We start from the raw sequence: 72,089 nt of genomic DNA, 5'->3' as shown, positions 1-72,089 counted from the left end.
ACATAAACTTGTATGGGTAATTCGGGAGTACTTACTTGAGCTCGACTGATCGCATGCACCACACCCATTTCTCGTTTTCAAAACTCTTTTCTTTTTAAGTCTCTTACTCAAAATTCTTTTGAAAATATTTTTCTTTCGAAAATCTTTTTACTATATCCTTAGTTTGAGTTCAGTCACACCCGTAAGTGTGCCCGAATCCCTCAAACCAAGGCTCTGATACCAACTTGAAACGACCCAAAATACGACCCAAAATTTTTCGTTTAAATAATACTAAGGTTATCAACGATTTATAATATATCATGAAATCGTACATCATATATCTCAAAAGTTATAATAGATGTGTCATGACAAAAGAACTGTATCTACATAACATAGTATCTGAAATAAACTCGCAGGATAAAAGCTGAAACTGTGGTGTGTCCAATGCCATCATCCCGAGCCCTTCCCTTTGCTTGCGGAAGTACCTGAAACCAAAACTGAACTGTAAGCGCAAAGCTTAGTGAGCTCCCCAGACTACCACATACCATACAATCGTATAAACACATATTGGGCCTTGCCCACTGCATCGGACCGAAGTTCGGAAACTGCATCGGACCAAAGTCCGGAACTAACCAGGGCCTTGCCCTCTGCATCGGACCGAAGTCCAGAAACTGCATCGGACCGAAGTCCGGAATTGACTGGGACCTTGTCCCCTGCATCGGACCGAAGTCTGGAACTAACTGCATAGGATTGAAATCCGGAACTGACTGGGACCTTGTCCCCTGTATCGGACCGAAGTCCGGAAACTGACTGAGCATAACATATCATGGCATAAAAATATCAACTAGCATAAACACATAACACAAAGACATGCTTGAATCACAAAGACATCAAGCACACTGAACTTCTGCATCGGACCGAAGTCCGGAACTGACTGCTAACTAGACGGGCCGGCATTGTGGCCGTAAACGCGTTCCTACTAGAAGGAAAACTCACCTTGAAAGCTGGCTGGTTAAACTCTACTCGGGAACTGTCTGCTGCTGCTCCGGTCTCTCCCGACTACAATTCCCATAAACACACTCAATCAACTACTGATAACTATACTAAGGGTAAAATGACTATTTTACCCCTGGACAAAGTCAACCTCCTGGCCAAAGTCAACGTACAGTTGACCCAACTCGTCGAGTTGGGCCGCCAACTCGTCGAGTCCCTACTCTTATTTCTCATTCCTATCCGCTACTACTCGTCGAGTTTAGCATAGACTCGACGAGTTCCTCCTTGATACAAATAAACAGTCTATCTTCATTTGACTCGCCAAGTTGTATGAACAACTCGTGGAGTTCTCCTTCATCATAAGAGCATTCTAGTATGAACAACTCGTCTGACTCGCTGAGTAGTATGAACAACTCGTCGAGCCTGTTCTTGAGGCAAGAAGATTGCCCTGGACTCGCCGAGTCAGGGCATTGACTCGCCGAGTCCCTCCATCGTTGAGTCTGACCTCCAACTCACTGAGTCCACCTCTAACTCACTGGATCCACTCGGCATAACTCAAAAGGGGAAAAGTTGGGGACTCGCGACTCGACTCGCCGAGTCTGAAGAAAAACTCGCCGAGTCACTCGCATGAAAACACTAGACAGTCGATTCTGATCAATTCCATTGCATTCAACTTATAGATCTGGGTTCCTAAGGCTTGTTTCACACGTAAAGTTTCCAACTTTACATGTGTTTATGCATCAAAGAAGGTTTAAAGGCTCTAGAGGGACCAAAAGTGTAGATCTAGGGCTTTTATACAAGAATGGTCCCATAAAGGCACCAGATCTGAAATTCTAGAGCTCAGACATGGGTAGATCTGATGGCTATTCATCACCACATGCTCTCTATACTACTACCAAGCCAAAAATGGCAAAAACAAGCCAAATAAGAGATCTAAATGAAGAAAGGCAAAGGTTTGAGCTTGATACCTCAAAGAAGACTGTAATACAACAAGGAAATCGGATCTACATTCCCCCCCCCCCTTGATTCCTCCTCTTCTCTTCTCTTCTTTTAGTTTTAAATGCACCAACAACTTGCACAACATGAGAAATCACACCAAAAATGACAAGGAACGGATAGGGTTTTAGTATGGAACTCTCTGTGGGTTAGGGAGGCTGATTAGTGCACAAAAAGTTGTTTAAGTAGGGCACGGACCCTTAGATTTAGGGTTTCATCCAGACTGGCGGACTCGCCGAGTCCAAGAATATGGACTCGCCGAGTAGCCGATTCCAAACACGTGCTTATCACGTCTCTACTCGACGAGTCGGGCTACTAACTCGTCGAGTTCCTCTTGAAAACTTGAAAAAAATAGATATTTAAATACATACCAGAATTGAGGCGTTACAACAGAATTTTATTAAAAAACTAGCAAGAAGCTAGAAAAGGAAATTACAATAAATTACAAGCAATGACAAGATCATGAAGCCATGAAGTCCAAGAGATATTAGCTTTGCTACACCTATTCGTGACAAAAAAAAAAATTTACCACATCATCAAAAAATGACCGATTTCCTTGGCAACACCGTTCTAAAGATAATGGAATTACGGAAATTCCAAATACACCAAAAAGTAGTTATGATCATTGCATAAAAAGCTTTCCGTTGACCACTTCTCCAAGGGAATGAGTTTGACCAAAACAAGATCGAATCTATGAAAAGATGATGAGGAAGCTGAACACTCCATCAAATGGCAACCCTAGTCCAAAGATCAATTAATTCACTACATCCTAGAAACGGATGATCGATGGACAGTTGGACTCAACTGTAATGGAACAAATTGGACACAAGATCGAATCCAACAAAATACCCTTATGAGAGATTTTCTCGAGTAGGCAGCCCATTAAATCTTAATCTCCAAATGAAAATATTCAACTTAATTGGAACCCAATTATTCCAATAAGTAACGCCACCACCTGTAGGCCACGTACCATTGTCAATAAAAGACCTAACTGAAGCAATCGTAAAGTGGTCAGCCGAGTCCAAGAGCCATCTCAACCGGTCAAGACTGGAATAAAGTTGTAACCCATGCATCATAGTAAAAAAAAAAAAACATTAAATTTAGCCTGCTTAATACCACCTCGAGTCAATCTCCTAAGAGATGAAGTATCCCAGCCCATCACCACCCTATCACAAACTGATGCAAATTTATGAGAATCTAAAGCAAAGATCCTATGAAAAGGGTGGATGTTTTTTTTGACATGGGTGTTGAATTTAAAATGAGTGTTTTGTTGAATGGGCATCGAATATTTTTGTTTTAAAAGTGATCTTTTAATATGAGAAACTATTGGATTGGATTTTGTAATTGTAATGAAAATCCTCATGCAGTTTCGCATTTTACTTTCTTATATTTGAAGTTCTTTTTTCTTTTCCTATATGATTTATATTAGAAAATATAGCATGGTGCAAATGTACAACATTTTGAAGGGACTCAATTATCATTTTCCAATAATGATAAAAATCTAAGGCGCACTATCAGATATCAGATGTGTCTAGCATGTAACTAAAATGTCATTGCCACTATTACTATTTAAACAAATGCAAAATTTTGTATATGCACTTATCAAACGGAATAATATCATATTTATCTTGGTTTAACATCTAAATATCACAATTTTCTTTTTTAATGTTATAAAATATTATATTTATCCAAATCTATTTTTTTAATGATTTTTAATAATTTATAATCTTGGTTATAAGTTTACGGATATTATGGTCTACGGACAATTACCATAGCAAAAGTGACTTTTGACTAAGTAGAAAAAGATTCCACCTTGTAAGATAACATCAAAGAATAAGACAATTTTTCTTTGTTCCTTAACTTTTCTCAAAATTATCGTATGCTTCCGCAAATCATCATAATATGTAATTTTGTCTTTTTCAAAATTATTAAAGAAGTGCACATTGACTAGTATATGAGTACTTATATATAATCACAAATTTGTTGAGTTACGTGTTGTTTGTTTTTTTGAGGCAAAATATATGCAGTCTGCGGACCACATCTGTAGACCTCTGCAACAGAAGAGGTGGACCAAACGTCTGCAGTCTGAAAAAAGAAAACTGTTTGTTTTTTTAATATCTGCAAACTACTAAAATAAACTAAAATCTAAATAAACTGATTTTTTTAAACTACAAAGTGATTTTTAATATATTTATGACTTTGTTATAAATAATTAACAAATCTAAATCAACTTTTATTTATTATTATATAAAAAGTGAAAATAAAAATAGTACAAATTAACGTATGAAAAAAACCAACAATTTTGGTCGCAAAGTTATGTCTAAACATTGTAACTAGGAATCAAAGAATTTGATATATAAATGAATGGAAATATACTTCAATTTTTTCAATTAAATCAATTAAAAACTTGTCATAAATATTTTTTCTAATAAAATTGACGATGCTTTATTAAATAATGTTTTATAAAATTTGGAACAAAAAAATATAAGAATATATTATTTTACTTTTTATATATTTATATAAATAACTTTAACGACCATTATTGTAATAAACTTTTATTTATAAATTTGTCAAAAATATAATGTTTGTGTCGTCAAACTTTTTTTTTGAAATATTATAACTTTTTTTTCAAATTGTTTATCACTAATAAAGTTGCAATAAATATAAATTCAAAAAAACTAAAAAAAATAAAGTATATGTGTTTTTTTATGCTAGAAGATGTCTGAAGGTGTTAGAAGACTCTGATCCACATCTGCGCCAAGAAGAGGGGGCACATACATTTTTAGGTCTACAATCTTCAAAAAAACAAACAATCTACAAAGGTTAATGTCTGCGCATGGTCTACGCCGCATAGACAGAAGATCTGCGGACGAAAAACAAATACCACCTTAATCACTAAATATCCAAACGACCAAATGCAGTGTCATATTAGAAAATAGTTAATGTTTCAAGATTTATTATAAAATATATTTTTTAAACATCAAGAAACTCTTATCAAAGAAAAAAAATTAGATAGGAGCTAGATTACATGTTAAACATGTAAAACCGATCATGCTCGTTACATCAATTAGATCGGTTTAAAATTGCACCTCTACATCACGATTCTTAATCCAGAGAAAGGTAGAAAACCGTACATTGCTTGCTAACTCTTGACTGTTCCTTACATTGCTATCAGTGGCTGAACAAGAATCAAACTTAACCGGGGTCTAATTATACTTAGAAAGGGAACATCGACAGTGTCAATCAACGGTGGTCGTGCGGTAACCCATGTTTTTGCTTCTTAAACGTCTAGTTTAAACAAAGAAAGAATGAGAGAACGAAGACTTAAGGATACAAGGAGAAAAAGAAAGAGCAAAAGGAAGATTTTGAATGTTTCAAATCTTGATTAGTGGGTGCCAAGACTAGAGGGACTATCTAATTAAAAAAAAATGAATATATATATATATATATATATATATATATATATATATATATATATATATATATATATATATATATATATATATATATATATATATATATATATATATATATATATATATATAGGTTTAGGTTCTATGGAAAACAAAAAATCAAAAAATGCATAAAAAAATACTTAGAGATCACACCACTTTTTTTTTAAATTTTTTTACGAAAAATTCACAGGTTCTTAAATAAATTTGCTGATTTTTTATTGAAAAAAAAATATTATTTTTTTTTTTTAAAAAAGGTTGATTTTTTATTTTTATTTTCAACGAATTTATTAAAAAAACCTACGATTTTTTATAAAAAAAATTAAAAAAAAAGTTTTGTAATATCTAAGTATTTTTATGCATTTTTAGGGTTTTTTTGTTTTCCAAAAAACCCTTTATATATATATATATATATATATATATATATATATATATATATATATATATATATATATATATATATATATATATATATATATATATATATATATGGGAACGTTTAATCGAGAACATTTTCTTATCGCGAGAACATTTGAAAATAAATTTGAAAAACACAATTTTTTTAATTAAAATTATAAAATAATATTCGTATAAATCAAAAAAGTAATTACAAACAATTAAAAAACTCACTAACTAACATCACTCACCACCCAACAAACACCACCCACCACCACCATGCGCCACAACCACCCATCACTAACCACCACCACCAACTACCACCCACCACCCAACACCACCACCACCACCAACCACCACCCGCCACCACCATCACCACCCAACCACCACAACCTGCCACCATCACACACCTATACCACCCATCACCACCGCCCGCCACCACCACCAACAACCACTACCTACCACCCATCACCACCACCGACCACCCACCACCACCACACGTTACCACCACCCATCACTAACTACCACCACCAACCACCACTCACCACCCATCACTACCCACTCACCACAACCACCACCACTAACCACCTCTGCCACCACCATCACCACCAAACCACCACCACCCGCCACCCGCCGCCACCACCCACCTCCACCACCCATCACCACCGCCCGCCACCACCAATAACAACCACTACCTACCACCCATCACTACCACCCGCCACTATCACCAGTCGCCACCACCCACCACCACCCATCACTACCCACCACCCACCACCTACAACCACCACCCGCCACCACCACCCATCACTACCCACCACCCACCACCCATCACTACCCACCATCCACCACCACCTGCCACCATCACCCATCACTACCCACCACCCGCCACCACCATCATCACCAACCACCACCCACCTCCCATCACTATCCACCACCACCACCACCAACCACAACCCGCCACCACCATCACCACCCAACCATTACCACCTGCCACCACCACCCACCTCCACCACTCATCACCACCGCATGCCACCACCACCCACAACCACTACCTACCACCAATACCCACCACCGCCACCCATCACTAACCACCACCACCCACCACTGATTACCACCACCACCACCACCCACCACCATCACCACTCAACCACCACCACCCATCATTACCCCACCACCTATCACCACTCACCACTACCCGCCACCCCCACCATAACCACCACCACCACCAACCACCACCCGCCACCACCACCCATCACTACCCACCACCACCACCACCAACCACCACCCACCGCCCATCACTATCCACCACCCACTTCCACCCACCACCACTACCCATCACCCAGCCACCACAACCACCACAACCACCACCACCCCCACCGACAAAGATTTGTTATTGTGTTTTTGATTCGTTAGGTTTTCTCTTGTATATAATCATATATGATTATATGTATCGAGTCACATTTGATTATATGTATCAAATCATATATGATTTATATGTTATTAAATGTAACGCCTATGTTTCTGGGCTTGTCATTAATGTTGATATAATAGTCTAGGTTAACCTTTGTAACCCGTTTTGAAATAATAGAAGTGTATTATTTGAGTATTATGTGTTTTGTGCTTAATTGCTTAATTATGTGATTTGATTAATTAAGAATAAAAATAAGCGTCAAAATTTAAATGTAAAATAAACTCGATATCTTTACATAAAGTTGTAATGGCCGAAACGAGGTTTCCAAATATATATAGAACGCCCAAATCTGACTTCGTATGAGGAAGTTATGATTTTCTGAAGTTTCGACTTAGCGGTATGCAGCCCGAATACTTGATTTGAGATCGAGCGGTTTTTAGCCGAAACAATCTAAACGAGAATCGAAGATCTCGTTAGTGGTAGCGAAGCGAAAAAAAGTTAGGCGAGAACGGACGCCAGATGAAGAAGTTATGAATTTATAACGGAGTTTTCCTGTCCCGGCCTACTAAAAATAAATAATCAAAATAAAATCAAAATTTGTCGACGGAGTCTAAATGAAAGTCGTAGAGCGTAGTCTCACCTACGCGTGGATATAAAGAATGTCGAAAACGGAGTTCATATGAAGAAGATATGAATTTTCGAAGTTTATTAAATAATTAAAATTAAAATTTAATTATTAAATTCCGATATTATCCGAAGGAAGGGGGGGAGTCATCGATCCGATCCGAACTACGCCCACGTAGTTGAGTACACCCAGCGTACCCCGATGCATGCACTGCCTCGGACTCGAGTGCTCCGATGACACATGCAGTGACGATCCGAGGAGTACGCCCCGCGTAAGGGCATTACGCCCAGCGTACGTGCGAGGCTCAGCCTCTATAAATGGCTTGCGAGGCAGCCGAGAGTTTTGCTCTTTTTCTCTTCTCTCTCTCTCTCTCGTATTGCATCGTTTTGCGTGCCATTTATACCCCGAAGCCCCGGTAATATTCCCGAGCCCCGAAGCAAGTTTCGAAGCCCCGAAGATCCCGAGAAGTGCGATTCTCGAGCCGAAGCTCTGCCCGCAAGGAGCCCGGTTTTTGTGAAGATCTTCCAGATCTAGCGAAGAATACTACTTCTAAAAGTCGTAGTGCTGTCCGATCATCTTCTGATCAAGTGAGTGTATAGTTACTTTCTTCTAACGCATAATTATGAAGTATTCTATACGAAATACGTGTTATGTGTATAATTTTGTTGTTATGTGTGTGAATGTATATTCACTCTCTTCTATCTCATAGATCTGATTTATTTTATATGAAATACGTGTTATGTGGGTGTGCCTCATCTGTTATGTGGAATATGTATTGAATGAGAATGTTATACATGTTTTAAATTATGTATAAAGATATATATTTTTATCTACTAATATGTTGGGTAGAACATGGGTAGATAGTTGATGTGTGATAAACAGATGAGAGGCCTCGATGTTGTTGTTGTTGATCTAGTTATTCAGCGGAGTATGGATAACGACCACAGACTCTTTCTAGACAGTCTTGTGGAACGCTAGCAGGTTCATAACCTGTAGGTGTTGTGAACGATGTGTTCACCGGTGTACTCTATCCCCCTCATGGTTGCCTTTAGGATATCTATTGTTGAGGAAACCCCTTAGCAGTAATGTCTGTCTCGATGAAAATCCTAGATTAGGTCCCTTGAGATAGATGTTGTTTTAGGGACGTAAAGTGAGGATAACATGAATGGGTAATCGGGTTATTGTTGGTTGGTGAAATTAAATATAATTTATTTATTGTTGGTTGGAAACCCTATATGCTCACCAGGCTCCTAAGCCTGACCCACTCAGTTTTATTTGTATTACAGGAAGTGGCGCAAGGGCATAAGATGGATGAATCATCGAGTTGTTTTGTTTACAAGTCTGTATATGTATATATTTGTTGAATGACTTGTAATGTTATCGTTTATGCTTTATGGTCTGTATTGGAACATGACATCCCGAGTTTTGATTATATAATGAAAATGCATCTCTTGATGAAATGCTTTGATAAATATTTTTTTATCATATTTTGTTTTGGGAACAAATTTCACAACTCTTTTAAATCAAAAGGATTTACTCTAAAATTATTTTAAAAAGCATAAATGAAACCGGTCTTTTCTGGCCGAGATTTTGTGGATGTCACATTAAATACATATAATTACGTGTGATTAAATACACGTGAAAAACTAGTGAATCGAGAATGCAAAAATGAATATTGTCCACGTAAATCATATGTGATTAGATACATATAACTACATGTGATTATATGTATTCAATAAAATATTATTTACGTGGGCCGTATTTATTTTCGTGTTTTTGATTTAATAATTGCCATCGTGTATTAAATCACATGTGATTATATGTATTTAATCACATATGATTTATATGGACAATATTTTTTTTTCACATCTTGATTTAATAGTTGTTCTTGTGTATTTAATCACATGTGATTATATATATATATATTTAATCACATATGATTCGTATGGAAAATATTTATTCTTTTGCCGATTGAATAGTTGTTCTAATATATTTAATCACATGTGATTATATGTGTTTAATCAAATATGATTTATGTGGACAATATTCATTATTTCTTTCTCAATTCAATAGTTGTACCCATGTACTTAATCACATGTGATTATATGTATCAAATCGCATATGATTTAAATTGATAATATTCATGAGTCAATATTTTTTCTTATGTATTTAATCATATGTGATTGTATGTATTAATCACATATGATTAATGTAAAAAAGAAAAATTATTTAATCAAAAACGCGAAAATGAATCTTGTGTACAAAAATCATATGTGACTAAATGTATAAGAACAACTATTGAGCAAGAATGTGAAAATGAATATTGTTCATATAAATCATATCTAATTAGATACATATAATCTCATGTAATTAAGCACACAAGAACAACAACGGAATCGAGAACACGAAAATAAATATTTTCCACATAAATTCTATGTGATTAGATACATATAATCACAATTGATTATATGCATTTAATCACATATGATATATGTGTTGGAATAGTGGCTAAGGCTGCAACTATATTAGGCAAGTATTTGACCCGGTTGTGCATGGTCCTTTTGGGTTGCCTTCACCATAGCAACTTGATAGGATGATTTATTAAGAGAGAGTAAATATTATTAGTATATTATGAGAATAATATAAAGAATAATAATATTGTTATTTGATTAATATAAGTCATAGAATTAATTGGAATTAATTTGGTGACTTAAAGAGATTAATTAAATAAGAGGGTATAAACTGTCAATTGTTTGATAGTTAAACTTTAGACTGTAAATCCATATAGATATGGATTGGGAGGATTCTAGAAGCTAAAGGATAGCTCAAATTGTCCAAGAGTTATCTAAGGAATGGATTTGGATAGCCTTAAGAGAAGATTATCCAATTAGGGTTTAGGTTGTAACCCTTAAGGAGTCTACAAGTATAAATAGACCCTATGGCTAAGGGAAATCGGCACTTCATCTAAAGCATAGAAACCCTGGCCGATTTCCTCCCCTCTCCTCTCTCCCAAATCATCCTCCTTGCTATTTGGTGTTTGTAAGCCATTAGAGGAGTGACAATTGTGACTCTAGAAGCTCCAAGACAGCAAGATCAACAAGGAATTCAAAGGTATGATTCTAGATCTGTTTTATCATTGTTCTTATTCCTAAATAGTCATTAGAAATCTTCGATTCAAAGCATGTTTAATTAGAAAGCCTAGATCCAAGTATTAGGGTTTTGCATGCGCACATAGGAAAGTTCTTATGGCAAAAACCCATCAATATTGGGACAATATTTATCTTTGTGTTCTCGATTCAATAATTTTTTTGTGTATATAATCATATGTGATTATATGTATCTAATCACATATGATTTATATAGACATCATTATTTTTTGTACGTATAAATCATATGTGATTAGATACATATAATCACATATGATTATATGTATTTAATCACATATGATTACAGTGCGAAAACAACAATTATTGAATCGAGAATATGACAATGAATCTCATCCACATAAATCATATATGATTGGATACATATAATTACAGTTTTCGACTGAATAATTGCTTTTGTGTGATTAATCACATGTGATTATATGTATATAATCATATATGATTTGAGGTGGACAAGATGCATTTTTTTTCCTTCTCGATTCGATAGTTGTGCTCATGTACTTAATCACATATGAATATACCTATAGACACATTTGATAAAATACATGAGAACAACTACTGAATCGACCAAGCAAAAATGAATTATGTCTACATAAATGATATGTGATTATATGTATTTAATCATATATGATTAGATTCATATAATCACAAAGCAAAAATGAATTACCTCCACCACCCACCACCTGTCACTATCACCATCACTTGCAACCACCCACCCACTTACCACCACCCATCACCACACGCCACCACCACCAATCACCACCACCCCGCCTCTACCACGCGCCAACACCACCCCCACCCCCACCTACAAAGATTTGTTATTGTGTTTTTGATTCATTAGGTTTTCTCTTGTATATAATCACATGTGATTATATGTATCAAGTTACATGTGATTGTATATATCAAATCATATATGATTTATATGTTATTAAATACATATAATTGATGGGTTTTAGACATAAGAACATCCTATGTGCTCATACAAACCCTAATGCTTGGATCTAGGTTTCTCTATTGTACATGAAATTCATCCAAGACTATAAACCCTAGATCTAGCATATGGTAATCAATATAACATATAAATTAGGGTTTAGATCATACCTTGATTGTTATGTAGCAATAACAATCTCAAATCCTCCTTGTATTGACTTTAGAAAGCTTAGAGTCACAAATGTCACTCCTCTAATGGTTCACAAACACCAAGAGCAAGAGGATGAAGAAGAGAAGAAAAGGAGGCTGCCCAAAACGTGTGGAAACCCTAGACAACAAGTTCACCACGTTTTTGGGGCATAAGGGTTCTTTAAATAGTGAGGTTATTAGGGTTATCTAACAAGGAAACCCTAATTTGGATGCTTAAGCCCTAAGCAACCCATGGGATCCTTCCTTAAAGGCCTTGGACAATTTCCAATGGGTTTCCCCATAGAATTCGTCCACTCCTTTAATATGGAGTCCATTAGCTCAATATTCAACTATCATACAATTGACAGTTTTAGTCCTTTAAGTTTAATTAATCTCTTTTAGTCACAAACTTAATTCTTATTAATTCTTGACTAATATTAATTAAACAATATGATTTCTCCTTTAATATATTATTCTCATAATATATTAATAAATCATATTTAATCCTTTCACTCCATAATTCATCTTATCAAGTTGCTTTAGTGAAGGCAACCCAAAAGGACCATGCACCATTGGGTCAAGTACATACCAAAATAGTTATGGACTTAGACACTAATCCAACAATAATCACATGTGATTAAATACACATTAAAAACTAGTGAATTGAGAATGCAAAAATGATTATTTTCCACGTAAAACATATGTGATTAGATACATATAACTACATGTGATTATATGTATTTAATAAAATATTATTTACATGGGCTGTATTTATTTTCATGTTTTCGATTTAATAATTGGCATCGTGTATTAAATCACATGTGATTATATGTATTTAATCACATATGATTTACATGGACAATATTTTTTTTCACGTGTTGATTCAATAGCTGTTCTTGTGTATTTAATCATATGTGATTATATATATTTAATCACATATGATTCGTATGGAAAATATTTATTCTTCCTTCGATTCAATAATTATTCTAATATATTTAATCACATGTTATTATATGTATTTAATCACATATGATTATATGTATTTAATCACATATGATTTATGTGGACAAGATTTATGTGATTATATGTACCCACCACCATTACCAACACACAACACTACTACCAACCACCACCCATCAATACCACCACCATCCATCACCACCACCTACCTCCACCACCCATTACCACTGCTCGTCACCACGACCACCACCTATCACACACAAAAACCACCACCACCACCACTCGCCATCACAACCCACCACCATCACCTATCACCACCACCCATTAGCTATAGCCACTAACATTGTATGTGGTTGAATACATATAATGGCATAAATCATGTGTGATTATATGTACTTTTTTATATGTGATTATATACATATAATCACATGTGATTATATATATCTAATCATATATGATTATACATATCTAATCACATATAATTTAATTGCATGTGATTATATGTATTCAATCATATGTGATTTATTTGGAAAATATTTGTTTTTAACGAATCTTGTTTATATAAATCATATGTGATTAAATATATATAATCACATGTGATTATATGTATAATCACATCTGATTATATCTATTTAATCACATATGATTTATGTGGATAATATTTATTACTCATTTTCGATTCAATAGTTGGTCTCATGTATCTAATCATATGTGATTATATGTATTTAATCTCATATCATTTGTATGGAAAATATTTTTTTCCGTATTCTTGATTCAATAATTGTTCCCGTGTATATAATCATATGCGATTATATATGTATGTAATCACATGTAATCTATAGACAAAAATTGTTTATGATTAAATACATTCACATATGAATAAATACAAGAGAAAATCATTGAATCAAAAAAGCAAAAATGATTATTGTCCAAATAAATCATATGTGATTACATACATATAATTACATATGATTACATGTATTTAATCACATATGATTAAATTTGACAAAGAACAATTATTGAATCGAGAACGTGACAATGAATCTTCTCCACAAAAATCGTATGTGATTGGATACATATAATCACATGTGATTATATGTACAATCACATGTGATTATATGTATTTAATCACATGTGATTATATGTGATTAAATACATGTAATCTAATCACTTGTGATTAAATAATGAGAACAACTATTGAATCGAGAAAGCAAAAATGAACAATATCCTCATAAACCATACGTGATTAGATAGATATAATCACATGTGATTAAATGTATTTAATCACATATGATTTATATATACAATATTCACATATGGTTAACGTTGTAAAAGAACAACTATTGAATCAAGAATACAAAAATAAGTCGTGTCTACATAAATCATACGTGATTAGATATATATAATCACATGTGTATTTAGTCACATGTGATTATATGTATTTAATCACTTGTGATTTATGTGGAAAACATTTATTACTCTTTTTCCATTTAATAGTTAGTCTCGTGTATTTAATCACATGTGATTATATCTATTTAATCACATATGATTTATATGGACAATATTCATTTCCACGTTTTCGACTCAATATTTAGTCTCATGTATTTAATCACATGTGATTATATGTATTTAACATATATGATTTACATAGAAAAAAATATATTTTCACGTTCTTGATTCAATAATTGTTCTCATGTATATAATCATGTATGATTAAATTTATCTAATCACATAGGATTTATATGGACAAAATTCACTTTCAAGTTTTAGATTTAATTATTTTTTCACGTATTTAATCACATGTGATTAGATGTATTTAATCGCATATGATTAATTTGGATAATTATTTGTTTTTGTGTTCTTAGTTTAATATTTGTTATTATGTATATAATCACATGTGATTGTATGTATCTAATCACATATGATTTATATAGACAATATTCATTTTTTTCCAAATAAAATCATATGTGATTAGAATCATATAATCACATCTGATTAAATGTATTTAATCATGTATGATTAAAGTGAAAAAAACAATTATTGAATCGAGAACGCGAAAATGAATCTTAGCCACATAAATCATTTGTCATTAGTGATGGGTTTTGGACATAAGAACTTTACCTATGTGCACATACAACCCTATAGCTTGGATCTAGGTTTCACTAATTGAACATGCAACATATCCAAGACTTTCATGGCTAGATCTAATGTAAACAATCAATTAAATCATATGAAAATAGATCTAGAATGATACCTTGAGTTACTTGCTTGAAAACCTTCTTCTTCTTAGAGCTTAGAGTCACAAATGCCACTCCTCTAATGGCTTACAAACACCAACTAGCAAGAAGATGATTTGAGAGAGATGAGGAAGAGGGAAATCGGCTATAGGGTTTCTCCAAACACAAGGGTGGTCGATTTTCTCAACCCTATGGGTCTATTTATATTGTGAGCTCCTAGGGTTTCACCCTTAAACCCTAATTGGATAACTTAGCCTCAAAGCAATCCAAATCCCTTCCTAGATAAGGCCTTGGACGATTTCTAGGTGATCCATATCCCTAAAATCGTCCAACCCTATATCCATAAGGATTATCAGCTCAAAATACAACTTTTATACATTTGACAGTTTATACCCCTTTATTCAATTAATCTCTTTAAGTCATCAAATTAATTCCTTATTAATTTATGACTTATATTAATCAAATAATATAATTATTCTTTTAATATATTATTCTTATAATATATTAATAATAATATCTCTTCTCTCTAAATCACCCTGTCAAGTTGCTATGGTGAAGGCAACCCAAAAGGACCATGCATAACCGGGTCAACTACTTACCAAATATAGTTACAGCCTTAGACACTAATCCAACAGTCTCCCACTTGGATAAGTCTAGTAACTATAAACGTAAACACAATCCGATTAGTAATCATAGCTCTCAAAGACGTTGTCAACTCTGATCTTATCAGTAACCTGTCCTTTAGATAAGGAATCGTACAGCCCTCTGTTTTAATATCGTGCAGACGATTTCACGAGACATTGTCATAGTCATTGTCCAGCAACTATTTTCTCGATCTCAGATTTATTTGACATAGAACTTAATTGAACACATCAATTTAGTCCTGACCGGGCCCGGCACATAAGTCAAATCAAATCATCGAGCGGTCGTGATATCGCTTTTACCCTCTTAGAATAAAAGTAACAGATAAACTTCGACTTATATGCATTTACTTATCGACTAACCAACTATACACAACAATGCGTTTTATGACATTAATTTACTGATGCGGTTTCGCATTATCAATGTACAACCAATTAGTAAATAATAAACCATATATCTAGGTTTTAAGACCATATGATATTATCGTCTTGCGATCACTCCAAAGTGATTCCAGCAAGCACGGGTTTATTCCAATGCTCAAAACTTGTTCATAAGCACTCATGAACGTTGCAGCATCCCTTTGCTATGTCTAATACCATTTAGACAATCTACACACCAATTCATGACAATTTTCATTCATACCTACTTCCAACATATGAACGATTGTGGACTGTTTGAATAATTCAATTATTCTTAATAAACTTAATTATTCTGGAAGTCAAAACATGCAAAGTGAAACAATAGCTAAACAATCAACATAAGACAGTAACAATACTTATAAATAACACTCCTTTATTTAATCATCAAATGCCAATTACATTTATCTATTACACGTTTCTAATACTATCTAATCTAAACTAATATCATCCTTCAGCCCAATACTCCTAGCATGCTGCAAGTGCTTAACCCTGCTCAGTCCCTTCGTAAGCGGATCTGCTGGGTTATCTTCTGATGATATCCTCTTAACCACGAGGTGTCCTTCTTCTACTCGATGTCTAATAAAGTGATATTTTCTGTCGATATGCCGAGATCTACCATGATCCCTCGGTTCCTTGGTCAAGGAAACCGCTCCTTCATTATCACAAAAAATTTCCATGGGCTCCTTTATAGTAGGCACAACTCTAAGGTCGCCAATGAAGTTCTTCAACCATATCGCCTCCTTTGACGCTTCGCTCGCTGCAATGTACTCTGATTCGCACGTTAAATCGGCTACAGTTTCCTGTTTGGAACTTTTCCACGTTACTGCTCCTCCATTAAGGGTAAAGTCCCATCCCGACTACGAACGGTAGTTGTCCCTGTCGGTCTGGAAACTGGCGTCACTATACCCTCGCACCTTCAAGTCATCACTCCCTTCGAGGACTAGAAACCATTCCTTGGTCCTCCAAAGGTACTTAAGGATGTTCTTGACCACAATCCAATGCACTCTACCAGGATTCCCTTGATATCTACTGACCATGCTCAAAGCGAAGGCCACATCAGGTCGAGTACAAGTCATAGCATACATGATCGAGCCAACTGTGGAAACGTAAGGTACTCGGCTCATCTCAACTATCTCGGCTTCGGTACTCGGACTTTGAGTCTTACTCAACTTGGTATTACTCTGTATCGGTAGTTCTCCCTTCTTCGAGTTTTCCATACTAAAATGTTTTAGTACCTTATCTAAGTAAGTATTCTGACTAAGTCCTATTAGTCTCTTACTTCTTTCTCTCACTATCCTTATTCCTAAATATAGGGAGCCTTTCCGAGGTCCTTCATAGCGAAACACTTCCCGAGCCAGGACATGACCTCCTACAGAGTCGGGATGTCGTTACCTATGAGTAGTATGTCATCGACATACAAAACAAGAAAGCTAACTACGCTCCCACTGGCTTTGACATATACACATGATTCATCTTCGCTTCGTACAAATCCAAACTCTTTGACTTTCTCATCAAAGCAAAGATTCCATCTGCGAGATGCTTGCTTAAGTCCATAAATGGACTTCTCAAGCTTGCACACTCTATTTGGATGCTTCGGATCGACAAAACCCTCTGGCTGAGCCATGTAAACATCCTCAGCCAACTTCCCATTAAGGAAAGCGGTCTTGACATCCATTTTCCATATCTCATAATCATAAAATGTGGCAATAGCTAGCATCACTCTAATAGACTTTATCTTCGCAAATGGTGAGAAGGTCTCATCATAGTCAACTCCGGGAGTTTGAGTAAATCCCTCCGCAACCAATCGCACCTTGTATGTGTGCACATTCCCATCCATGTCGGTCTTCTTCTTGAAGATCCATTTGCACCCAATCGTCTTACGTCCGGGCACATTGTCAACCAAATTCCAAACTTGGTTGTCATACATGGACTGAATCTCGCTGTCCATTGCCTCTTTCCATTTTGCAGACTCCAGGCCTGTCATGGCTTCCTTATAGCAATTAGGTTCATCTAGATTTATTAGTGTACTATCACTAATATACATGTCCCCTTCGGTAGTAATATGAAAACTATATAACTGGGGTTGAACTCTAACTCTTGCGGAACGTCTAAGAGGTAATGACTCGTCAATTGGTTCAACCGGAGTTTCCTCCTTGGGTTGAGCGCCAGCGGTAGAGGTTCCTTCATCGCTCGACTCTTGAATCTCTTCAAGATTGATTTGCCTCCCACTGTCTCCTTGGTTTATGAGTTCTCGCTCTCGGAAAACCCCTCTCCTCGCAACGAAGACCACATTGTCACTCGGTCTATAGAAGAGATATCCAAAGGATTTTTGCGGGTAGCCGATGAAAATACATCGCTCACTATGAGGTTCAAGCTTGTCATGAGTTTCTCGTCTTACCAAAACTTCACAACCCCAAACCTTGATATGTGCCAACGAGGGAGCTTTCCCTGTCCACATCTCGTGAGGTGTTTTGGCAACCATCTTTGTAGGGACTCGGTTAAGGATATGGACGGCAGTCTCTAAGGCATACCCCCAAAATGAGATAGGTAGTGAAGCACGACTCATCATAGAACGAACCATGTCCAACAAGGTTCGATTGTGCCTTTCTGCCACACCATTTAACTGCGGTGTCCTAGGTGGCGTCAATTGTGAAACTATTCCACATTCCTTGAGATAGTCGTGGAATTCAAGACTTAGGTACTCTCCTCCTCGATCGAATCGAAGCATCTTGATTTTCCTGCCCAATTGATTCTCCACTTCACTCTTGAACTCCTTGAACTTTTCAAATGTTTCAGACTCGTGCTTGATTAAGTAAATATACCCATATTTACTATAATCATCGGTGAAAGTCACGTAGAAGCGGTTTCCATCTTTTTTGGTGGATCTAAAGGGTCCACATACATCGGTATGTATGAGATCCAATAAACCCTCACCCCTCTCACAAGTGCCAGTGAAGGGTGACTTGGTCATCTTTCCAAGTAAACAAGATTCGCACGTGTCATCTTCCCTAAGGTCGAATGGATCCAACACTCCATCCTTTTGGAGTTGGGCTATGCACTTCTTGTTGACATGTCCAAGACGAAAATGCCACAAAGATGCTTTATCCATACTATTGGAAGAATCTATACACAACACATCATTTCCTAGGTTATCTACAACCATAACACTTTCATAAATTCCATTACAACGCATATCTTCAACGTATAAAACACCATTTAGATAAGCATAAATAGAACCATTCATATTATTAAACGAATATCTAAATCCTTGTCTAAACAAACCATGAAATGAAATGATGTTTCTTGCCATTTCTAGCGAGTAACAACAATTATTTCAATCTAGACCTAATCCATTACTTAGCACTAAAGAATACACTCCAATCTTGGTGACAGGCGACGATCTTCTGTTTCCCATGATTAGATTTATTCTTCCTTGCTCCACATCTCTATCTCTTCTTAGTCCCTGCAAGTCAGAACAAATGTGGTAACCACATCCTGTGTCAAGAACCCACGAAATAGTGTGAGATGAATTACTAGATTTAATTGTGTATATACCTGCAAAAGATGGCTTGATCTTTCCATCCTTGATGGCTTGCAGATTTTCCGGGCAGCTTCTCTTCCAATGCCCTATCTTGTGGCAATGATGGCACTCTGCCTCCTTCGGGTTAGGGTTGGGCTTAGCGGGATCAACTTTGGTCCCACTAGAAGAGGAACCATCTTGGTACTTTCCTTTGTGGTGGCTCTTTGAAGGAGCCTTCCCTCTTCTTGCCCCTTCCCTGTCCTATAGCCAAAACAGGAGCAGCAGTTGGTGCGGGAGTTGGTGCAATAGACTTGTCCTTTAGGTTGCTCTCAGCAGTCCTTAGGAGTCCTTGGAGTTTGCTTAGGGTGACCTCTTCCTTGTTCATGTGGTAGGTCATCCTAAATTGGTTGTAGCATGAAGGCAAGGAATGAAGAACAATGTCGATGGCCAAATCCTCCCCAAAGTTAACATTTAACTTGCGAAGACGATCAACATATCGTTGCATCTTTTGCAAGTGCACAGTCAACGATTCTCCATTTCCCATATTAGCGGTGATCATATTAGTGATGATCGCGTAGCGCTCTTGCCTCGCGCTTTGGTGGTACCTCTCCATCAAGTCTTGATGCATTTCATACGGATACATGTCCTCATAGGACTTTTGGAATTCTTGGTTCATAGTGGCTATCATGATGCAATGTACTTTCGTTGCATCATGTTCGTGTGTCTCAAAGATAGCCATCTCTTCGGGAGTAGCGATTTCCGGGTTGACCTTCTCGAGCTTTTCGTCGAGGACATACTCTTTATCCTCGTAGCGTGCAATGGTGCGAATGTATCTTATCCATTCGCTAAAGTTGGTACCATCGAAGGTCACCTTTTGGCAAAGACTCATTAACGTGAATGAGTTAGCAGCAGCGTTGTTTGCGTTCAACATCTACAAATAGAAAGGACAAAATTTTATTAGAATTTGGATCCCTAATTAAACACCCAAAATGAAAAATTAGGGCTAGGACCCAACAACATTATTTACATATTAGAAAAGGGATGCCGTAATCCAATCATGCAAATAATTTGGAGGTAAGTGAATGACGATTCACTAATTCTTCACCACGAAAACATAACCTTAAGTTTTATTAAGAATTCCTAGATTTTAGAGATTCATTGAACTCTTCAATGGCATGTTTAAATCTCGATATGCCCCTCTAGTTTGTGACTGGGATACCGAGGATCACAAAGCGGGTGTGAATTACCATGCAAATCTACATGGTGCCTTCATTGTTACAATCATCTATTCGATGTGCCGGTAAACCACACACGCTCCATCGAACTATGATAAACAGTGAATCACCCTTTTCCACCTTTGCTTAGAACCAATTAGTGTGCCGGTAAACCACACACACTCCACTAACTTCTTAGCAAGGGTGCAAAGTGCAATTTCATGGGATTGCATAAATTCACTTTTCCTAAAGTAACTAAGATTGGGAATTTTATAAAATAGTTTAGTTACTTTTATAGGTTCATTATACTTATTAATGAGGAGAGAGAGTTGCCCTATCCTACCCGTTCGGCTAACGACCCTCCACCGGTCAAGCAAGCGGTGGGTGTGAGTGTACACCCATTAAGCGCCATTTTATAGGCAGCAACCTTATACCCACCTTATAGACCGGCTTCGTGAATGAGGCCTACTAACGGTAAGACTAGCATTTTAATTTTACTTATATATTTATTAAGCTTTTAATAATATAATAGTATAGGATTGAATTTTAAACTTGTAAAACTCTAGGGGTTGAAATTTAAATTCTTCTAAATTAAACTATTAATCACAAAATTCAAATTTCAAAACTTCGGGATAGAAATTGAACTTTTCAAACAATAGGGATCAAATAACAAATAATTCAAATTAAACAATTAATTTCATAATTATCTATATTTGACCTAATCTAATTTTAGTCATTAGATAATTACCAAATAATCTTAAATAGTCCAATATTTATCATATAAATAATCAATATTTAAAAGATTTGAAATTATCTTTATCTATGTCAAGGATAATCATTAAATTAAGTTAAAATTCGGGTTTTTACATAATAAAACGATTTAGGTATCAATCCAAGACAAAACAGCAACAAAATCCCGAATTATCCTCTGTCTGACGCTCAGACTCGCCGAGTCAAGCTTTGGGACTCGCCGAGTCCAAAAACTGACTCGCCGAGTTGGGTTGACAGAGGGCAAGAAAAACGATTTTCAGCAAGTAAAACAGTTAAGCATCATATTCAATTGAAACCAATCATGTCTCTGATACCACTGATGGGTTTTGGACATAAGAACTTTACCTATGTGCACAGACAACCCTATAGCTTGGATCTAGGTTTCACTAATTGAACATGCAACATATCCAAGACTTTCATGGATAGATCTAATGTAAACAATCAATTCAATCATATGAAAACAGATCTAGAATGATACCTTGAGTTACTTGCTTGAAAACCTTCTTCTTCTTGGAGCTTAGAGTCACAAATGTCACTCCTCTAATGGATTACAAACACCAACTAGCAAGAAGATGATTTGAGAGAGATGAGGAAGAGGGAAATCAGCTCTAGGGTTTCTCCAAACACAAGGGTGGTCGATTTCCTCAACCCTATGGGTCTATTTATATTGTGAGCTCCTAGGGTTTCACCCTTAAACCTTAATTGGATAACTTAGTCTCAAAGCAATCCAAATCCCTTCCTAGATAAGGCCTTGGACGATTTCTAGGTGATCCATATCCCTAAAATCGTCCAAACCTATATCCATAAGGATTATCAGCTCAAAATACAACTTTCTTACATTTGACAGTTTATACCCCTTTATTCAATTAATCTCTTTAAGTCATCAAATTAATTCCTTATTAATTTATGACTTATATTAATCAAATAATATAATTATTCTTATAATATATTAATAATATCTCTTCTCTCTAAATCACCCTGTCAAGTTGCTATGGTGAAGGCAACCCAAAAGGACCATGCACAACCGGGTCAACTACTTACCAAATATAGTTACAGCCTTAGACACTAATCCAACAATTAGATACACATAACTACATGTTATTTTATGTATCTAATCACATATGATTTATGTGGACAATAATCATTTTCATGATCACGATTCAATAGTTGTTATCGTGTACTTAATCACATGTGATTACATATATTTAATGTAACTCACCTCCTTAATAGGAGAGTTGATGTAACTCACCTCCTTGAACTTGAAAACCAGCTAGCATGAACAAGATGGATCATTTTCTTTCTGAGAACTTACCAAAAAATGATAACATTATTTGTCTTGTGCTTTGGTTTACTACTTTTATAAAGCTTATGTATATATTTTCTTATTTTCTCTTTGATTGTAGTGCACTTTTGGGGATCTGTTTTCTTACCTTTCAGCGCATTCTTAAATTTTGATAAAATAATATTAGTAAATTTCCCCCTTTTATCTTTTCAGAAATATAAATATCTTATTCTAATGATTTTTGGTTGATTTTATATTAAATTTACAAGTCAATAACTCTAGGTTGTCACTTTTTGGACCACTCAACACTCTTGGAATAAACTGTACCAATCTACTAAGAATTACATCAGCAACTTTATATGTGGGAAACTATACATACATATATAATTATAGGATTTAGAATTTTTGCATTTGGAGTTCTAATGAATTTATTAAGATTTTTTCAAGACAACGCATGAAATATGTGACAGCATGGACCAGCCTGAGAAGATTGCCAATTTTACCCCTCAAAAAGTTGGAATTTCGAAATGTGATTCAAAGTTTGAAGAAACTAGACAAACTAATATTTCAAGAAAACTAAGTCTCATGATTTTTAGATGTTCTTATTGACCTGCACGAATTTTAGAAGTTGGAGGATAGATTTGGGAAAATTGATCATAATAGCTTTTAAATCACTTTTGGTGTTCTATTAAGGACTTAATGGTTAAGCCTTAAGTTCATCACTTTTTATACGATTGTTGGTTACTTATTAGGCTATTAAGATATGAAATTCAATTTAACCTAAGGGCCTTAATGTTTTGCTTAATGAGGGTTCAAAGTTAAGGATTTTCACATAAAATGCTACTTTTTCATTGAGGCATTTCATCGAACACTTGGTGTTCATAAAAAATTTATACAAATATCAACTTTACTAGCTATTGTGATTATGTGTGTGTAATTATAGAGATAAGAGTGACCACCTGCAACATTGATAAACTCTACAAATATCAACTTTACTAGCCAAAAAGTTCACAAATCCATTCTGATGTATTTTGTGTAGATAATATATTTTGTGGTATGACACTATCAATTACTGAAGCTGTGAAAGCTAAGTTTCTCAAAGGCTTGGTGTAGAACTTGGTGTGAATATTAAAAGAACAATCAAGTGTAATAACCAAAAATACCAGTAATGGTTGTGGCAATATGTCGAACACCTGGAGTCTATAATCCCAGTTGTTGCTTTTTTTTTTTTTAAGATAACACAGAAGATTGAAAAACCAAATTTGATCACTAAAGTGGTGATATCCTGTGATAGCTTTGAGATGTAAATGCCAACAGTTGTTTGTGTTTACAGTGATGACAATAGGTGAAAATATTCGAACCTGGTTATATTAGGGATAGCATACCAAATTCTTGTTGAAATGTCTCATGTAACTTCTTTAAAATCGTGGCACCACCCTCAAAGCAAAATGTATACTTGCTGAGATTTGTGTGTATCGTGACTGAGCTTCCCGAATCCATAAAAACGAATTAGCTTTAAGGATGAAGGATATTTCAACGAACGATGAGATGGAGCTTGAGTTTGAGGTTTAGGGATTTAGAATTGGAACGAGCACGAGTATACAATTGATCACTGGGAAGAGTTGAACTCGTAATCAATCCAAATAGTTGATAATTACCCTCACATAGGCCTGTCTAATTATTAGAACTTAAATGAATTAAACCCTAGAATCCACTAGTTGACCATCGTCATGTGGAGATAGAAACGATAAATCGATTTAGGGCACAGAGAGAAAGAAGAAGAAATACTGTTAATATGAAGCTTTTAAGTCTCTTACCTCAGCCCGACGATATTTTCCAATAGGACTCCATCGTTGGCGGCGAAGAAGGTGAGGACATGAGTGACGAACAGGTCTACGGTTGTGTGGATTTCATCTTCGGCATCGGTTATTTGTATTTGAATGACATAATATGGTGGGGGAAATTAGGTGAGTAATTTGTATTTAAATAACAAACACGCTTGTTTTTTGAACTCATAGGCTAAAAAATGTTCTCACGGGAAAAATGTTCTCATTGGAACATAACTCTCTCTCTCTCTCTCTCTCTCTCTCTATATATATATATATATATATATATATATATATATATATATATATATATAGAGAGAGAGAGAGAGAGAGGAGGGTTCAATTGAGAAAAAAAGGTTGAGAATGGGAGAATCATTCTCAGTCACTCATTTATGTTTGCCGCAAAAGTCTCCGTCGTACCAGCGGAAATGGGAAAGGAATAGACATGTGTTTTCTAACAAAACATGTTTCCTTAAACTATGCTAAGCATTACCTTAATATATACAAAAACATAGTTTTTTCGTTTTTTTTAATTTTTTTTAATTTTTAAGAAGCTATTTCTATTGAAAAATGATTTTAAATATACCAAAATTCATGATTTTTTATTCTCTACAAATAGACATCCATATTGATATAGTTGTAAGATAAAATAATTTTTTTATATTTTCAACTATCTTTATTCATAAATGAATAAAAATGAATCAGATTTTTACTACAGTACATTCATTATTCAATTATGAATAAAAACTATGATTAATTTTTTTTTACAATTTAAATATCATTCATATATGAATATAGCATATAATAAACATAGTATATTCATATTTAAATATTAGACGATGCATTCACTTGTGAATATTAGATGATATATTCACTTATGAATATTAGATAATATTTTCATATCTGAATATTATATAGTATTACATGGTATATCACATGTGAATATTATATATTATATTCACTTGTGAATATTAGATGATATATTTACTTATGAATATTACATAGTATATTCACATATGAATATTACAAGGTATTTTCACAAATATATATAATTTTTATATGTTATTCACACATGAATAACATACAAACTTGCATATTTGTTTTTTTGTTTTAATAATCATATACTGATTCAGGTGAGAAAACATATTCATATATGAATATAACGTGGTAATTTAGTTTATGCATTTCATCAAACAGTTGGAGTGCATACAATTTAACTTTTTTAAAATTGTTAAAAACATGATACTTTGACTATTTAAATCTTACAAAATAGTAGATTGATAGAGGATTTATATGAAATTTTTCAAAAAAAAACGATTTGATCTTTTTCTAACCTCAATTTTGAAGTTTTATTTGATAATCGATGTTGAATGAATGATGTGAAGTGGATTTTTTGTTGAATATTGATGATGTTGATCTAATGACGCTGAGAGTATAATTAATCGTGGATGTTGAAGATCTGATCGTATTCAAGTAGAATTGAAGGTTGGATTAAAAGAACCAAAAACGATTTTTTGTTGTTAACTGTTGAATCGTGTTGATAAACATGTTATTGACGAAGATCAATGATTGATTAACACTGGATGATGTTGATGATGGTTTAATTGAAGAAATCTGGATGATTGTTGAAGGTTGGAGAAGAAATTTGGATGATGAATGATCGATTAGAAATGGGTTTGAACTGTTATCTATTTCTATACAGTTACGTATTTAAGATTGAAGGTTATTATCATAAGAGTAAATTACACGAATGGTCCCTATGGTTTGGGGTAAATTACGCGTTTGGTCCCTAGCTTATTTTTTTTAACTCAGAAAGTCCTTACTATTTGTTTTTGTTACGCGTTTGGCCCCTACTGTTTATTTTTGTTACACGCTTAGTCCCTGTCTTACCTAAAAAGACTATTTTTTAAATAGAAAAAAATGGCGGGATAGGTAAGGTAAGATGATGGGGGTGTGTTTATTTAAATAAATTAAAAAATCAAGAGACAAATAACTTTTTTAGGTAAGACAGGGACCAAGCGCGTAACAAAAACAAATAGTAGGGAGCTTCCGAGTTAAAAAAATAAGTTAGGGACCAAACGCGCAAATTACCCTAAACCATAGGGACCGTTCATGCAATTTTCTCTTATCATAATTACAAGTTTGTCATCGTGTCTTTTTATGTTTAGATTAAATGAGTGGCTGAGAATGATTCCCCCATTCTCAATATTTTTTATTTTCTCAATCGAACCCACCTATATATATATATATATATATATATATATATATATATATATATATATATATATATATATATATATATATATAAAGGAAGCATTTTCCCTTTCACCACATTCATTTGAATCCCCATTTATTTTTCCTTGCACCACATTCATTTGAAACTCCCATGACTTTTCAATTTCTTTCTAATAATGATTAAAAGTTAGTTAGTAAGGTTAAATAAATATCAAACCTAAAGTGTAATCATATATAAACTAAATTTCAATATTAAAAGAATATATATATTTTTTCTACTTATAAAGTTATGTTTTTAACTTTTGAACATATTATAATTAATTTATTAGGTCGAATATGTTGTTGTATGTAAACAATTATCATTTTAAAGCTACAACTTTTGAACAATTTGTATAAAATACTTAAATTGTTAATTTAAATATAACCTTACAACATCAACTTAAATATAAATTTTAGTTCAACTTAAACAACCCAAAAAATATTCTGTAAATAGTTAAAAGTGATGAATTGTAGTGTAATTCTAATAATGAATATAAGTTGGTTAATAAGGTTAAATAAGTATAACACCTAAAATGTAATCATAATTAAACAAAATTCCAATATTAAAATAGTATTTTTACTTCTACCTATAAAGTTATGTCTTTAACTTTATCAGTTTAAAGCTACAACTTTTGAACAGTTTTGACAAAATACTTAAATTGTTAATTTGAATATAAAATTACATGGTCAATTTTAATATAAATTTCAGTTCCACTTAAAAAACACAAAGAATATTTTGTGAATAGTTAAAAGTGATAAATTGTAGTGCTAAATGCAAAAACTAAATTATACTATCAATTTAACTAAAATATTCTCTAAAGATATTGTTACCTTATAAATGATTATATAAATTCCAAATAACTCTATATAAATTATTATATTGTCACCTTTAAATTCAAAAAAAAATGTTTGATGTTTTAACTAATTACAATTATAGAAATTAAAATGTTAAGCAAATAAATTTAAAAAAAAATAATTAACAATAACAACAACTATAAATAACATTAAACCATATATTATATTTAATTTTATTCATTAGTAACCCGCGAGTAGTGGTTATTCAAAAGATTGAGATTATGCAGTTTTAATAGATGTCTATATTATCTTATAGTTCAAAATAATCATATGATTATATAAACTTAGTATATAAATTATTATATCAAATTTAACAGTATTATTGTTATATTTAAAAAAAACATATATTTATAAAGATTTTAGCTATATAGATGCTTCTGCACAACACGCGGACATTCGCCTAGTATGTATATATATATATATATATATATATATATATATATATATATATATATATATATATATATATATATATATATATATATATATATATATATATATATTGGATTTCAAATTTAAAAGGGTCATTGACCCCGATAATACCATGGACCCTATTATATTAACTCATTGGCCCCGATAATACCAACATCACGCACCATAGTAACAATGTTTTTATTCACCGGATCCTTTTTTTTCGGCCGTTATAAAATCATTATTTATTTTCTAAACTTTTTTTTGAACGAGTCTCACTATAAAACCCAAAATCATTTCCCAAAATTATAAAATAATCAGTTGTTTTGTATTTTTTTTTAACGGCTAATAGACACTCTAAAACCTATTCTTTTGAATTATATATTTAACTTCTAGGAGATTTGAATCCTTAAACTTTTTGGGAGGTGTCTCTTTGTCCTTTGTACAACCACTAAACTTGTTTTTGTGAATGACTCCCATTATAAAACCCTTCCAAAAAGTCGTTTCCCAAATTATTAATTTTGCCATACAAAATAATATTTTTTTCTCAAAATGACATCACATTTTGCCACTTGCCAGCATCGAGATGACTTATTTTTGAGCAGTAATATCCGTTTTTTTTAAAAAGAACATATAATTTTTTATCGGGATAATGATTTAAAAGGATAATATATTTTTCGATTTGTACACATTTGGTCACTGAATTTTTTTTCGTCCAAATTTACCCTTTCAATTTGTTAAACTGTACACATTCAGTCATTATGACTGGTTACTAAAGGTTAGCCGGTAAAAATGACTTAATAAGATAATATATTTCTCATTTTGTAAACATTTAGTCTTTAATATTTTTGCACACATTTAGTACTTAATATTTTTTTTTTGTTTCAAAATAAATAATTTTTATTTCTATACTCATTTAGTACTTATAAATGATTTATTTAGGTTTTTCTCACGACATATTACGTGAGACAATCATTGATGAAGTGTATGAAGTTGTTGATGCTTATGTGTAACGTCTTATTTTCACAACAAAATTTTTTCATTTTTAAATAAGGCAAAACTCTCTAATTATAAATCCACTAGGTAATAGCCCGTGGAAACCACGGTCGGTATATTTTAAATTTTTATATAGATAAAAAAAATAACATATGTTAAAAAAAACAAAGATATTGTCGATCGTAAGTAATTATGAATTAATTTGTTAACCAAGTAAACATAATAATTTTATTAGGATATGATTTTGTATTTTCAAATTTTGAATTGAATTTGATTTGTTACTAAAAAAAATAATAAAAATCATAGAAAAATGTCACGTGTCAAAGAGACCTTCTAAAAAACTGACACTTGTCATTTTTAGGTTTTATTTATTAAAAGAGGTAGATTATTAAGAAAAAACGTTTATTCCGAAATACATTTATCGAAAACCAGAGTAATATAAGAAACGTGGAATCCTCAATACTGTTGATGAGTGTGTATTGTCATGTCTTCGCTTTCCCACGATCAACGATAGAACCTGAAAACATAAACAACTAGGCAAACACAAAGTTTAGTGAGTTTCCCCCAACATACGCAATACAACAAACGTATTATCATGTATAACGACCCCAAACTCATCAGATTGGAATACATTGGCCCAAGCAGCCATTGGACTGGAATGTCAACATGCAACATATCCAATTAGTCATCGGACTGGAATAGCCAGGGTTTGTCGGCATGCCGTCTTAACCCAACTGCTCTTCTCGAGCATCCATGCCTATGTCTTACAGTTGGCCCGCACTACAACATATAGCCGACCCACCTCAACCTATGCCACCACCATATGACTATCTACGTAAAATGTTGTGAGAAAAACCTAAAGAAATCATTTATAAGCACTGAATGAGTACAAAAACAAAAATGACTTATTCTACAACAAAAAAATATATTAAGGACTAAATTAATACAAAAATATTAAGGACTACATGTGTACAAAGTGAGAAATATATTACCCTATTACGTCATTTTTACCGGCTAACCTGGAGTAGCCGGTCATAAGAACTAAATGTGTACAATTTAACGAATTTAAGGGACAAATGTGGACAAAAAAAAAATTAGTGACTAAATTTGTACAAATCAAAAAATATATAACCATTTTAAGTCATTATCCCTTTTTTATCTAATAAAGAAAATAGAAATCATCCCTTTTTTATCTAATAAAGAAAATAGAAATCAAGAAAAAGGTAATCGGTAACTAGAAATTTTCATTATGATCCTCGTTACCATATTATTTCACACTAGAAAGTATACACAAGTACACAAAATGACAAAGAAGACACATTTTAAACCGTAATAAACACTTATTAAATTAAAAAAAAAAAAAATTGTACATGATGACAAGCCAACGAACCACAACATATCGTGTTTGATATCATTCATCAACGTAGTTCTGCCTTCGACTCAAGATCGTATTGGTCCTCCTCTTCTGACAAATACGAGAAATACCCCTTGTTATCGGGATTCCTAATCGAGCAATGAGCACGAATCTCACCTTTTCCACCGGTTAACACTTCCAATTGTCCCATTTTGATCATGGCTTGCACAAATTTCTCAAAGAACAACTTCTCATCATGTGCAAAACTTTCCACGATTGGTTTGGTCTCTTTATGAGTGTACAAATCTTGATCGGAAGTAAAAAGACCTTGTCGGTTAATCAAATCGACATAATACTTGTTGTCAAACTTGATTGGAGAATAGATATCCATGACCGTGGTTGCATCAGTGGTGTTTGTGGGACAAACCTCTTTGAGTCCATGAGCAAAGGTTTTCTCCATGGTGGGGTCTTGGGTGGGGTAGAGCCGAGGGGTGAAGGATGAGCAGTGACTAACTCCGATGGTGTGGCCGCCGGAGAGCGCCACTACGTCGGTGGGGTTGAGGTTTTTGGTGGCAAGAGCGGAGACGATGGTGGTGGCGTTGCTTGTTGGTGCCGGAAGGTTGGCCAGGGTTGCGTTTTGTGTGGCGAATGTCAGTCCATCTTTTCTTCCCAATGGAACATCGTAGTCGGGCCCACCTGACTATATTAATGTCAAAAAGCAACGCAAGAAAGATTACTTCATGTATTCATTATTTAATAAACAGTTCCTTACTTATCTTAATTAAACTACGTACATACATACCAAATGAACGGCATCACGAGCTGCTAGAGCTACAATATCTGCACAAGATACGACTCTACCACATTCTTTATGGATCAAATTCCGAAGATCTTCGATGATGATGAATGCCTGTTTCCTTAGACTTTGGTTTGGAGGTGCTGTTTGTTCACTTGGTCCGCCATGTGATCCATCCAACAACACTGAACCATCACATCCCTATATATATGCCAGTTTATCAGATGCTTAATTTGCTTAATACCGTTCATTTTGACATCTTTTCAAGTTCTTTATTCATTATAACGATTGATGGTGTTAATGTATAACTGAAAGTACGATCGAGTAGGAGTAGCATTCATGATTGATGATCAGTAGTTAATTATATATATAGTACTTACCTGAACGAAGCAATCATGGAAATGAAGGCGAAGCAAGCCAGCGGCTTGACCAACATCCTCCTTGAACACTTTCTTGAGATGTTTTCGAACGATTTTTTCGAGCTTATGACAAGTCTTATGATGATAATCCCATGACAATCCTTTCATAATGGGCGCTGAGTAATCTGCATCTGATACGTAAAGAAGAGAGGAGAAGATTAAGAGTGAGGAGAAAACTAGAAACAAAGAGGTTGAAGAAGCCGCCATGGGTGAATGAATGAAGTTGAATTCTTGATGAAAGAAGACGGTGTGGTTCGATATATTACTTAGATTAGAAGAGTATATATAGGGATATGCATGAAAGCATTGACCTAAAATATACATGTTGTAATAATGGAATATATACAAGGCGGCTTGATCATGAGTACTTCCACATGGTATTTTAGATATCTCGCTAGTTAAGTCGTCACATGATATACCCCTTTAAGATGTATATCATTATTCTGAGCAGGGTTTAATAAAAGTTGAATAAAGTTTTAAAAAAGTTGAATAGAAGTTAAAATGACATAGAGGAATGCTGAATGAAAGAGTTGTATATTTGATTTCTATATTTTTTTAACGAGATCACAAATAAAATTTTCCATACTTTTTAGATATTATATTATTTAATGTATATTTTTAGATGTTATATTTATTTCAAATAAATAAATCAAATGAAATATTTAAAAATAAAAATCTAATAAAAAAAATATCCATTACAAATCTATTAAATAATAATTTTGATAAAATATTACTTGAAATATTACATATGGATTTTAAATTTATAATTACGTTTATAAATATAATGATGATGAGATGAAAATCCATTAAATTTTGTAGGGTTTAATGAAGTGTGGAATGTGGATTTTAAAGAGTGTAGTTGAATTAAAAGTGAAATGTTGATGTGGCGAAACAATCCATTAAATTCCTTAGAGTTCAATCGATTATGGATACCCTCAATAGTGATCATTGATGAAAGTCTAAAATTTTCAAATATTGATTTACTATGATCTTTTATCACTCTACACGAATAACATAAAACACATTATTTTTGGTTTTATATATATTTTCAAATAATCATAAAGGAGGATATATACCCAAATTGAACGAAATGATCTAAAAAACTCTTGGTTGTGGGGGCGGTTTTAAGGGGTTTCTGGTGTGGCACCGGCAACACTTGATTTTTTTGTCCGCAGTGGAAAATTTTTCAAAATTTTAATTTTTTACCTATTTTTCATGTATCGGCAACACCTATTCCATCTCGGCAAGTAGGGGCGACTCAACCAATTTGGGGGTTCTAAGCAAACAAAAAAATTAGAACCCTTCAGACAATTTCAAACTTGAGACCCTTAGTTTTACCACCTAATGCTTTTACCACCGGACTAAGCTACAACTTATCTTTGTAACCTAAGAAATATATATATATATATATATATATATATATATATATATATATATATATATATATATATATATATATATATATATATATATATAACAAAAAAAAAATTAATTGGAGACCTTAAACCATTGTTTAACAAATATTTATACCAAAACTTGTAGTATAATAAGTCAAAGATTAATATTTATACGGAAAAGAAGGTAAGAATGGTTCCACAAATGCTTACATGCCTATGTTTGGTTTTCTTTTTCTTTCAACATGGCAATTATTTTTGCATTTGGTGGGTGTGAACATGACCAATCAAAAGGTATGGATAATTAAAAGAAATTTACTTTTCATATTTTTAAAATAAGTATTATGTAAGCAAAACAAACCACTCCATTCAACTTGCATTTAGGTCTTCAGAATATAATTTATAAGTAATTTGGTGAAAGTTCGATTAAATAAGGATCACTCTTTTCGTAATAAATTTGTACTATTTTATTATTTCATTGTTAAGAATTATATATAAGTTAAGAGAATTATAAACTTGGTCCTTGTAGTTATATGTTTTTAATCAAGTCCAATTTTTTTATTTAATTGTAACATTGGTGGTTAAACTTGGTCCTTGTAGTTATATGTTTTTTTTAATCTAGTACATTTTTTTTTTAAATTGTAACATTGGTCATCCCTAAAACATTTTCTTATCACCTAGTCCCTATGATAAACGTTGTTTAAACCGGGTCTTTAAAAGCTGTAAAATTACAATTATGCATTTACTTTTGTATTTAATTATGAGTTATTGATTTTTTAGTTTTTTATAATTTCTTGTCTTTATTACATCCACACCCCTATAAGAATTCATCTTCAAACCGCCAAGATCTTCCCTCCTCTCCTCCCTCTTTCTCATTGTCGTCCCTCCAACGAGTTTCCACCCTTCCTTTCATTTAAAGAAACAAATCTCCATTTGTCAACTACGACCCACCCCTATCACCTACACATTCCCTAACCTTTTATTCGTTGACCCCTTTCTACTCTCTGCATTGTTATTGTTTCTCACATCGGTGCAACACAACCATATGAGTGGTTATATATGTTGGAGTCTCCATCTCTCTCCATAAGGTCTCTTTTGAAAAGACAATCGTAGATTTAACGTATATTTTACATGGTATCAATGTCGGTGTCTGCACCCATGTAGCTTGACACATTCATTGTCTATCCTCATCGAGTCTACGTCTATGAGGGTGAGTGTTATAATATACAACATCAATGTGAAACATTCCTATTAGTATTTATATATGTTGGAGTCTTCCCTCACCATAAGGGCTCTTTTGGAGAGACAATATTTGACTTTACATATATTCTACATGTTTATCCTTACGACCACTAGCATATTCTCGTTAATTTCTCTTCACCAACAAACAACAACAAAGCTTCTTCTTCTTTTCAATATCAGACAACTTCAAATGAGTTTTATAAGGGTGGGGTTCTCTTTATAAATTAACATAAACTACAAAAACAAAAAGTTTACATTGTTCTAAAACCATTTTAAGAGCATCTCCAATAATTAAATCTTTTAAATCCTTTTATTTGTTCTATCTTACCATTCCAGTAACTTTAATTTAACAAAAACTTATCACTCTTATCATGAACTTTTTCCAAATAAACTCACTAATTTATCATGTAACATCCGTACTCTTGATGTATTTAAATCAATTTAATTTAAATAAGTTCCGGGTTTGCCACGACATGGTGGAGGCACCACCGCGACGTGTCATATCAAGATTATTCGTGAACTTTATTTAGGTCGCCACGACGTGGTAGTATTTGTGCCACGGCGTGGCAGCCGTCCGAGGACTTATCGTATACGGGAATTAAGAGATGGACTCGGCGAGTTGGCAATGGACTCGACGAGTCGTTTCGCATCTATAAAGATAACTTCTCAGATCGACATTCGACATTCTGGAACCGTTCTGGAGAGAATAGTTGCGATTGAAAAGTCAGAGGAACCCTAGAGAACGAAGATACAACCTAGAATCCAATTCCGAAGGAGATTTGAGGCAAATTCTCATCATTCTACTTAATCTTTTGTTTTCCATTATGGCTAGACAATTAGAATTCGTTTTATTGTTGTTAATTACCTCAATCATGAGCTAAAACTCTTAAACTTCTGTTTGGGGATACAATATTGATACTATGGTTTGATTTATGGTAGGATTAATTCAATTTTGGTGATTTTGTTGATTTTAGCTTGTTAAAGAACCTTGTGTGTGAATAATAACTATTTTTCTATTAATAGGAAGATAATTAAATAGTATGAACATCTTTTAATTGTCAACCTCATATGCTTATGTGACCACTTCATGATATGACTAGGATTAATGAACATGAAACTAGAATTAACAAGAAAAATGGGTAAATTCATGTATGAGCTTGTGTGATGACCATCAACAAGAAGTTAACTAAATGATCAAATTAGTTAGCTATTACAAGTCTAAATTAACCCGAATAAATAATCTAGTGAATTTAATTAAATTAGACAACTGATCACTGTTTGAGTTAGTTTGTTCTCTAAGGATTAGTGCAGCGAACGTGAATCTAATCACTTGAATCGGTAACCAATAGAAGAATTAATCCATTGCACTATTACCATAATATCAACCATATGATCAATTGAGTTGAACTAAACAGAAGTCCCTTCTCATTATTGAATTTAGTTCAATCTTTGTTTTACTAGTTTTTATGATAGTTAGTAAGTTTCTAGTCTTGCAAAACTAGAAAAAACCCCTACTTATTAATTAATTTAGATAAAATTAGTTTTTAGTTTTAATTTACCGTTCCGTGTGTTCGATACCCTACTTATTTAGCTATACCACAATTGATAGGTCCGCTGCCTTTGTGTGTTCATTTTATAAGTAAAAGTAGGTTTAAAACTAAGTTGTTTTACACACATCAATTTTTTTGGCGCCGTTGCCAGGGAACGGTTCTAAATTAGCATTAATTTCTATTTTTATCGATCCTTTGTGTAAGAATTCTCTTACACAGAGTTAATTCTTAGGTAATCTAGTAATTAGGATAAGTTTTAATAAAAATCTGTTTTAATAAGTAATTAAAAAGTTTTTCTGTTTTTGCCTTGAACTCGCCGAGTGCACTCGTGACAACTCGGCGAGTCCATCGTTGTTCACAGTTTTAATTTTTATTTAATTTTTGTTCTTTTTACGCGTTTTTTTTGTTTTGTTTACAGTTGTTTCACGACCCGAGGATCTGATACACCTCTGGTCCCTCCTCTCGAAGACCCGGAATCCGCACTAAGGAGGAGCAAAGGAAAAGCCGTTGGAGAATTCGCTTCTTCAAAGAATTCGCCACTAAAGAACCTTAAGTCCGTTTTCAGCAAGAAGAAGAGCAGCAAATCAGGAGCATCCAACGCCTCTTTGACAATCAAAGACCCGATTAAAGAAGACACCGAGTACGAGTACGAGACCGAGAAAGAAGAAGAACCTACATACGAGCACGAATCCGATTTTAAGGACGATTTAGCTATCACTATGGCTAATATCGATGAAGTCCCCATGGGGGAATGGAAGAAGAGGATGCGCGATGGCATTGGCCCGAGACTTGTGCAGCCCGTAATTCCCACTACCGTTACTTTCGAACTAAAGGGTCATATCCTCGCTCAACTCAAGGAGATTCCTTTCTATGGAAAAAACCACAAAGATGTCTACAAACACTTGGATGAAGTAAATGATGTGGCTGACTACTTCAATGTACCAAATGTACCACGCGAGACCCAGCTACTTCGCACGCTTCCAGTCACATTCAAGGGTGCTGCAAAGGATTGACTCAAGTCACTTCCTCCCGGATCGGTCACCACATGGGCTAAGATGAAAGAGGAGTTCATAGACCACTTTTTCCCGCCTTCCAAAATAGCCAAGTTGAAGAAAGCCATTGCCAACTTCGAGAAACAACCCGGAGAATCCCTTTATGAGGCGTGGGAAAGGTACAAAGGTCTTCTTAGAAATTGCCCACACAATGACCTTAATAGCCAACAAGAGGTCTCCATCTTCTATGATGGAGTCAATGTCACCACAAGGCAATTGCTCGACTCGCAAGGCCCACTCACAAAGAAGGCACCCCCAGTAATCAAGGAATTAATTGAAGAATTCTCTAAGCATTCTAGAGAATACCACAACCCGAGAAATGAAGTAAGTCGGGGGTAGTGAACTCGACCAATGATAGCATGGCGGCGGTGATGGCTAAGCTCGATAGTTTAGATAGAAGGATGACGAAAATGGATCAAACAATCCATGCTATTCGAGTTGGATGCGAGGACTGTAGAGGGCCTCATCTCATGAAGGATTGTGACTTGGATGAAAATGGAAACAAGAAAGCGCAAGTGTTCTACTCAAGCGGGGACAAATACGATGAGAATTGGCGAAAACCAAAGAGGGAATGGCTCCCATAAGAAGAATATAAAAGAGCAAAGGAAGAGAAATACAAGCAGAAGGAGAGGGGTTTTTATCAAAAGGAAGAACCGGTTATGGAAAAGAAAGCCTAGATTTATAGCCGCGTCCGATAAAAGACACAATGATCATGATGCTGCAATACAAGAGACTAGAAATATGCTAAGGAATCAGCAAGCATCTAATCTCAACATTGAGAAACAGCTAGGACAACTTGCACATCAAGTGAACGAGATAAGACCGGGTCAACTTCCAAGTAAAACCGAGAATAATCCGAGAATGGAGAATGTGAACGCTGTGACTTCCAGGTATGAAGAAATTTTCACACCTGCACAGACGAATTCCAAGGTGCATACAGAAAAGACAGAAGAGTCGGATCCAGCTAAACCCAACCAGACTCGCCGAGTCCCTCTAATGGACTCGACGAGTCCATACCCTGATGACAAATCTGTTGTTTCCTTAAGGCCTTACAACCCTCCTTTGCCATTCCCAATCAGAGCCATACCTGAGGAAAAAGGTTAGAGCATATAGAGCTTTCATGGAGCATGTTAGAGCCCTTCAAGTCAACATTCCATTTGCGGAAACAATGCTTCAAACACCCAAGTATTTTAACTTGCTAAGGGGTTTCTTTGCTGCTAGAAAGGATTTAGCTGAAGTCGCGGAGATAATATTGAGTGAGCTACCAGAAAAGAAGGGCGATCCGGGAAGCATCATAATTCCTTGTCAATTTGGAAATGTACTTGCTACTAAAGCGTTGACCGATTCGGGTGCAAGTATTAACTTAATGCCTTTTTCTTTCTTCAAGAAGCTAAATTTACCGAAGCCAAGGCCTGTAAATATAAAGATCCATTTGGCGAATAAGACGACTATTCGTCCAAGATGTGTTTGTGAAGATCTCCTCATTAAGGTCGATAAATTCATATTCCCCGTGGACTTTGTGGTACTTGATATGGAAGAAGACCCCGAAATTCCAATTATTTTGGGGAGATCATTTTTGAATACCGCATGCACATTGATAGATGTATGCGAGTCCACACTCACATTGAGGGTATGAGATGAGTTAGCAGTTTTTAAAGCTCTACCAGAGATTAAGCAAGAAGAAGGAAGAAAAGAAGAAGTCTCATTCATTAATTTGGATGATGAGATATTACAAAAAGAACTTGCACTCTTGCAAGTTCATATTCCCCGTGGACTTTGTGGTACTTGATATGGAAGAAGACCCCGAAATTCCAATTATTTTGGGGAGATCATTTTTGAATACCGCATGCACATTGATAGATGTATGCGAGTTCACACTCACATTGAGGGTAGGAGATGAGTCAGCAGTTTTTAAAGCTTTACCAGAGATTAAGTAAGAAGAAGGAAGAAAAGAAGAAGTCTCATTCATTAATTTGGATGATGAGATATTACAAAAAGAACTTGCACTCTTGCAAGAAGAAGATCCAAGTAAGTTTTTGCTATCTTCTGGAGGGAATGATGATGTTGACAAAGACTTGGAGGAGATAGAAAAGTTGCTGAAAGGAACCGATTCAGAAAACACAGTGGGATGTGAGGAATACGATCCGAATCGTCGAGTCGCTTTCATGGACTCGACGAGTCCATTCGAAAATCTCATCAACATGGACGATTTGGATCTGCTTGTTACCAGCTCCCTGCATGTTCTGGATATGAAGATTTTCCCTAATTCTTTAGAGGATCAAGCAGCAGAAGGAGGAATGGATGGTGATCTTCAAAACGTTCAAGTAGCATGCCTTGATACAATAATGCAAGATGATGAAGACAATCCACTTGAAGAGGAGGAAAGCTTTGGAGAAGAGGAAAATGCAAGGGTTAGGAGAGATGATGTTGATCACCTTGTTCTTTTCAAATTTCCTCTCTCTTTTCAAGTTCTTTTCAAAATTCCCTTTAAAAAATGATTTTCTTTGAAAATTCTCATACCAAGTCCTTAGTTTGAGTCCAGACACACCCGAGAGTATGCCTGAATCCCTCAAACCAAGGATCTGATACCAACTTGTAACATCCCAAAATTCAAGGCCAAAATTTTCATTTTTAATTAAGTAACTTATAAAATCATTTACTGAAAAACATCATCGATAACATATAAGCTCGTAAACCCATAATCAAAAGTCATAAAAACGTGTCATGGAATAATAATAACATATCAGAGTACAATCCCAGAACATCATAGTGCGGAAATCATGTGTGAGATGCGCTCCTACCGAGCCGACTCCTTCCCCTTCGACGAAGAGGTACCTAAAGAAACCGAAAACTGTAAGCTCAAAGATTAGTGAGTTCCCCCCATCATACCACATACCATACATAACACATAATGCATAACATAACTGGGTACTAACCACCCCTTTGGTCCTGTCGACCAGTACCTTGCCTAGCATATCAGGGTGATGGCCTCCCCTACGACCCTGTCGACCGGTACCTTGCCTAGTGTATCAGGGTGTTGGCCTGCCCTTCGGTCCTTTCAACCGGTATCCGGGGACTATTTCACCCCCTACCACTACCACATAATATCATAGCACATATGTCATGAACTATCTACCATAACTGGGCAATAACTACCCCTTTGGTCCTTTCGACCGGTAATGGGGTCTAACCTTTCCCTCCTATCACATATCACATAAAATCATATCATAATAGCATGTAATCATGAAAAGTAGCAACATACCATATAATTATCACAAATACAATTATCTCTACTATAACTCTTACTAGTGGGCCGGCCTTGGTGCCTTCGACCCACTTCTACTGAAAGGTAACTCACCTCATAAAGCGAAGTGTCTGAACTGTCCTTGCTGTCGGGATCAACTCCTCTCAAACCCTACACATAATCATCTTCCTTAGTTACCATTTCATGGTCAACTTAGGTCAATGTCATAGTCAAAGTCAACATCATGGTCAAAGTCACTTTTGGTCAACTCACAGAGTTGGTCCACCAACTCGGCGAGTTCCATGATGCAAATTCGGGACCCTTTGCATGTGACTCAGAGTGTTCATCCTTAGAATCACTGAGCCCATCTGCATGTTAGTTGGGACGTGTATTCCTTGACTCGTCGAGTTCCTCATGAACTCGTTAAAGTTCATCTTCATCCAAGGTGGTGCTCTTAGTACTGGACTCACTGATTTCTTCCTTGACTCGCCGAGTCCATCTTCATATTCCTTAGGCATAGCCTTGAACTCGTCGAGTTAGTTCATACACTCGCCGAGTCCCATGATTTCTAGGCCCTCAATGAGTCCAACTGACTGCGTGTTCTTCTAACTCAACTCATGGTCCATTAGCAGAAGGGATTTGGTGGGAAACTCAACTTGACTCACGTGAGTCACATGAATGACTCGCCAAGTCCCTCTATGTCTAAAACTATACACTCGATTTCAATGGGTCTTGATGCATTCAAAACATAGATCTGACCTCCTAGGGTCCATAATACACATAAAGTTCCAAACTTGACATCCATACGTTGGGGTTTTTGGCTCAAAAGGCCCTAAAATAGAGTCTACAAGATGCATGGGGTGCTTATGGCCATAAAGTTGTCACCTTTATGCCATAAGAACCCTCAATTGTTCCAGATCTGAAGTTATACCTTCATAGAACCACAAAATCCCGAGTATGACTCTATAAAAGCTTAGAAAATGTGGAAATGAACCCTAACTAGAGATCTAAGAGATAGATGGTCAAGGTTGAAGCTTTTTACCTTGAATGAGCTGGAAATGAAGCAAAACCTTTGGATCTACTTGCTTCTTTCGGAACCCCCAAGTTTCAACTTGCATCCTCAAGCTTAAAACAACCAAAAACACACAAAAATGGCTCAAGAACACTCCAAATGCTTTAGGGTTTCGAGTTAGGGCTTTTCTGCACTGAGAGGGATGATGGAGGCTAGGTTGGGACAAGATAAGGTATTTAAATAGGGTGCAAACCCTAAATATTAAGGTTTCATCCAGACAGGCCTACTCGTCGAGTCGGGGCATCTGACTCAGCGAGTAGGTTCTCCTTACCGAGTCTAATTTTAACCTCTACTCGACGATTTGGGGCCTCCAACTCACCGTGTCCCAGAACAAAAGTGTATAATTTTATAATTAAATTATGTACCATGAACCGGGTGTTACAAACACTTCTTGCAACAGTTTGCAGAAAGGTTGTCTTTGTCCCTGTATACTTCAAAGTTAAAAAAAATACCTTTTAATCTTCAAAAAATGGCTTCATCTTCATTTCTTGTTATATTTTTGTACAAATATATTGTTTCGAAAAACTAATCTATTATTACAAAAATAAATGAAGAAAACTAACTTATTTAATTATTACATACCATATGAATAGATAAATATTACAACCACTTTTTCAACAAATCAACACAAACAACAACACAAAGGTCCTTGGCTAAAACTAAATGAAGAAAACTAAACTATTTAATTATACACATCATACACATTTATATACTCAATATTATATAAAACAAACTCTTTGTTTTTCAAAGACAACTTTTGTGACTAAAAAGATGCATGTAAACTTTTAGTCAAAAATAACAATTATAAACATCTTAAAGTTATCATAGAAAATATATATGGATTTTTCTAGCAAAGGAAAAGGCATCCATGTTTTCAAAAAACAAATATTTCATTAACTTAACAAATAATCTAACTAATCTTGCAAAAATGGTTTTGATACCAATTGTTGGGTTTTTATTCAAAAACTGTTTCATAAACATAAAGATGACAATGAAAGACTTTGATTTTGAACAAAATAAAACTATTTTTATTCCCACCAAAAGATCATTTTGCAAGACTTAGAAAGATTAAAACAACCATAGAAAGGAAAGAAAAACAACTTTGGAAGACTCTGGTTCCTTTTGACAGTTAGGAAGTTGATGAAGATGACATTAAGCTCCAAGGAAGAAGCTCTCTAGAAGTATCCACCAACATTTTGCCAACTTGATAAGATGTTAGTCTTCTTCTTGTAATAATGCAAACACACTTAAGCTTTAAGTCAAGACCCAAGTAATGACTTAAAGAGAGGTTCAAGTATCAACATCTTCTTACTTTGATCTTAACTCTTTAAGAGATGAAACAAGAGAGAATATGGAGAGAAGGCTAAATTTTCGTGGTTTTGGCTTGCCAAATGAGAAGAATGAAAGCCTTCATATAGCCAAAAAAGTACCCATTAGGTCTTAACACTTTTGGACATGCCATGCTTCTTTATTATATTTTAATGCGATGCTTCTAAAGCATGTCTCCTAGATTAAAAAAAAGTTAAAAGCCATGTGTCCATTCTCTAGCCATGCTTACACTTTTATAAAGAAAAAGACAAGATTTTATATATTTAAAAAACTTGAAGTATTTATAAAATATAAACCCTTATCATTTTAGCTAAAAGACAAAGTTTTTCTTGTCCACAAAGATGTTCAGACTTAATAAATCATACATTATGATATATTATGCTTATTAACATTGAAAATTAATATTCCATGAAAGAATTAATTTCCAACTAATTATAAGATTAAATTTTTATTTATAAGAATCAGTTTCCTATAAATAATATATTTGCATCGAATTGTTGTAAATGTGACCCTTTCGGATCATATATTATCTAGCAATATCATTCTATAATGACTATTGGGCATAAAGATCTTTTAAATTCAACAAAAAAACCTTCTTCATTCTCCTCAGCTTCCCCATCAGGAAAGGATTCCAGTCGTTTTTGAAATTAGTACTATTGGATCACCAAAATTCATCTTGATGTTCTCTTTTGATATCTCCTTCACCTCAGAATCATGTGCTTTCAAAACGTTATAGAGATTCGACAATGAGTAAGTATCGAAATTCTCTTGAGTCTTGATCATGAGGCAAAAATTCTTCCATTCCTTCTTCAGGATTGGGATAAATGTAATGTTGAATTCAAGAGTAGTACGAACAACTCCATATCGGGTACACTTGTAGATAATCTCATTGAATTTATCGTAATATGCTTCGATAGATTCACTATCCTTCTGCTTGAAATCGGGTAATTCTGATAAGCATTGTGTCACTAAGCTCTTCTTGGTTCTCTCATTCCCTTGATATTTCTCCTTCAATGTGTCCCAGATTTCTTTCGCAATCTTGCATCGTCGAATATAGTTGTACACAACTGGTGGCAAAGCACCATAGAGCTCTCGAAGACATCTCTTATCATTTACGTTTTTTCTTGTTTACTTGAACTGTCACGTCTTCTGTAGCACCATCATTTCCAATCGCTTGAACAAGATCTGCATGATAAGGTCCTTTTTCGATCGATCGCTAGAGATCTTCATCAATCCCATTGGGATAGTCTTCCATACGATTCGTCTATTGATCATAATACTCTAGAAGCATCATTAGAATTTTTGTTGCAGATCCAAGCAAGTTTGCATAGTTCTTCGCAGCGTTGACATTCAGATTCGCCATTTGATCGAGTAAAAAGTGGATAATCTTGAAAAGAAGGAAATCATATACAAAATGATTGGCAAAATGAACGCATAATCGTTTAATCACAACAATCGAATGAAGAATTACATTTTCTCTTGCGAAATAATTGAATCGAAGCAAATGATTCGATAAGAAAAAAAATGTGAATAAGGCTATTCAAACGATGTGTAGATTTCTACTATGATACCAATTAAATGATGTTTTAACAATCGTAAATGTAAATCAGAGTAAGTAAGAAAACCGAGATCTAAATATGATCTTGATTCCGTTCTATTATCTGGAATTAGTACACATGAAGTTGCAATGAAAGAGAAAACTCAGTGGGTAACAGTGCAAAAGTTACAACCCACTTATGTACCTACCATAACGAAGTCTTGTGGACCTTCATCATTTACAGACATTCATAATTAAGACAACTACCTAAGGTTCAATATATCACAATAGATAGACTCTACAAGGGGACACGATGACACTTTACAAAGTTGATGAGTGGTAATTGTATGAAAATCAGATTGTATATACTACTGGGGGAGGGGAGGGTAAAAAGAAAGTTTAGAAAATAAAATTGATGAAAGTAATATTTTAGAGAGTTTAAAATTGAAGGAGATAAAAATGATATTTTATAAAATATAAAAATGAAAATGACATCTTAAAAAGTTCAAAACAAATGACAGAAAAAATAATATTTTACAAAATATAAGAATAAATAAAGAGATTAAAACATTCCGACATTTCAATTTAATATATAATATAATATAATATAATAAGATTGCTTTCTAATTTATTATCCATGGCTCTCAATGAACAAACTCATGCAACTACTACACAAAAAAGTTCAGTTCATTCGTAACGACATTACTACATATTCTCCTCCCTAAAAGCTCTTGCCAGTCCGTTAAAACCTAGCTTTATTGTCTATTTGTTTGATTCAAGCTACGAAGTCAATATGTATGTGATTTGTTTAAAATAAATTTGTGAATTGTTTAAACTTTTGAACTTTGAAGCAGTGGCGAGTCTAAAAGATAAACTCACATGGTTCACTATTTAAGTGAAATATATAGAACTGAAAAAGTAAAAAAAAAAAAATACTAGTAGTGAGTCGGATCGTATAACCAACAAAATATTTAAAGTTCTTAAATAAGCAGAATGCAACATCCTCTTTTATACTATATTTATTTCAATAAACCCAGATTGATTAAATCTTCGATGTTTATCTCCGAAAGCACGTTGTAGAAACTTATGATTTCGATGTTGGAAATGTCATTTTTTTGCAACTATGCTCTTCTATTTTCTACTTTTTAATTAATATGATAAAAATTCATACATGGTGGTTCTGCCACGTCAACAAATGCGAAGGGTGAATCAAATGCTTGAAATTTGAAAATGATTGTAATGAAAATATTAAACAAAGACCAAAAGATAAAATAAAAAATCAATTGTCAAATTGTCAAATATATTAACAGTGAATAAATAATAAAGGTTTTGGAATTCGGTCATTTGGAACTTGGAAAACAATAAAAAAAATGTCATTTGACAAAACGCTTTAGTTTAAACAAAAAGTTTCATTTGGTAGTACGAGCGTTTATCTTTTAATTTAAACAAAACGTTCCAAATCTAAAAGTTACTTCATGTAACAATTAACAAAACGGTATTGAGCTTTTGAAATCAATTTCCATAATTATCCTTAAAAATATATTTATATATTTATTTATTTTTAATCAATTGTCATTTTATGCAATTTTATATATTTCAAAAGCTTCCAGCTGTTTTTGTCAAACACTCATATAACAAATAAAAGTCTCCGCTACCAACTACCCACTACCAGCTAGCCGCTATCTGCTTCCAGTAACAACTACTTTTGCCAAATATGCACATAAATTGTATGTCTCTCTTTCTCTCTCTCTCTCTCTCTCTCTCTATATATATATATATATATATATATATATATATATATATAAGAAGTGAATCTTAGGAATAGTAAACATGATACTTTTTTGGCAAAGTATGCCCTTTCTTTATGGTTATTTGTTTTATTCGAGCCTTTTTTGTATGGGGGCATTTTATGCATGTTCAATTTAGTCTCTTTTGTGGCTGGTCTTTGTAGTGGGCATTTTATGTTATTTTCTATAATGTTGGTGTGCACGTGTTGTTCTGCGTTTCTTCACCGCTTACTCATCCAATCGGAGTCGGATTAGTGGTACGTCTTCTCCTCCCCTTTCTTCTCATCCAGAAATACCCACAAAGATGTTTGTTGGTACCGGGCCACTAGACGACCTCCTCCACACATGTGCTTAGAGTATTCACCACCACCATCAGCCTACCATGGCTCTTCCGTCGGGGTTCGGATTTTTCATTGAGTTGTCGGATAAGATCGATAGGGAAGAGGGAGAAGCAACAACACACATCGGCTGGGACGTAGTCGAAGCTTGAAGATAATAGCAAAGCCGACATACCGTCTGCCTCCTCCTCTATTGCCTGAAATCATATATTTAAGAAACCCTAAGGCGGTGATGCTCTCTGGAAAGCCCAATCCCCCTACAAAAACTCTTTTTTATTAATCCCTTGCCTCTTTCGTTGTGGTTTTCTGTAACACCCAAAATCTGGAAGGCCAAGAAAGGAAAAAAAACCCTAATTTTTAGGGGCGACTCGGCGAGTCCAAGTAGGAACTCGACGAGTCCGAGCGGGATCCGGGTCGAGGAGTAAGTTACCAACTCGGCGAGTCGGCCAAGTGGACTCGGCGAGTCTGGTCTGTGCGAGGAAAACCCTAAATTCGGGACTTGGAGCCTATTTAAACGTCTCATTCTCTCCCCTAGGGTTCCTTTACTGCCTCTCTCACCTAGAATACGGACTCTAAGCCTCCATTATTGTGCATTCAAGTTTCCAAGCCATTTTGGGAGTGGTTTGAAGGAAGAAGAAGAAGAAGAAGAAGGGGAAACATTGAAGCTTCAAGGATTGGCCTTGGATCTGAAGTTTGGGGAAATTTTCTGAGTCATTGAAGGTAATAAGTCGTTTCTTTCCTTTAGATCTTCTTTGGTTGTGAGATTTGGGGCTTTTTAAGCCATGGATAGTTATCCATTGGAGTTACAAGCTGGATCTGGAGTTGCTACTTCAGATCTAAGTGTATTTTGGTCTTGGAAAGCATTAAGTTTCAGTCCTTGAGTTGATTATGGAGCCTCTTTGCCTTAAACCCTAGTTTATGGTGTATTTTGCCTAGATCTCCTTCTCTATACGTAAAGTTTGCAACTTTACGTGAGTAATAGGCTTGGGAAGGGTAGATCTACAGTTTGGAGTCCATGCATGACTCAAAAGTCCTCTGCATGTATCGAGATCTGAATGGACTCGGCGAGTAGCATGAAGATTTGGAGGAACTCGACGAGTGGGATGAATAGATCGTCGAGTCAGATGAAGATGGGCAGGAACTCGGCGAGTTGGAAGAACAACTCGGCGAGTCTGTTGAAGGCTGTCTTGGACTCGACGAGTCTATTCTTGGACTCGGCGAGTCAGGTTGCGAAACCCCAAACCCTTCGAGTTTAGACTCGAATCAGTGAGTCGATTGGAGACTCGGTGAGTTGGCCAGTTCAGGACTCGGAAATCGGTAGGCTCGGCGAGTCATGGACTGACTCGGCGAGTCGAGTCGCGATAAGAAGGACTCTGAACATATGAACTCGGCGAGTCACTGGGGTGACTCGGCGAGTAGGGTTGACCTGGAAGGTTGAATTTTGACCAGGACTTTGACTTTGACCAGAGTTGACTTGGTAGTCTTTCGGGGGTCAGTTAGAATCAGTGTTGCATTGTTATTGGTAGCTCGTGGAGCGGGTGGAGCAGGAGTTCAGAGAGTTGTCGGGCAGCGGCTAGTGGAATCATCAACAAGTTCAGCCAGTGCAGGTGAGTTTCCCTTTGTATGAATGGGTCTACGGCCAAAATGCCGACCCATGTAGTTATGAGTAGAAGACCCGGGGGCTAGCCCTGGGCACAGTATGCTAGTATGATATTCGGGACGAGGTCCAATGATAGAGGGCGGGTGCCCAAGGAATGGTTTATGTGATAGTTTATACTTGTTGTCTGTGTGATACTTGTATGTGCCTGGTAGGGAGGTGAGTGTGGGCGAGGTCCCGTATCTCACCAATAGCAGAGTGTGGATGGTGTTCCACATCTCAGTAGCAGCAGATCAGGGGCGAGGCCCAAGTTAGGGAAGAAGTGAGGGTGGGCTGGGCCCGTACCTCACTATCAGCAGGAGTATGGACGGGGTTCCATGACTCATCAGTAGCAGGACAAGGGCGGGGCCCAGAGATAGGCGAGGCCTTAGGACAAGATCCGTTAGTATGTGTTTAGCTTATGTGATGTGATGTGATATGTTTATGTGCCATTATATGTTAGTGGGCGAGGCCCTGTGACAGGCGAGGCCTAAGTGAAACAGATCTGTATCCGAGCAGGGCTCGAAGCCAGGCGGGGCCTGGAGTGGCGGGACCGTTGTAGCAGGCGAGGCCCGAGGTAGGGGGCGAGGCCCAGGATAGCGGGTGTGGCCCAGTATGTGCAGTATGTGGTTATGCATGGTATGTGGTAGGGTGGGGAACTCACTAAGTTTCGTGCTTACAATTTTCAGTTTTGGTTTCAGGTACTTCCGGTAGCGAAGGGAAGAGCTCGGGGTGATCGCATGGCACACACCATAGTTTAGACAGCCTGGGAATGTTTACTCTGATAACGAATATGTATTTTGTAAACTAATACTCTGTTTATGTTTCGAAATGATGAATTTGCTTAAAGTAATGTTTTATTAAAAGAAATTTTTAGTCTTGAATTTCCGGACGTTACAAGTTGGTATCAGAGCCTTGGTTTGAGGGATTCGGACATGCTCTCGGGTGTGTCTGAACTCAAACCGAGAAATTGGTATAGAAGTTTTCAAAATGAAAAGACAGTTTTGTAAAAGAGGGTTTTGGGAAAGAAAACAGTTTTAGAAAAGCAAAAGTAATTCAGAAAGTAAAGAACTTTGAAAAGAGAAAAGAGGTGAGGTGCATGCAATCAGCCGATGTGACATCCCCAAAATCTCGGCCAGAAAAGACCGATTTCATTTATGCTTTTTAAAATAATTTTCAGAGTAAATCCTTTTAATTTTAAAAGAGATGCGGAATTTGTTCCCAAAAACAAAACATGATAAAATAGATATTTATCAAAACATTTCATAAAGAAATATGATTTCATTTCATAATCAAAAGTCGGGATGTCATGTTCCGATACAGATCATAAAGCATAAACGATAGCATTACAAGTCTTTCAACAAATATATACATATACAGACTTGTAAACAAAACAACTTGATGTTCGCCCATCTTAAGCTCTTGCGCCACTTCCTGTAAAATAAATCAACTGAGTGGGTCAGGCTTGGGAGCCTGGTGAGCATATAGGGTTTTCAACCCACAATAAATAATTTAATTAATTATTATCAACCAACAATAACCCAGTTACCCATTCCCGTTATTCTCACTTTATGTCCCTAAAATAACTAACACAAGGGACCTAGTCTAAGAATATTTCATCGGGGCGACTACACATGCTTCGGGGGTTCCTCAGCAATATAAGTCAAATAAGGCAACCATGGGGGGATGGAATACAGCGAATGAGCACCCAAGTTCATTAACACCTACAGGTTATGAGCCTGCTAGCGTTCCACTGGACTGTCTAGAAAAGTCCGTGGTCATCATCTAAATTCCGCTAGATAACTGGATCAAAACAACATCGAGGCCTCTCATCTGTTTATTACACACCAACTATCTACCCATATTCTACCCAACATATTAGTAGATAAAATATACATTTTTATACGTAGTTTCAAAACCTGTATAGCATGCTCAATCAAAACATTTTTCACATAACAGATGAGGCACACACACATAACACGTATTTCATTGAGAAATAATCAGATCTATAAGATAGAAGAGAGTGGGTATACATTCACATATATAACAACAAAATATATACACATAGCACGTATTTTATATAAAATACTTCATAATATTGTGTTGGAATGAAAGTAACTACACACTCACTTGATCAGAAGATGATCGGGCAGCACTACGGCTTGCAGAAGAGGTGTTTCTCCGTAGATCTGGAAGATCTTCACAAAACCGGGCTCCTCGCGGGCAGCGTTTCGGCTCGGGAATAACGCTCTTCGGGATTCTCGGGGCTTCGGATCTTGCTTCGGGGCTCGGGAATATTACCGGGGCTTCGGGGTATAAACGGCACGCAAAACGAGGCAAAGGGCTAGAGAGAATGAGGGAATTTGCAAAAGAAAAGAAGCTGCTTCGGACCTCCTTTTATAGCCTGATCCTCGGGGTTACGCGGGGCGTAACTTCGGGAGTACGCGGGGCGTAGTGCTTCGCAGATCGTCAACGCTTACGTCATCGGTCCCCTTACGTCACTGCATACGACTCACTACTCCGTAGAACTCGAGTGCCCTACGCTGTACGCGGGGCGTACAGCAGTACGCGCTGCGTACTTCGGATAGACCGCCTCGCTTCTCTTCGGATAATATCGGAGTTTAAATTTAAAATAAATATTAAATATTTATTAAAACTTCAAAAATTCATATCTCCTTCATACGAACTCCGTTTTCGACGTTCTTTATATCCACACGAAGGTCAGACCATAATCTACAACTTTCATTTAGACTCCATTGGCTAATTTTGACTTTTATTTTTATTATTTATTTTTAGAAGGCCGGGACAGAAAAACTTCGTTATAAATTCATAACTTCTTCGTCTGACGTCCGTTCTCGCCTAAATTTTCATCGTTTCGCTACTAACAACGAGATCTTCGATTCTCATTTAGATTGTTTCGGCTAAAAACCGCTCGATCTCAAATCGAGTATTCGGGCTGCATACTGCCACGTCGAAACTTCAGAAAATCATAACTTCCTCATACGAAGTCAGATTTGGGCGTTCCTTTTATGCACGCTCTCGGTTTAACGAAATCTACGACTTTCATTTAGATTGTTAAGGCTAAATATCGCTCTATCTTAAATTCATATTTTACGTCGCTCGGCGTCGTACCGGTTCTGTCTCGAAACTTCGACAGGTCATAACTTCTTCGTTATAACTCGGATTTTGGCATTCCTTATATCTCTGGAATCCTTGTTTCAACCACTACAACTTTATGCAAAGATATCGGGCGTATCTCACACTTTAATTTTGACGCTTATTTCATTCTTAATTCATTAAATTATAAAAATCAAGAAAATAAACACATAAATCACATAATTCACAAATAATACATTCTTATTATTTCAAGTTGAGTTACAAAGGTTAACCTAGACTATTACATTGCTAAAAATGGCAAGCCCAGAAACACAGGCGTTACAGCCGAGCTCAAGTAAGTACCCCAAAATACCCATACAAGTTTATGATTTGATTATCAGTTGATAGAACAACATGCTAGATTAGGACTAAGGATCTAGGGATGATGCCTTATGTGCCTATTATATGTGTTTTGAGCTGCATGATAGTGCTGATTAGACAGTGGTAGGATAGCATGTCTAGGTTATGCATGAGTTTATGAGTTTGTGTTGCATGCTAGTTCAGTTTCTTGCTATGTGGATATGATTGCTTGAGTATGTTATGATTAGATTTTCCCCTTGTTCGAATGTTGCTTGCTTTGTGCATTGTGAGATTTTGAGTGATGGGAGTTAGCCATTAAGTGGATACGCCACGTCACATGTGATCAGGGTTGAATAATCTCAGAGTGCTGGATTTGGTCCTATTGCGCAGCTCTTGTTTGAGTCCAACCGTTGTAGGGACGAGTCTTTTACTTGAAGGATTATCTGAGCCTCGTCACATGTGATGGTATCCAAGTGATGGCTAATTGGCATCACAAGGAGACCTTCAGCAGCTGAAGACTGGTTGGAGTTGAGTCAGAGGTTTTCCTAGGGTAAGCCTAGGATGAGATAGTGCTGGGAGCAGTAGTAGAGGACAAGGGAACTGGTGGAGTCAAAGCAATTCTGGAGGAAAGTACGAATAGATGTGGAAGGTAGTATGGGCCCGTACTACTGAAATCAGAGGATCCGTACTCGATTCGGGAAAGGTCGAGACAAGACCGGGAACCTGGTAGGGTGTGTTTGGTCTCGCATCAGTGATGAGTATTCTGATAGTGGTTGTGGTATATTTTCAGCATGGTGACGTTGCGAGAGAGACCAGCGGGCGGATCAGGCGCCGGAGAGGGATCAGGCTCGGGTACAGGGGCCGAGCAGCTCGAGGAGCAAATGAAGGAGTTGATATCTGCCGAGGTTACGCGCAGTATTTTGAATCAAACTCCTGTGATCTTTGGCACGGTCAAGGAGGGTATATTGGAGATTTTGGATGAGAGGCTGGGAGCCTTCCGCACTGAGATGATGGCTTGATGGGAGCGCGTACCTTGACATTTCGGGAGTTCAGGGCTTGCGGGGCACCAGACTATCATGGGGCTAGAGACCCCATCGCTAGCAGCAGATGGTTGGCTGATGTTGCCAACGCATTCCGTACGAGTCGGTGCCCTAAGGGGGACAAGGTCAGGCTCGCTTCCTGTCTTCTGAAGGACAGAGCGAGGGATTGGTGGGAGGAGATTGGTCATGCTTTGGGGTATGATGCCGCGTTGGACGCGATGACTTGGAGCGATTTCTCATCAAGGTTCAGGGCGGAGTTTTCGCCGATTATTGAGGTGCAGCAGTTGGCACGGGAGTTTCAGGATTTGACGCAGACCACTGAGACTGTGGCGGAGATCACCGCCAAGTTCAGGGAGAGGGCTCTTCTTGTACCGCAGTATGTCGCGGATGAGGAAATGAAGAAGGCCTGATATCACGAGATGTTGAGGGCTGACATCAGGGAGTTCGTGAGCAGGTCCGGCTGTAAGACGCTGGAAGATATGATTTCTCAAGCCAGGGAAAGGGAAATTGATTTGGAGCAGATTCGGAAGAGGAAGTCGGATGAGGTTCAGGTGGCCACGAGTTCAGGCAAAAGGCCCAATGGATCGGATTCGAGATCGAGGGATTATCAGGACCGCAGCCGATGCGGGAAGTGTGGCAGGGCGCACGGGGGCGCGTGCAGGAGTGGTAGCGGCGGTGAGTCTGGCTGCTTCAAGTGCGGTCGGACTGGTCATTTTAGCAGGAATTGTACAGCTACCACGACCCAGGGATCAGACTTGATATGTTTTCACTGCAATCAGCGGGGCCACAAGAAGGCCTAATGCCCCAGTTTGTTTTCAGCAGGACAGGTGATGGCACCTGCCCCTGCAACTTTGAGGATCACGGATGGCCGTCAGGGTCGGGCAGAGGCGCCTGCGGTAGGAGGCAGAGCTTTTCAGATGACTACCTTAGAGGCGCGATCAGCACCGGACGTTGCAGGTATGCGATCTCTGTTTTCAGTTCTTTTATTTGTGCATGATTATCTTGTTATGGCTCTGCATCATTATCGGTATGAGTATTTTATTTCTGAGCAATTGATTGTGATCGAGTTATATGCCATCTGCATACCTTGGATATTGGATTGGTAGTTAAGGTATGGGTTCTATTGGAGAAGGTTACCTAGGATGCAGTAACTGTAGCATGTCTGGGAAGGACTTGGTATGTCTCGCTAGATCGGAGTTGTATAGTGTTAGAAATGGATTGGTTAGATCCCTAGCTATGGTAAGCTTGGGTACCTCAGCAGATTGATTATGGAATGGTAGCAAGGATTTCTTTTGAGTATTGAGCATCAAGGGGTAAGCAGGATCGAAGTGGGGGAGAATCCTCCGAGTGTGCAAAGGTAGGAGCACGCAGACCCAGAATGAGTGCGTGACCTCCGAGAAGGAAAAGAAGTGGTTCAGCGTTTGATGGATTGAGGACTTCAGGGTTGGGAGTTTGAGAAACTCCCCATCAGCTAGTGCGTGTGATGGAAATGGTTAGTACATGGTTGGGAATTCAGGTTGTGGATCGCCCGTAGGACTCGAGGGAGTCGAAATGAGGATATTGAGAGCTAATGGCATATGGGTGCTTTCGTAGTAGAAGTCAGTAGTAGAAAGTGATGTAAGACTACGGGGCAGCCGTAGCATTCACTAGCAGTCAGTGGTGGAAGTGTTGTAAGACTACGGGGCAGCCGTAACATTCACTAGCAGTCAGCAATGGATGGTGATGTAAGACTACAGGTAAGCCGTAGCATTCCTTAGTAGCTTCGTTAGCAGAGTTGGGGCGAGGCCCTTACCTCCTAGTGATCAGATAGGGATCAGGAATGGTTAGTGGGTGAGGATGTTAGGGAGTCTGCCTATATAGCCCTAGAGAGGTGAGACCTTGGGAGAGGCCGCTCCAGGATATAGTTGGGTGAGACCTGTGGGCGAGCCCCGTATGAGAGTAGCAGTATTGGTGAGACCTAAGAGCAGGGTTGCTCAGTAGTATGGTTGGGTGAGACCCGTGGGCGAGGCCCGAGCGAGAGTGATTAGACTAGTGAGACTAGAAGGATAGAGGTGGGTGGGACCCGTAGGCGAGGCCCGTGAGTTTTAGCAGCACAGGTGGGACCTGGTAGGGACCTTAGTGTCAAGTTAGGGGATCGGGGATCCCATGATTGTAGTTCCTGAATGGCAGAATAGATTGAGCAGTTATAGGTGGTCGAAGTTCTTCGGAAGTTGCTGGGAGCGACTAGGGGAGGTGTTGGGACTAGCTACCGGTGGGCGCCGGTAATCCAGATATTGATAGGTTGGTAAGGACCAGAGTGGTCTCAGTTCATCCGGAAGGCAGATGAGGAATAGCGGAATTTCCAATCAGTAGTAGTCCGGGTAAGCGGTTTATGGTGGAATTCAGTTAGTTGAGTCGAGGGGTGCTCGACACCAAGTTATGACAAGAGAGGAGTGTCAGTGGTTACTGGCGGTGATGACCCGTGCTGGTTTTAGCAGGAATAATGGATTGTTGAAGATAGGATCTTCACAGTGTCAGAGGAGATAGTTGTTTTTGGAGCATCGCCTTGGGAAGGCAATGGAATTGCGTGAGGAAAGAAGGGGTGAACCCCTATAGGTTCAGTTGCAGTACTCGGAGAGTACCAGAAGGATTGTCAGTTAAGTAAGTTGTGTTTCTAGAATGTTCAGGGTCAGGGCTGACCCGAGATGATTATCCGCAAGGATTGACGCTAGTCAGAATGACCGGGCGGAAGACTAGCGAAGATAGGCAGCTGGTGTTGGAATAATTGATGGGGTATTGGAGGCAGATCACAGGCGGTGGGCCATAGCAAACTTCGAGGATGAAGTTTAGTTTAAGTGGGGGAGAGTTGTAACACCTAAAATCTGGAAGGCCAAGAAAGGAAAGAAACCCCTAATTTTTAGGGGCGACTCGGCGAGTCCGAGCGGGATCCGGGTCGAGGAGTAAGTGACCAACTCGGCGAGTCGGCCAAGTGGACTCGGCAAGTCTGGTCTATGCGAGGAAAACCCTAAATTCGGGACTTGGAGCTTATTTAAATGTCTCATTCTCTCCCCTAGGGTTCCTTTACTACCTCTCTCACCAGAATACGGACTCTAAGCCTCCATTGTTGTGCATTCAAGTTTCCAAGCCATTTTAGGAGTGGTTTGAAGGAAGAAGAAGAAGGGGAAACATTGAAGCTTCAAGGATTGGCCTTGGATCTGAAGTTTGGGGAAACTTTCTGAGTCATTGAAGGTAATAAGTCGTTTCTTTCCTTTAGATCTTCTTTGGTTGTGAGATTTGGGACTTTTTAAGCCATGGATAGTAATCCATTGGAGTTACAAGCCGGATCTGGAGTTGCTACTTCAGATCTAAGTGTATTTTGGTCTTGGAAAGCATTAAATTTCAGTCCTTGAGTTGATTATGGAGCCTCTTTGCCTTAAACCCTAGTTTATGGTGTATTTTGCCTAGATCTCCTTCTCTACACGTAAAGTTTGCAAATTTACATGAGGAATAGGCTTGGGAAGGGTAGATCTACAGTTTGGAGTCCATGCATAACTCAAAAGTCCTCTGCATGTATGGAGATCTGAATGGACTCGGCGAGTCCTTTGAGTGGACTCGGCGAGTAGCATGAAGATTTGGAGGAACTCGACGAGTGGGATGAACAGCTCGTCGAGTCAGATGAAGATGGGCAGGAACTCGGCGAGTTGGAAGAACAACTCGGCGAGTCTGTTGAAGGCTGTCTTGGACTCGACGAGTCTATTCTTGGACTCGGCGAGTCAGGTTGCGAAACCCCAAACCCTTCGAGTTTAGACTCGAATCAGTGAGTCGATTGGAGACTCGGTGAGTTGGCCAGTTCAGGACTCGGAAATCGGTAGGCTCGGCGAGTCATGGACTGACTCGGCGAGTCGAGTCGCGATAAGAAGGACTCTGAACATATGAACTCGGCGAGTCACTGGGGTGACTCGGCGAGTAGGGTTGACCTGGAAGGTTGAATTTTGACCAGGACTTTGACTTTGACCAGAGTTGACTTGGTAGTCTTTCGGGGGTCAGTTAGAATCAGTGTTGCATTGTTATTGGTAGCTCGTGGAGCGGGTGGAGCAGGAGTTCAGAGAGTTGTCGGGCAGCGGCTAGTGGAATCATCAACAAGTTCAGCCAGTGCAGGTGAGTTTCCCTTTGTATGAATGGGTCTACGGCCAAAATGCCGACCCATGTAGTTATGAGTAGAAGACCCGGGGGCTAGCCCTGGGCACAGTATGCTAGTATGATATTCGGGACGAGGTCCAATGATAGAGGGCGGGTGCCCAAGGAATGGTTTATGTGATAGTTTATACTTGTTGTCTGTGTGATACTTGTATGTGCCTGGTAGGGAGGTGAGTGTGGGCGAGGTCCCGTATCTCACCAATAACAGAGTGTGGATGGTGTTCCACATCTCAGTAGCAGCAGATCAGGGGCGAGGCCCAAGTTAGGGAAGAAGTGAGGGTGGGCTGGGCCCATACCTCACTATCAGCAGGAGTATGGACGGGGTTCCATGACTCATCAGTAGCAGGACAAGGGCGGGGCCTAGAGATAGGCGAGGCCTTAGGACAAGATTCGTTAGTATGTGTTTAGCTTATGTGATGTGATGTGATATGTTTATGTGCCATTATATGTTAGTGGGCGAGGCCCTGTGACAGGCGAGGCCTAAGTGAAACAGATCTGTATCCGAGCAGGGCTCGAAGCCAGGCGGGGCCTGGAGTGGCGGGACCGTTGTAGCAGGCGAGGCCCGAGGTAGGGGGCGAGGCCCAGGATAGCGGGTGTGGCCCAGTATGTGCAGTATGTGGTTATGCACGGTATGTGGTAGGGTGGGGAACTCACTAAGCTTCGTGCTTACAGTTTTCAGTTTTAGTTTCAGGTACCTCCGGTAGCGGAGGGAAGAGCTCGGGGTGATCGCATGGCACACACCATAGTTTAGACAGCCTGGGAATGTTTACTCTGATAACGAATATGTATTTTGGAAACTAATACTCTGTTTATGTTTCGGAATGATGAATTTGCTTAAAGTAATGTTTTATTAAAAGAAATTTTTAGTCTTGAATTTTCGGACGTTACAAGTTGGTATCAGAGCCTTGGTTTGAGGGATTCGGATATGCTCTCGGGTGTGTCTGAACTCAAACCGAGGAATTGGTATATAAGTTTTCAAAATGAAAAGACAGTTTTGTAAAAGAGGGTTTTGGGAAAGAAAACAGTTTTAGAAAAGCAAAAGTAATTCAGAAAGTAAAGAACTTTGAAAAGAGAAAAGAGGTGTGGTGCATGCAATCAGCCGAGCTCAAGTAAGTAACCCAAAATACTCATACAAGTTTATGATTTGATTATCAGTTGATAGAACAGCATGCTAGATTAGGACTAAGGATCTAGGGATGATGCCTTATGTGCCTATTATATGTGTTTTGAGCTGCATGATAGTGCTGATTAGACAGTGGTAGGATAGCCTGTCTAGGTTATGCCTGAGTTTATGAGTTTGTGTTGCATGCTAGTTCAGTTTCTTGCTATGTGGATATGATTGCTTGAGTATGTTATGGTTAGATTTTCCCCTTGTTCGAGTGCTGCTTGCTTTGTGCATTGTGGGATTTTGAGTGATGGGAGTTAGCCATTAAGTGGATACGCCACGTCACATGTGATCAGGGTTGAATAATCTCAGAGTGCTGGATTTGGTCCTATTGCGCAGCTCTTGTTTGAGTCCAACTGTTGTAGAGACGAGTCTTTTACTTGAAGGATTATCTGAGCCTCGTCACATGTGATGGTATACATCTATAGTTATTTATTAATTTGTAATTTATTTTTTCAAATAGGTTCAAAACGTTTCACCTAATAAAAAACACATTAATATGCATTTTCTCTTAAAAGTTTTCTATTTGTAAAATATTTAACTATAATATATCATTTTATTAGTTGTTTATAAATTCAAAATCACAACTAAATAATTTGTTTTCGCTTCTTGTGTAAAGTTGAAGAGTATTATAATTATATGTCGTTTTAAAATGTTTCAGTTTTTGAAAACCGAATTATAAAAACCGATCCAACCGAATTGTATTTTGATCGGATCGGATCGGATTTGATTTTGGTTTGGACTATTCGGATCCATGTTTTGAAAACCAAAATCAATTTGGATTCACTTGATTGGATCGGATCAAACCGATCCATCCAAACGAACACGCCTAGAACTAGCAGCAGAATCAGAACGAAGTTGAGCAGCAAAATGTAAATGGTGAGCAGTATTTTTTTAACTTTCCAAATCTAATATGCAAACGAAAACTCCATATTTTTTTTGTAATATTGCTTGATGATTTATTTCTGTTTTGCAGGTCCATAAATCGTAGTGAACAAGGAATGCCCCATGGTGATTTAACTCCCATGTTGATTATCTTAATGTAATAGTTTTATTTGAAGAACAAAATGTGTTTTGGCTTTATGTTTTCAATCCAAATATGCAATGTGACTTTACGTTTTGTCATTTGTGGGTATTTAATAAATTATGTTTTTTTTCTATTAAGGATTGCTTGAAAATAGAAAATGTTTTTTTAGTTTTTCTTCATATTTAAGGTAAAGAGTGGCCCCCAAATGGGGTTTCTGATTAGGATGAGTGATTTACATATATGATAAATATATTTTTATTGATATGTTTTGCATTTTAATTTAGGTATGAGGGATCTTTCCAATTGTGAAAGTGCAGTTGTTGATTGCATACTGCACAACCATGGTAAATGCCCTGCCCTGTAAGATGTAAGTATGATGTTTATTACTTATATCTTGATTCCCATGTTGTTTAGTTCGTGGACACAATTTTTTTTTTTTTTTTGCATTATATTCATCTATCCCAAGTTTTAAACCTAAAATGAAAACAAGCAACTAATGTGCTAATGCTATAAACAGTAGCCAATTGTCACTAAACTAGTGGTTCCATAAGGTGATTTGTTAAATAAAAGTAACATCTGTATGGTGTGTAGTCGTTAAAATCCTTCCAATACATATGACATAATAATAAAATTTGATGTTAGTTACTATTCTTTTAGTCTGTTTTGACACTTTATTTAAATTTCTAGGATGGGCACAATGAAGCGTATCGGGCTAAGGCTATGACGCGGCTCCCATATACATCAGGTATGTTATCTTGCTGTTATGAAAATCGTTTTAATTGTTTAATTAATCACATTTATGTATGTTTATATGTGTGTCGTTGTGTTTGGATGTAGCTTGTATATTTTAAAGTAGGACACCCCTTAGGAACAGTAAAGTTCCTAAGGTTTTGACAAAAGTGGTCCCTATTTATGTCAATGTGTTCATTTCCGTCTATTTTCTATTTTGTCTTTGCAGTTGGTTCTTTTGTGTCAATATCTATATTGTGTTTTTCTGATCCAATCAAATTCGGATTTGTGTACATGGTGACTTCACCCACCCTTTTCTATCCGGTATATTCCACAATCTCAGAAACCCACAGCCTTTATCTCAATCCTTCCTTAACCTGTAGAAGTGATTCAACACTACCATCACCACTGGCTGCTCCAAACACTACACCAACTCATTATGCTCACTCTTCGACCTCTCACCACCTCTTTCCAAACCATTTGTCTTAGTGAAGATGTTCATAAATACTGCAGATGTCGCCGTCCACCTCCACCACCACCATCGCCGCCGATATCATCGCATCTCCTCTATTAAAATCTAGAATTTTCATCAGCAAATCCAAAGAGGTAAGGTTTTTTATAACTTTGTTACATCCTAAATATCATAAAGGGGTGTTATGTTTCTTTCTTTTTCTAGGGTTTATGTATTCTTTCTGCTTGATTTCGCAAGAGTGATGGCTTTGGGTGTGGATTGTGGTGGTTGTAGGCTGGTGAAAAGGAGCGACATAATTATGTGTTACGATGTCTGTCTTTCCCCTACAAACCATATGGGTTTGCTCCTTTATCACCTTCTACCAGGATTTAACTGTTGATTTCAATTGTACACTTTCACACTCAAATTTTCTAACGTAGGTCACTGTTTGTTTGTTTGTTTTTTTTTTGTTATATAAATCTCTATAAAATTAGAAAAGTTAAAGGATCGCCTTCCCAAACAATAAACTCGCCCCATGCTTTGAAGGTTAGGTTTATGTTGGATGATTTTGATAAATTTATGAAATTTGTGTTTTTAGTCACAATATGAAAAGATTCTTTAAAAGCATCTAATATTTTCCCATTTATAGATTCGATTTGTTGTTTTCATTTTATTAAACAATAATGTAAATGTAATTTATTGGTTTTCTCGTTATATTTAAATTATTGTTGGACTATTTCTTTAAAATGGAATGAAAAAAAAAATACATCTATTGTCCGACCTGAATATTTTATTTAATCATATAATCGGTCGCTGCTCTCATCTCTAACTGACAATACATATATTGATGGTGTGTTTGGTAAAACTAGCGTATAGTTGATAGTAGAAAGGTGGAGTTTTTATTTGTTACATGAATATTTGGCAAAATTAGTTGAAAACTTATAAATAGTGTAAAAAATATAAAAGGACAACTGTTTAAAATCTATATAAATAAATATAATTTTAAGTGCAATTCTTGAAATCGATTAAAAAACTCAATAATTTTTTCTTAAACGCTACATAAAATAGCTTTAAATAAAAAAAAAATTTTAAAAAAAAAAAAAAACTCGTACTCACAAACAAATATTTTTATTTATATCGTTTTTTTGTTATCAGTTACTAAAAAACACTCAAACGGTCAAACAAAATCCATATAAATATTTAATAGTCATAATCATACCACCCCTATGCAACTATAATTAGCATATGCTCCAATAAATTATTATTTGTTATATTTGAAATGTTGTTTTGGAAACCGTCGAGTGTAAAGTGGCAAAACACCAGAGCGTATGCATTGAAAATCAACATATGTTTATACCTTTCGCATTTGATAATTTTGGTTTTCTCACGTCAGAGATGGTGAAGCTCTTTCAACAGAGGCCAACAGATCATGCATATTAATGTTATATCTCCTAAATCCACAAATATTATTTTCAATAGAAATTAGTTTTGTCATCCAGAAAACAACTAGCAGGGCATATTGCCCGTTTGAAATTAAAAACAAAATGACGATGAATTCACATAAATTAAATATGAATTTCCAAGATAATACTTGGAATATATTACTATTAGTCTTATTATATAATTTGAGTAAGGGTATTTTTCTTGTAAATTTATTCTTTACAATACATCTTCTGATGGTGAACCTACAATTAAAATGCCCAAAAAAATAAAACCCATCTTAAAATCTTGAAATCGCAAAAGAAAAAATGAAATCAAAACTTACTAAAATCCATTAACTTGTAGCTTCATCTTGAATTCGGCTCAACAAATCAACAACTTCATTCATAGTAGGTCGTAATTTGGGCGCTTCAGTAGTACAAAATGTAGCAATCTTGAAAAACTCTAAAACCTGGCTCTCTTTTAAATCTTGTTTCGATATACTAACATCCACCATTTCCATTTCCCGATTTTGCGACACCATTTTTGTAGCCCATTCAACTAATCGAATCTCTTTTCCATTTTCACCCTTCATTGGCCAATTCGGACGCCTAGAAGTGGCAATCTCGAACATGAGTATCCCAAAACTGTATACGTCTCCGGTGACAGTTGCCAAAGCAGCCCCATAAAAATACTCTGGTGGCATGTATCCCATTGTCCCGGCTACCTGAGTCGAGACATGGGAATGCGAGCCCTCAATTCTTCGAGCTAGCCCAAAATCCGCAATATGAGCTTCGAATTCCACATCTAACAAAACATTACTAGCTTTAATGTCTCTATGAATTATGGGTGTATCCAAATTATGCATAAATGCTAGTCCTTTTGCTACTCCTTTGATGATATTGATTCTTGTACTCCAAGATAACGGTAACCTTACTGTTGACGTGTCATTCTGGGCTGATGACGTGTCGTAGAGCCATTGGTCGAGGCTACCCTTTTCGATAAACTCATAAATCAGGATCCGATCCGTACCCGTTGCGCAGTACCCGAAAAACTTAACGATGTTTTCGTGTCGGATTTTTCCGAGTGTCTCCATCTCAGCCCGAAACTCTCGGTACCCTTGGAAGGCGTCGGCGCCGAGCTTCTTCACGGCGACGGTGACACCGGAAGGGAGGTTGGCTTTGTAAACTAACCCAAAGCTTCCGTCGCCGACGATGAGATCCGGAGAGAAATTTCGAGTCGCCTTGACCAGGTCGGACATCTCGATCTGATTTAACGACTGGTCAAACAGCTGGCTCTCGGCGACGCTAATGAAGGAGGTTGATGTACCGAGATTGGGTACGGTTCGGGTCGCTCTGGTTCGGGGTCGGGATTCAGGGTCACGGCGGCGATTTCTGGTTGTCCGGCAGATGAAGTAGAAGAAGCAGATGAGGAGGGAGATGATAGTGAAGCTGGCCATGGCGGCGAGCACGGCTTGGAGGGTCGGATCCATGATAGTTTAGAGAGAGAAAATTGGGGGATTTTCGTGAGAGAGAAAGGGGTTTCAGTGGGAAGATGGAGGAACAGAAAGTGAGCCGCCATTAACGGGAAGAGAGGAAAGACGACGGAGTCAACGGGTGAGAAGGAAGACAAATCATTGAGAATTGATGATTGAATATATTCGGATTGTAATACACGGTGAACTCATTTTCAAATGTATGAAAATAAGAAAATCAAAATGGTTGAAACCCAAACACTTTCTTTTTCTAAACTCTATAAATAATCATTATTTGCTTCATTTAAATTAAATTCAGAAAATATTAGTAAAATGTCATATACAATTCAAGGGTATAAAAGTAAATCTAATTTACTTTTGTCCACTTCTTTGTCATCATACTCTAATTACATTTCTCCCTTCCAAATGTTGCGATCATGACACCTTATACATTCTCGTACCCCATGAGTCCATCCATAACAATAATATTGATAATATAGAAATGAAAAGTAAATTATATCTTAGTTTCAAATAAAGACAAGCAAATAAACAACAAAAGCATTTCGCTATCACCTTGGCAACTTTAACGCGGTGTACATTGAAGTGGCATGTGCTCTTGGAAGACTTGGTCCAACTCTATTTTTCAAAATTCAAAGTAATATTTCAACATTTTTTTTCTGTAACTTTTTATCATTGTTTATATTTTTGTGAAAAATTTCCAAATAGTAAATTTATAAGATTATGCTATGTTCTTCTTATGTTCTATTAAGTTGTATACGGTTAAATTTAAGCTAAAATGATAATGATGTATATATGGATAAATATAAAAATCCACTGTTTTTACTTTTTTTTTTAACTTTTCAAATCCTGCAACTTTGCGATTTGAAACCTTTTGTTTTTTTATAATGAACATTGCTAACTTACAACATTTTTCATAATAATTATGCTCCCTATAACATAATAATTATTATCTTACTAGCATAACACTTATGTTCCCACTAGCTTTGACATCAGGGGCGGAACCAAGGGGATCTCGGGGTAGCCCGGGATACCCCTCAAATTTTTTTCGGCTGTGTAATTTTTGTTTACATATCCCTAAAAAAAATCGGTATAGTGTATATATGTGCATTCCTCCACTTATAAACACAAACAAACAGTTGGTCTGCTGGTTAAGGCTTTGACTTATTCAAGCAAAGGTCTCGAGTTCTATACTCGCTTCTTACATATTCCTTGTTTATTTTTGTTTTATTTTCCCAGCTATTTTATCCCACATCACTAATCACATGTAAACTCAGCCATTTTTTCTATTATATAAACCTGGTATGCTCATGCTTTATTTGATATCTACTTTGAGTCCCACACCGATTGAAGTATCAAAATATACTTCAACTTCATGTTTATATAACAAGACTTGAGGTTAGCTAAGGATTTGATTAAGATTTGGGTTTAAAACTGAAACCGAACCCGGGAAACCCAAGTACCCTGGGAAAAAATTAGGTTACCCTAAAAAAAAATTGGGATACCCCTGTACTTTGATCCTGGCTCCGCTACTGTTTGGCATGTATTCAGAAATCAGTTGGACTTCTAGAAATCAATACTTATTGACTTCCTTTCCAAAGTTTAGATTTCTGATATGAGATGTTTTGATAAGACTTTATATAGGCTTCTCAAACTCATACACTTTTCCTTAGATAGCTCACATGTGTGTCTAAACAATTCTAGAACTTATAACAATAAATCTCAAATGTTTAGACCTTTTGCCATTTCTCACAATTCGAACTATGAAGAAGGATGCCGATCATAATCAAATTTGAGAATGCAAATATCACAATTTATATCTCCTTAAAATTTATTCAGTGAAATCGTTTCCTCACAATCATTTTCATGAAGCGAAGAGAAGCCTTATGACACTTAGATTTTATGGTGTATGTGTTCCTATCTATGTGAATTTGCCAAAACATAATCATAAGACAAGGTTTGTGACAAATCCAAACTTATATGGATTGAACTTGTTAAATCTTAATTTCTTACCACCTGACAGCACAAGGGTCTACCATGTCTTCCAAGTTGTTAAGCAGTTCACCCATACTGATCAATGAAACTTCCATTGATCCAGGTGCTTTGCTTTATGCAAACAACTTAGAACTCATAGAACTCACATGCATAGTCAACTTTTAACTAGAATGAGCACATAAATAAGAATATGTCAACATGATAGTTTACAAACCTCAAGACATGTGCTAGTGATAAACAATAGGTTTTAGTCTTGATTAGTTCTTGAAACTTTTCCAAGATCTTTAAGACTCTCACTGACCTCTTGACATATGAGATTCTTTTGTCAAGAACTATTCCATGACAAACAAATATTCAAGAGTTAGTGCAGATTCTCATCAAGATAAACACTTCACACAATTGGTCTTAGTTGATCTTTGTTCTTTCCAAGACATCACAACTTACCAATTTCAAATGTACAAGAGAAAAATATTTTACTCTACATTTGATGAGTGTTATAAACCTTTCTTAAGATTATGTCACTCAAGGTTACAATCTTGGAGTATGACTCCAAGACTTGTTTTTGGAATGAAGTATGACTCGTCTTCTTGAATTAACCATTTCAATCAATTCACGATTCCTCTTCTTAGCCACGTAAATGCACTAAGATATCCTTGGAGAATCAATTGTGATATGGTTTTCTATAATCATTAAGATGATCATTAAAAAAGATACTAAGGTACTCTCCCATCTTTTCAAATTGGTGAAACTTTTATTTTTCTGCCTAATTTGATTCTTCTTATTCGTTCTGCCATACATTGAAACTTTTTCAATGTTTTAGAATTATACTTAAACTTGTAAGCATAACCATATTTACTTACTTTCAGTAAATCATGACGAATAGTCTTACCAATCTTTGTAGTGTACCTGACCAGCGCACAACCAAGTGTACCGAATCTCCTAGTCCTTCACTTGATTCACATATTCATGTGAAGAAGGAATTAGTCTTAATTTCCCAAAAACAAAGGTTCTCATTCATCACACATTACAATTGGCATGATTCCAAGTTTCTATCCAACTGAAACTTGGGTGATGAGAATATTTCCTTATTTGGCAAATTTTCGACACTACCACAAACGAAAGAATCAAATTCATATTACTAACATACAAACATGCGAACATCAATTTTCACAAATGTCATTGCAAGGACTTATAATAAAAATAAAACAAAATTTTATTTATTTATAAAATGCAGAAAGACTTTTCATTACAATGCAATTACAAATGAAAACAATGTTACTACATATTTCTAAGCAATCTATCATAACTCTTAAGCAGCAGCTCAAAAATCTGATCATCAAACCATGCGACTGAAATCCATCTTCGCGACCAAATTCAACATACTCTTCCTTTAAGCTTCCTTCATTTTGCATGATCCTACAAAACATCAAAATGCAACCTTGTCACATCATGTATTAAGAATAAAAAATTAGGAACTTAATAGAGTTAGATAGTAAACTTACCTGAAGTAGAGTCAAACATTTTGATTCTACCTTATCTCAGATTTGTCAGCTAGTCAGGGCAGCTTCGCTTCCAATGTCCCTTCAAATGGTAGTAGAAACATATGAACTCTTTGGGAATGGTACACAAGACTATCTCAGACTCGGCCTTTCTCTTTACCATTTGGTCAAAAGATTTGACCATGGCTGATCCTTTTCCATTGGGAAGAGAATGCTTTTATGGACTTCCAGTGTTACCATTGTCAATGTCCATGGAAGTTTGAGAAGTAGATATTCCAATCAAATTTGCTTTTCCAGTGTGCCAAATCAGTAATAAGAAAATAGGTAAGATCAATAAGGGTCATGTTGTGGTCTGTCACATAGTAGTCCTCAATGAACTCACTACATGACTCGGGAAGTGATTGAAGAATCCAGTCAACAACCAACTTCCTCGAGACAATGACACTCAATACTCTCAGCCTATCAATATGTGACTTCATCTCCAAGACATGAGTATACACCTGTCTTCCATCTTGATGTTTCATTGCAAGTAGGGCTTGAGTGACCTTGAACTTTTCAAGTCTTCAAACTTGTGGGTTAGGGAGAATAATTGGAGGAGGTGGAGGAAGTGAAGTATGATTTCCATTTCCACGATCCAATCGTGGAACATCATCTTCAAGAGGGGAGCTTATTCTAAAAGATTTGGGAAGACCATAGTTGTCTGAACTAGACATCATGGGAGAAATTCAAGTTAGTTGATCTCAGTCCTTAATATAACACCCAAATGAAATATTAAGGCTAGGACCCAACACAATATTTTACAATTCGGAAGAGGGATACCGAAATCCAATTGTAAAATATTTGAAGGTAGGTAAATGACGATTTACCAATTTCCACCATGAAAAACAAAATTGATTATTAAGTTTTAAATGGCTTGAAATTCCAAGATCCTTTGAGATTCATTGAAATTTTCAATGGCATGTTTAAATCTCGATTGTGCCCTTTAATTTTGTGACTGGGATGTCGAGGATCACAAACAAGGTGTGAATAACCATGCAAATTAGCTTGGTACACTTTAATGTTACAGCCACCTAATCAATGTGTCGGTTAACCACACACGCTCCATCGATCTATGATGAACATCAAGCTATCCTTTGCCACGCACTGTCAGTCCCATATTAGTGTGTCGGTTAACCACACACGTTCCACTAACGACTTAACAAGGTGAAAAGTGCAATTTCATGGGATAACACCATATTCACATTTTTCCTAAAGTAACTAAGCTTGGAAATTTAATAAAAGTTTAGTTACTTTATAATTATCATTATACTTATAATGAGAATTAATGTCCTATCCTACCTGTTCTACTAACGAACCTCCACCAGTCAAGGAAGCGATGGGTGAGAGTGGACATCCATTAAACTTCCATTTTATAGGCAGTAACCTTATACCCCCTTATAGACCAGCTTCGTGAATGAGGCCTACTGTAACATCCTGAGTTCAGGAGTGCAAGTTCAGGGTTCAAAGTGAAAATGTGAATGGGCAAATCGGCGAGTCCATGGGTGGACTCGGCGAGTAGGGTCGCGATTCTGGTCGCGTGTTAAGTGGCCAACTCGGCGAGTCCATGTGTGGACTCGGCGAGTAGGGTCGCGATTCTGGTCGCGTGTTAAGTGGTCAACTCGGCGAGTTGGTGCTGTGTGGAGAAAACCCTAATTTCGGGGGATGAGCCCTATATAAAGGACATTATACTCTCTCCCCAGCCTCTTTGCCCTCTCTTGAAGTCCAGAAAACCCTAATGCGCGTTTGTGAGTGATTTGAGAGCATTTGAACCTTGGAGAAGAGATTTTGGAAGAGATCTTGGAGAGTTAAGAGGCTTGGAGTAAGGGGATTTGCTAGGATTCAGATTTCTCTTCTGTTGGAGCTTCCTTTTGAGGTATTATTTCATTGCTTGGGCTGTTATTCATCTAGATTCATCATTTTGGAGTATTTGGAAAGAATAGTTTGTGATATTTCGAGTTTGGAGGTTAGATATGGGGTTGCTACCTCAGATCTGGAATGGAGAAGGTCTAGAGTGCATTAAAGTCATTGTTCTTGAGTGATTGGTGAAGCCATCTTGTCCCAAACCCTAACCCTAGAGTATTATATGCTTAGATCTCTTTGGATTCACGTAAAGTTTGCCACTTTATGTGATGGATGGGTTGTAGAAGGGTAGATCTATGGTTTGGATCATCTATATGGCCTCGAAAGCTTCTGTATGGATTAAGATCTAGGGGTACTCGGCGAGTCACAAGGGTGTACTCGGCGAGTTACTTGAAGATGGGCAGGAACTCGGCGAGTTGGAAGAAGAACTCGGCGAGTTGGTTGAAGGTAACCTTGGACTCGGCAAGTTTGGTCGAGAGGTCCTAACCTTCTTCTGGTTGAGCCGTGAATCGGTGAGTCAAGGGAGGACTCGGTGAGTTAAGTGCAAGGGGACTCAGAGTTGTGGGACTCGGCGAGTCTCGGGGTGACTTGGCGAGTTGAGTCGCGGATTGGGAAGTTCTGAACATGGAGACTCGACGAGTCAGCGGGTTGACTCGGCGAGTAGAGTCAGTCGGGAGGTTGACTTTGACTTTGACTTTGACCAAGGGTTGACCAGTTGACTTTCAGGGGCATTTTGGTAATTATTAGCTATTGTTTCTGAGTTCAGTGTTTTGGTGTTGGCTAGTGGTGGAGATCGTGTCAGTGGTCGGAGCAGCTTGGTCTTATCTCTTCAGTCAACAGTTGCAGGTGAGTTATCCTCACTATATCGACAGGGTCTACGGCACCAAGGTCGTCCCTTTATCGGATTGTGATCTGTGTATCGTTGTTATGTTATTGCTTTGCTATGTTGCATCTCGTAGTTAGGATGGTTTATGCTAGTGACCGGTTAGGTCGGTATCCTGGTTAGGATGATGTTATGCTATGTGATCTGCTAGATCGGTTTGATTGGATGTGAATTGTTATATGATTGAATGTTTATGTGCACATGGTTGTTGGACTAGGGTTAGGTTGAGGCGGGTCCTACTTTGTGCTGTAGGCCAACATACCCAGGGCGGACCGGTTATCCCGAAGGCCCAGCGAGCGGTCCGGATAGGTTGTAGGCCCCAAGAGGGCGGACCAGACGTGTCGAGGCTCGGAGAGTGGACCAGGCCGACTGAAGGCCCAGTGCGGGCGGACCAGTCATACTGTAGACTTAGAGAGTGGACTAGGTGGATTGAAGGCCCGGTGCGGGCGGACCAATCACGCTGTAGACTCGATGTATATGGCTAGACTCGGAAGGTGGACCAGGTGGACTGAAGGCCGGTGCGGCGGACCAGTCACACAGTAGACCCGAAATGCATGGATGTTTTGTGTTCTATTATGATATGGCATGTTGTGCGTGTATGGTATATGTGGTTGGTATTTTGGGGGTATCTCACTAAGCTTTCGGGCTTACAGTTGTGGTTTAATGTTTTTCAGGTTCTTCAGGAGACCGTGGCAAGGCAAAGGCGTGATCGTACCGCTCCTCATGATTATGTTTTATGATGTGGTTCTGGGAAGACTCTGATAATAATTGTATTGAAAACCTTTTTGTAATAACTTAATGAAATTGGGTTGTTTTTGAAAAGTTTAAATTGGTTGAATTTTTTTGAGCGTTACACCTACTAATGGTAAGAATGACCCTTTTACTTATACATATAATACATTAAAACTTTAATTTAATATAGCATAAGGGTTGAATTTTAACTTTTAAAATTCTAGGGTTTGGAATTAAAGTATTCAGAAGTGAGACTTTACAAATTCCAAAACTTGAGGGAAAGTTTTGAACTATTCAAAAAACTTTTGGTTTTTATAACTTATGAGTTTAATATAGGTTTTATGAAAAGACTCTTGAATTCCATAACTCGAGGACAAGTTATGGAGTTCATAAAAACATTTATGAAAAACTTTTCATGTTCCATAACTTGAGGACAAATTATGGAAAACTTTAAAACCATTTAATGACTTTTAAACATGAGACTTTTCACTTTCCATAACTTGAGGAAAAGTTATGGATTTCATCAAAAACATTTAGATCAAATATTCTAACAAAATCAACCAATTTGTCTATGATCTATGTAAACTCATAAGTCAAGATAATTCACATCAAACAAATTTCAAGAAATTAATCTAACCATATAAACTAATACAAATCTTGAAACTTTGACAATTATCTTTTAATTGGATGATTATGATCATTACCATAGCAACAAAATCAAATTTTATGAACAAAAACATTTTGTGGTAATGATCCTAACCCAAAATAGGCCAAAAAAAACTCAAAAATTTGTTGTCCGGACAGCCAACTCGTCGAGCCCCTTACTGCACTCGATGAGTCCATGACAAAATTCATCCTACTCGTCGATTTCAAGCATGGACTCATAGTTTTTAAGCTTTGAAAAATAACACATTTTGTCACACCCCCAAACCGAAACAGCGGAAACGTTCAGGGGTGGAGGACGGCATGTACAGTATCACAACAATTGCATCATAGTAATCAAAGTAAACATAACCATTACATTGAAATACAGATATTTACATCTGTTTGATACATAGTTTGTATACATAAAAAGTATAACAAAATATAAAAGACGTGACTCTATACGCTCCGTCTTCTCAAAAGCCCGCAGGAATACCTGTCTACTAATTTCCTGAAAATACAAGCGATTTTGAAAGAGTATCAGCATTAAGCTAGCGATTTCATAAAAATATTTTTGTAATAAAAACTTGTTATTGAATCTATAAAAATGTTTGTATGCTTCCCAAGAAAATCCAATATTTTCTAACATATACGTTTATTACTGAGTTCTGTAGTAGTGTATAATGTATTAATTCGTCTGTTTGGTTATCACCAACTGTATTGCTTATCGTTGTTTTGAATGAAAACCCTGGCTATCAATAGTAATGTATAGAACGTTCTATTTGAAAACCATGGTTACCACCAGTATGTATAGTAGTTTCATTACTTAAAATAAAACCATGTATTGCATGCCCTGGAATCCTCTAGTAATATATATAGTAGTTCTATTAATTAAAATAAAACTAGTGAAGAATGAAATCCCGTAAACAAAGGTTAGTTTATACTATTGTGAGTCGTATAACCATGATTGATATGACTGATGACCTCTGCGACGTTCTTTAGGCGTCGAAGGGTCTGGTATTTGTCACCCTAGGCATGCCTGCCTAACTGTAGCTAACAATTCAGGTGTGAGATTGTCAGTCCCGAATAGATCTATTCACAAATCTCATGCTCTCCCTTTAGGAGACTCTGGTTACACTTCATCAGTGTTCTAAAAGGCGCGCCATGGCGGGCGCCAAGGCGTGCCATGGCG

At 36.7% G+C, this 72,089-nt stretch overlaps 2 protein-coding genes across 3 annotated transcripts; both read right to left on the bottom strand.

Annotated features, from left to right (window-relative positions):
- Nucleotides 1-30,766: 30,766 nt before the first annotated feature.
- On the bottom strand, nt 30,767-32,380 carry LOC145093086 (peroxidase 12-like). The gene is made up of 3 exons (XM_079031166.1): nt 32,073-32,380; nt 31,699-31,893; nt 30,767-31,596 (listed from the first exon to the last, which is right to left on the bottom strand). The coding sequence occupies exons 1-3, from the start codon at nt 32,316-32,318 to the stop codon at nt 30,961-30,963; spliced, it is 1,077 nt and encodes a 358-aa protein (XP_078887292.1). The 5' UTR covers nt 32,319-32,380; the 3' UTR covers nt 30,767-30,960.
- Nucleotides 32,381-61,770: 29,390 nt separating this feature from the next.
- On the bottom strand, nt 61,771-63,468 carry LOC145092957 (Protein kinase superfamily protein). Of its 2 annotated transcripts, none has more exons than XM_079031069.1 (2): nt 62,102-63,468; nt 61,771-61,787 (listed from the first exon to the last, which is right to left on the bottom strand). In XM_079031069.1, exon 1 carries the CDS (start codon nt 63,245-63,247, stop codon nt 62,111-62,113), a length of 1,137 nt encoding a protein of 378 aa, XP_078887195.1. In that variant the 5' UTR covers nt 63,248-63,468; the 3' UTR covers nt 61,771-61,787; nt 62,102-62,110. The 2 variants fall into 2 exon arrangements, with proteins under 2 accessions (XP_078887195.1, XP_078887123.1); XM_079030997.1 differs by lacking the exon at nt 61,771-61,787 and adding an exon at nt 61,898-62,021.
- Nucleotides 63,469-72,089: the final 8,621 nt, after the last annotated feature.

The sequence above is a fragment of the Lactuca serriola genome, chromosome 1, assembly GCF_051521515.1.
Source record: "Lactuca serriola cultivar US96UC23 chromosome 1, Lser_US96UC23_V15, whole genome shotgun sequence".
NCBI classification, from domain to species: domain Eukaryota; kingdom Viridiplantae; phylum Streptophyta; class Magnoliopsida; order Asterales; family Asteraceae; genus Lactuca; species Lactuca serriola.
The sequence above is the reverse complement of the archived record's forward strand: the minus strand, read 5'-3'. Positions and strand labels throughout refer to the sequence as shown.

Bases quoted from the DNA above. Each gene is read 5' to 3' on its own strand.
- LOC145092957 (XM_079031069.1), bottom strand. From the start codon at position 63,247: ATGGATCCGACCCTCCAAGCCGTGCTCGCCGCCATGGCCAGCTTCACT.
- LOC145093086 (XM_079031166.1), bottom strand. From the start codon at position 32,318: ATGGCGGCTTCTTCAACCTCTTTGTTTCTAGTTTTCTCCTCACTCTTA. The intron at 31,894-32,072 runs GTAAGTACTATA...GCATATATATAG, and splicing joins TCCATGATTGCTTCGTTCAG to GGATGTGATGGTTCAGTGTT. The intron at 31,597-31,698 runs GTATGTATGTAC...ACATTAATATAG, and splicing joins CTCGTGATGCCGTTCATTTG to TCAGGTGGGCCCGACTACGA.